Consider the following 51,173-nt stretch of genomic DNA (forward strand, 5'->3'; position numbering starts at 1 on the left):
TGTATTCCATCATCTTCAACTGGACTTTGTGCTGTCTCTGAAGTTCAGAGCAAAGAGACCCCTTCACGCGTTTTTTGGAATGCTTATGAGGACCCTGCAGTTAGAAACCTGTCAGTTGTGATTAGAATCCAGCAAAGCAACATTTAACAGGGGTCCCCACTCCTGCATGTGAACAGACTTATCCAGAGAGCTTGCTACCTTGCAGAATGCCTAGCCTCCTCTCCAGAGAGTTTGGATCAGTAGACAGGGTAACACTGGGAATCTGTGTGTATAATAAATTGTTTTTCATGCCAGTGCTTCCCGGACCACTCGGAGAAACATGAGTTCGCAGAGCAACGCATTCACAAAGATGACAGTTCTTACATGATCGAGGAGGAAGCCCTTGAGGCTAAAGCTTGTCTGGTTCTCATCCTATACAGGTAGCTCTTTCCAAGTGGTTCTCCATCTAAATCAAGTAAGCCCACCTTTAAACCAAGGGGGGAAAGGACTTTAAAATTAGATCTGGGAAGGGAGTATGACAGTTCGTCAAAGAGTTTAAAATAGAATTACCCCTCTGATCCAGCAATTCCACTAAAAACTGAAATCAAGTTCAGGAAGAGAGATTTGTACTCCCATGTTCATGGCAGCATTATCCACAATAACCAAGAGGTGGAAATAACCTGAATGTCCATCGATGGATGAATGGATAAACAGAATGTGGTATACGGTGGAATATTCAGCCTTAGAAAGGAAGGAAATTCTCACACATGGATAAATCTTGAGGACATTATGCTGAGTGAAATAAACCAGTCACAAAAGGACAACTACTAGATTCCACTTATATGAGGTACATGAAATTGTCAAATTCATAGAAAAAGGAACTAGAACAGTCGTCACCAGGGGCTGGGAGGAGGAAGGAAGGAGGGGTTAGTGTTTAATGGGGACGGAATTTCAGTTTGGGATGACGAAACATTTATGGAGATGGGTGGTGCTGATGGTCGCACAACAATGTGAATGTAATTCATGTCACTGAATTGTACACTCAGAAAGGGTTAAAATGATCAATTTTATGTTCTGTATATGATACCACAATAAAATCTTAAAACAGTGAGGACAGAGGAGATAGCCAAGGCTCCTCCTTACCTAGAGAACAAACATCTGTGCTATCCTGAGTTCCCCCCAAAATCAACCAGAGCAGATGGGGGGTGGGAAATTAAGGAGAGAAACTTGCCCCTCAATGCTTCAGCTTTAGAAAAAGCTGTTGCTTAATATTTTACTCTAAATTGAAATTGTAGTAATGACCCCGGGGGCCTCACTGGGCTTTCCAGCCTCCTTCCTAAAGGCCTCGGCCATCTCTCCTGTCTCCTCCAACCACTCAGGGCTTCTCACCTGCATTTCTTATGTATGTTCTTTCATCTGCTTGAAGCTATTTTCTCCTTCTCTTTCACCTGGCGAAGTCCTGCTCCAATCATTTGTTGGTTTACTTAGCAAATATGTAGGAGCGCATCTTTGAGATCCAAACTCCTCAGTCTTGCATCTCTCTACACTTCCTCAGGCACAGCGAGTGGCCCTACGGATGCACCTAGTAATGCAGTGGTCCATCACTGGTACAGGGCAAGGGCCCTTTTGTGGAAAAGGAAGAGCCAGCATCTTCGGTTCCTTCAGTGGCTGGCATATACAGACAGCTAGTAGGTAATTGAAAGAAGACTGCAAAGGTTGATTTATCTGTTCAAGGTGGTGCTGGAAGGAAGAAAAAGAATAGTAAATCAAATGAATGAATTTGTAGGACTAGAGAACGTAGGCTCAGGGAACAGTGTATTTTCAGCCCTAATCTTGGACTCTCCATCACTCTAAGAATCCCCTCGCTGAGGTTCCTGTGGTTTTGCTGAGCACCACTTCAGACACACGAGAGTGCTCTGCTGGGCATGCTTTCCTCTCTCTTTCCTGCTGGTCCCAGAACTGCCTGATTAGGTAGATTCAGAGCCCAACCTGCCTGAAGCATCTCTGTGAGGACTGCTATGTCTTTACTGGGCTCGCCCTTGTTTCTTACTGGACCTTTTGACAACCAAGCACTTCCATTCTGTAAGGAGAGGGAACACTGGACTCTGTGCATTAACTGTACTGCTTGGAGAGCTCTGTGTCATATTAAAGATACCACGGTAACTAATAAGCTCTTGGTTGTATATTGTTGCATGTTTTCCTTCCAATTATCTTCTGTTTGTTTCTGAATCTAAGCCAGGCTAACAATCTAAATTCCTTCAGGAAGCAAACAAGTTGTTTAATACCATTGGTGGGGTGGAGCTTGTGGCCAACTGAAGAGTATGACTGGCCTAAAGGCAATAAATATATATAATTGACCAGTTATGAGCTGGATAAAATCCCACTTCCAATAACAACAATAAGAAAATAGGGGAAAAAACATTTACAAGAGCTCCTTGAAGGTAATACTACCAAAGGAGAAAAGAAGACTTGGAGCTAAAGGAAAGATTTACTAGGTCATAAAGAGGAAGATTCAACATCATAAAGTTGTAAAGTCTAACTAAAAGAGTAAGTTCTAAGTTAAAGAGTATTGAAGAGAACTAACCTGAGATCCTTAAATATATTATAAAACTGAAATAATTGGCACCAGTGCAGGAATGGACAAGAGACCAATAAACAAAATAGGAAGTCTATCAATGGACCTCTATACCTAGAAAAATTTAGTATGTAATAAAGGTGGCACTTCAAAACCATAGAGGGAAAGATGTCTTATTCAATAAATGGTGTTGATGGGAGAGGGTAAGCCCTGTGGCAGAGCACATGCTTAGCATGCATGAGGTCCTGGGTTCAATCCTCAGAACCTCCATTAAAAAAAAGAGAAGGAAAAAAAATGGTGTTGGGATAACTGGGTAACCAACAAGGGAAAAAGCTGGGTTCATATCTCACATCTTTCACCAAAATAAATTCCAAGCAGATCAAAGATTGAAACCATGAAGAAGCCATGAAAATGCTAGAAGAAATGAAAAGATATTTACATAAACCAGCAATGAGGATGATCTTTCTTAAATGAACATAAATTCTAGAAGCCTAAGGGAAAAGTTCTATCATTGTGACTGCATAAATTGTCTTTTTAAAATTCTATGCAACAAAAGTCTTCATAAGCAAAGTAAAAGACAAATGGCAAACAGAAAAATATTTGAGACATATTACAAAGGGCTAATTTCTTCAGTACTGAAAGATCTATCAAAAGTAATAGAGAAGTGGGCAAAAGATGGGGGGAGGGACAAATTGGGAGTTTCAGATTAACTTATATAAAATAGATAACCAAAAAGGCCCTACTATATAGCACAGGGAACCATATTCAAGATCTTGTAATCACCTATATTGGAAAAGAACCTGAAAAAGAATAATTTACATATATATATACACACACACTTATAACTGAATCACTTTGCTGTACACTTGAAACACTGTAAATCAACTATACTTCAATCTTTTTAAATGAAAAAAAGTATTAGATACAGGGATTAGCAGCATATTAAAAAAAAGTGGGCAAAAATATAAACAGGGAGTTCACACACACAGACACACACACAAACAATTGGGTTTTACAAACGTAAAAAGATACCTAAACTTACAATATGAGAAAAAAGTTTAAATTGCTCTGAGAGATTATTCACTGACCATTTCGGCAGATATCAGTGGTAGCAGGAAATCAGGACTTCCCCTACACTGCTATAGGAAATAGAGATCGGTACAAGCTCTTTGGAGAAAATTGGACAGTTTCTACCAAAAGTAAAAAAAGTGGCTGTAATTTTGACCCCACAATTCTACTTCCGGAAATTTATCTGCTATACATGCATATGTGTAAAATGACTTACATACAAGTTATTGATTGTAAATATTATTGATAATAGCAAAAAGTTTGGAGACAACCTCAGTATTCATCAGTAGGAGACTGGCTAAATAGACTACAGCAATATAATGAAGTGTCATGAAGTTGTAAAACAATGTGAGGAAGCTTTCCATGTACAGCTATCGAAGGATCTCTGGGATACACTGTTTCATGTAAGTCAAGATACATAACTGTATAGGTTTGTGAAAGCAACCAGATTTCACATTGTGTTTAATTTCAATCAGAGATTTTTATTTTGTGGGACCAATGTTCTAACTCTTCTATGGAAATTTAAAATTTTTCTTTTTCTGTCTTAGTCATTTCGGGCTGCTAAAATAAAAACACCATCGATAGATTGGGTGACCTAAACAATAAATATTTATTTCTCACAGTTCTGTTAGCAGGGAAGTCCAAGATAAAAGCACCTTCCTGGTTCTTCCTGCCATGTCCTTACATAGCAGAAGGGTTGAGAGACCTCTGTAGGTCTCTGTTACGAGGACACCAATCCCATTCATGAGGGAGCCACCCTCTAGACCTAATCACCTTCCCAAAGCCCCCCCACCTCTAAATACCACCCCCTTGTGGGTTAGGATGTCAACATACGAATTTTGAGGGGAGACAAACATTCCGTACACAGCACCCCCCCAAAAGAAGATAGTTTTTACTATAAAAAACATATCAAACTCAGCTTTGACATTTTTAAAAATAAAGATTTCCAAATCAGCTTGCGTTTGTATTACACAAGCACCAGAGGGAAACAGCAGAGTATTTATGTTCCTGGAAAAGCCCCATTTATACTATCTGGTTTAAGTTTAGCCTGTACACATTCACCTCATATTTCTTACATATGAGTAAGCCTTGACAACGTAGAATTCCACAGTGTGCACAATTAGGTTAAAAAAAAATTAGAGCCTGGGAGGCAAGAATTTGTAGGTACAGTTAAGTATTTGCTTCTACACGAATAGATGGTTGTCTATTTCTATTGCTGCTCTAACAAATTACAACAATTTAATGTCTTAAAACTGCAGAAATGTATTCTCTTCCAGTTCTGGAGACCAGATGTCTGAAATGAGCTGAAACCAAGGTGTCTGCTGGGGATCATTCCCTCTGGAAACTCTAAGGGCTCTAGAATAGTTTCCTTGCCTTTTTCAGCTTCTGGAGCTGCATTCCTGGCATCCTTTGGCTCATGGCCCTTCGCCATTTTCAAAACCAGCAGCATCATAGCATCTTCAAGTCTCTAGAGAGATGCTTCCATGGCTACATAGCCTCCTGTGGCCAAACCTCCCTCCTCCTATGTCTTATATTATAAAGACACTTGTGATTGCATCTATGGCCCACCCGGATAATCCAGGCTAATCTCATCTCAAAATCAACGTTGTTCTTAGAAACAATGAAAAGTACATATATGTAAATTTTAAAAATATGTGCAGTGTATTGTATATATGTATTTACATGCAATACACTGTATATGTGCAGTCAAATTGTAACAATTCTACCTAATAAAACTGAAAAATGAAAAAAAATCAACATTGCTAAACATCACATAGCTAAGAAGTGAAGAAGTTGGATTTAGGCACAGATAGACATTGCACTATACTATTAAATTAAAAGTCTATTCTTTTTTTTTTTTTTTGACAAAGCACTCGCTAATTGAGACTCACCAGACTGATTTCGTAACTCACTAATGAGCCATAACTTATTTAATAAACAGCCACCAGACTGTAAATTCCACAAGAGTGGCAACCTCTATTTTACTCATCACTGCATCCTTAGAGCCCTCACTTTGACAGACACAAAGTAGGCTGTCAATAAACAGTTGATGAAAGAGCCTCTTACATAGCAATACAGTCTTACAGCTGGAGGAAACTAAGAAATTACCCAGTCCAGAGCATTGCAAACGGCATTAACTAACACTCTTACTTAGATGATTCACATTATGTCATTGGCCCTGTGGACAAAGAATGTCCCTGCCATATCAGTAAACAAAGGATGCTGCAGCCATCAAGTCATCAGCCACTGGCACCCCCCTCACCGCAATGTGCACCTTGAGAGGATTCAGGAGGAAGAAAACCAGGATACTGGCCCTAGGGAGTTAAGGTGCTCATCAAAAGTGCTTTCAATGAGCCTAGATTCTTGCATCTTCCCATATACAGAAAAGCACTAAATTCATTAACTTGAGATGTCTTTAATTAACAGTAGCCTTTTGATGTTCTGATTACTTGATTTTTTTGCAAAAACTTGTATATATGCTGGCTCCTCCCTTACGTCTTAGGAGCAGTCCCTCAGAGCTACCTCCGTATGTCCGCTGAATAAAACGTAATTCTCAACCTTGAGGTTGTACACTTTTTTCCAGTCAACAACTCAACAGTCAGTGGTAAGGGTGACAACAGAACAGAGGTTTTTGCTTTGTTTTGTTTACATTTCCTCATTCATTTATTCAAAATTATTTGGGCACATATAAACCTCAAATTGAAATAATTAGATAAAACAAAAATGCAAGTTGCAGAGAAGGTCTAGTTCCATATTGTAAATAATATTTAGCTTATAGTAAATCTACGGTAATGTACACCAAATTGTTTATATGTTTTGGTAAAGGGATTGGGATAAATTTTATGTTTTATATTTCTGTATTATTTGAATTTTTACAAAATGTATTACTTTTACAATTACAAAAATGCAATGGATATTTTTTAACCTTTTAATTCTTTAGCTGCAGTACCTGACAGCCTTTGACTTACTCATTTCTGTATCCTACTAACATAGCCCAACGCCCAGCTCAAAGTTGACACTGAGTAAATGTACATGACTCAATAAATTGCATGCAAGGACGGACTCTATCAGGACGAAGGATGGTAATTTTCAGGGTAAACCCCAAAAGTACAAAGTCTTCAATTCATTAATAAGGTTTCAAATCATGCTGACAATGGTGGGCATGTGATGGCTTTTTCAATGTAATTCAGGTCCAACCAGGTCAAGCACCCTGAGTGCACCTTTTTGAGTCACCAACGCCTGTGGCACCAAACTCCAGACCCTCAAGCTGCAAAAAGAAAATAAAAAGATTTGGTATTGCTAAGAGAGCTCTCCAAAATGGAGTCAGAGGCCATTGAGGAAGTTTGACTTATACATGACTCAGCCCAGATAGAATCTGACCTTTTGACCACTTATCGTCTAACACAGGCATCCAGAACATCTGTGCAATGTTCCAGAAATTACAGATACTTATCAAGCCCCTACACTAAATAACTCGTGAGAGTCTAGCCCTTAAGGACAAATATTTCCTTTTTGTATCACAGTCAATTATAATTCGTGCAAGACAACTTTAACAACCTTGTGGGTTTTGCCTTTATAATCCCCTGACTCTTTCCCTTCCCTGAACATTCTTTCTATTTCGTTGGAACCTCTGTGTCCCTATTGCAATTCCCAATACCCGAAAGAAGCTCTTTGCTCTTTAAAGCCTCAGTACTGGTTACTACTTGACAAAGCCTCCAGACCCAGTTAATGCAGCCACCCGTTTGCCCCTGCTGCGCCTCGCGCATGCGCCCTATCCCTCAGGGACGGGAGGTTCCAGCCTAGCTCTCCCGCTGTCCTAAAGCCCGGGGGGAATTTACCTTCCCTATACTCCCAATTCCACTGCGCCGAGAGGCGGAAGTAAGTGGGCGGGGCCACCCGCGCGCCCCGCCCCGGAAGTGGGCGGAACACAGAGGGCTCCACTGCGATACCCCGCCGCCTCCCAGTCGAATTGCGGCTGAGGCCGGTCCTGGCTTTGTAGCTCGCTCAAGATGGCGGCGCAGCCACCCAGCGGGATCCGCCTCAGCGCGGTGAGCAGCCGCGAGGGGTGGAGCGGGCCGTGTCCCATGAGGGCGGGCAGGCGGGCAAGCGAGGGGGGGCCGGCAGTGGGCGGTGGCGACTCGTCGGCCCGGAGCGGCGGCTTGGGCCGCGGCGGGGCCGGGGGAGGCGGCGGCCATCTCTCTCCCGACGGCGAAGCGACTGGGCGGCTGGCAGAGCTGGGCCGGGCGGCGCGGGCCGGGCTGAGTTTCCTTTCCCCGCGTTAGGTTTCTGTTTTGCCTCTGCGGTTTCGGGGCGGGCCGGGGCCACGGCCCCTCCTCCTGGCTCTCTTGACTGCCCCGCAGCTGTCGTCCGAGGGCGAGGCCTCGGCGGCCGGCCCGTCCACCCCTCGGACCGCGGGGCCCCTGACCCTAGCGGGCCTGCAGATCTGCGGGGCGTCCCGGAGCGGGAGAGAGGGCTTCTCTGCGGTCAGAAATTACCAGCAGCCTTGACCTCCTGGCGGTGGGACGGGGTAAAGCTAGATGGGACTAGTCTTCCTGTTTCTTGTAAATTCCTGCCGCTTCCCTCCAGTTAAGCCCAAATCTCGAGGTCACCGAACTCTCCTATTTCGCCTCTTGTCTCTTGGTCTCGTGTTTGTTCCGGAGCGTCTCGGGTTCCTAGAAATCCTTCAGCATGTTTTGTATCTTTGAATCTTCAGTGCGAGGGAGCGGTCACACTCCGTGAATCAAAATTTTCTCACCCTGAAATGTGGGCGTGGCCTCTCTACCTGATTGTGCTTAGAAAGTTGGCGTTGTTATGCAGAAACTTGCATCTCCTCTTGAGGAGAACTCCTGCCTAGGAATGGCTGCACCAGTCTCATTAAGTTTATCATGCCGAATGGTAGTACTGTTACTTTAAAAATGGTGCTTTGCCCTTTTACTTTAATTCGTTCAGCCAGATTCCTACCAACACCTGGTATCATCAGATTTTAACGTTTTTCCTGGTGAGTGTGACATGGTATCTGGGTTTACTTTACATTTACTTTACTTTGTGGAGTTGAAAGTTTTTCATATTTCACCCTTTTTGGTTTTGGATTTTTAAAAAATTACTTCATATCCTTTGCCCATTTTTCTGTTTCCTTTGGAGGGGACTTGATCTATGAATGTTCTTCACATATTCGGAATAAAGGCTCTTTGGTTACGTAACTGGTTTATTGAATGAGATAGTTAATACGTAGATGGAATACTGAGAGCAACTTTATTCTTTCTTACCACGGGCTTTAAACATTATTTTCTAACTCACTGGGGTGAATCTGAGCAGATTCTAACGCTTTCCATTTAGCCTCAGGTAGTGTTAAATCTGACCTTAACTACTTTGAAAGCTCTTACTCGGTTTAAAGCCTGCTCCTTCTCAGATTGGGCCAAATTCTGTCCCAGAAAACTGGTGAGGAAAAGGAGTGAACTTATTTTTTTTCCTTGCTGTTTCTGCAGTTGGATTCTCTTCTCCCTTCCCCAGCTCTTCCCAAGTTGCCGTCTCTGTCTCTTCAAGACTGAGAAAACAAAGGGAGCAAGGATAAGGGTCAAGATAGTTTTAAGAGACTAGTGTTGTTAGCTGGCTCTCTGGGTGTAGCAGCTGTCTATGTGCTATATCTGTCTTTTGTGGGTAATATGGGCTTTTTGGAATCTTATTGACAGAAATCTCCCATCTGCAGTTTATGGACTGGCATTTCCACTGGTCTTTTGCTTTAGGACAGGAGTTGGCAAACTACAGTTTATGGGCCAAATCCAACCTGCCACCTGTTTTTGTATGGCACACTATCCTTAAATGGTTGGGGGGAAAACAAATCAAAGAAAAGTATTTCGTAACGTGAAAATTCTGTGACATAGATATTTCAGTTCCCATAAATAAAGTTTCTTTGAATAAAGGCATGTTCGTTCCTTTGTTGTAGCACTCAAATGCTTGCATTAGGAGAGGACCTAGGAATTAATGAGCTTATGCATTTGTCAAAAGCCCTAGAACCTAAGGCACAAAAGGTGAACCACAATGCATGCAAATTTTAAAAAATCATTAGGAAGTCTGCGGATCCCGGAAAGGAACACAGAGTGACAGAAACTTAAATTTTTGTTTTTTGCCTCCATCTTTCTAAGTAAAATTCTGATACTGTCTTGCTGTTTCACAGAAATCCTGCTGTAGATTTAGCTGACACATACACTCTTCACCTCCTCTCAGCCTTCTAATGTGTATGTCACTTTTTTTTGGTTGAATTACTATATGATTGGTTAACACTCTTCACATTATTCACAAATGAGCCAACCAGAACTATGGTTGCATTTTCTTTGCTATATAGCTTTTTGTTTTCCCTGAAGTTACTAATCAATTTGTATTTTGTTTAGTTTTTCTCTGTACTGATCACTGTTTCATCCAAACTTTCAGAGAACTGGAAAATCTTTTCCAGGTGTATTTAAGCACACCCAATATTTTGTCAGTTTGGTTGGCTCAGTTGTAATTTGGGGACTTCCCTTTATCATTTTTGGAGGGAAGTTTCCTTCCCCTTTTTGTTCTGTCTCCATTCCACCACATATTCCGCTTTTGGGGGTTACTCCTTTGGCAGGCAACAATAAATTAGTGACTTGAGAGTGTGGGTTATGGAACCCTCCCTGGATTCAGATTCTGACTGACAACTGGATGTGTGACCTAAAGGATGAGAGTAACAGTCTTACCACCTAAGGGGTTGTTTTAAAAATTAAACCAGCAGATACATTTAAAGGTCTTATAAAGGTCCTGTGTGTGCCATAAGCACACAGTAAATATTTGCTGTTTTTGTTACTGGCAGCAGTGAATCCTTTCTGTTTTTCCAAAAACAGGTATAGCGTTCTAAGAACAGAGTTCATGGGAAGTATATTCTTATGTCTTTTCTTGGGAATATGTTTATGCTGCCCTTGCTCTTTCCTTACATATAATTTGGCTGGCTTGTAATTCTAGATTAGGAATGATTTCTCTCAGGATGTTAACGGCATGCTTGATTGTTTAATAGAGTGCTATGCTTTGTACTGGTGCTTAGGCTGGAAAATCAAGTCCTTAATATCTGGAGATTTTTCTTTTTTATTTGACAAAAATTTTCCCTCTATTTTTCTGTTCTCATTTGTTTCCTGTTTTCCTTCCCATTGCTTTTTCTTTTCTTTTCTGGGAGATATCTCCACTTGATCCCCTAGCTTTCTCTTATATATTTTATTATTGTAAACACTGTCTTATTCTCTGAATGTCTTTTTAAAATCTCTCTCAACAAAATATTTGTTCTTACCACTGGGCATATTAATCATAGTATTTTTGAAGTGTCTTTTGCTCATTGCATTGCCTCTATTTATGTTCTTTTCACTGTGTGTTGTTTTTGATTCTAATTTTACACATTCTCAAGTGTTTGGAGGTGAATAGATTTCTGCTTGTATTTCCAAGCGAGACACTAAATGTTGACCGAAAGATGTTCATACATGGGTACAGTTAGTTCTTTGGTGGGCGTCAGTGTTGGGTGATTAGGGGGAAAAAGCCAGCTGTTGTTGGGGCACCCTGTGGCAGTATCTGTTGACCCTAAAGAATGGAAGTGCTAGACTGTAAAATGAGTATGTTTGAAGTAACTTAAAACTTTTAAAGTAAATTTTTTAAAGTGGTGGAGGGTTGGAGGAAGCTATTCAGAATGGCCTGACACTGTTGTAAAAGAACCAAATAGAAATTTTAGAAATTCAGTTTTCCAGAGATGAATTCTACCTCTAGTCTCCTGCCATGGCATATATAAACCTGGCTGCTAGTTCTGGAAGCTCAGCAGAGGAAAGGAGATAGGAATATCACATTGTTCAGTTTGCTGACTTCGTTTTTATTTGTTTATTATTGTGATAAAATACACATAACATAAAGTTTACCATCATAATCATTTTTAAGTGTGCAGTTCAGTAGTGTTAAGTACATTGACACTGTTGTACAGCCAATCTCCAGAACTCTTCATCTTGCAAAATTAAAACTTGGTACCCATTAAAAAATAACTCTCCATTCCCCCTTCCCCCAGCTCCTAGCAGCCACCATTTAACCTTTTGTGAATTTGACTACTCTAGGTATATCATATAAGTGGAATTGTATGTTATTTGTCTTTCTTGATTGACATATTTCACTTAGCATAGTGTCCTCAAGGTTCATTCATATTGTAGCATGTGTCAAATTTTTCTTCCTTTTTAAGGCTGAATAATATTCCACCATATGAATACACCACATTTTGTTTATCTATCCAACACAAGTATCCATCAGTGGACGTTTGTGTTGCTTCCACTTTTGTCTATTATGAATAATGCTGCAATGAACATGGGTGTGCAAACGTCTCTTCAAGACTTGCTTTCAGTTCTTTTCAGTATATAAACAGTATATAACCAGAAGTAGACTTGTTGAATCATATGGTAATTCTATATTTAATTTTTTGAGGAGCCTCTGTATTGTTTTCCACAGTACCTACACATTTATATTCCCTCAAAGGATGCACAGGAGTTCAGTTTCTCCACAGTTTCCCTAACACTTGTTATTTTCTGGTTTTGTTGTTGTGTTTTTGTTTTTTCGGTTTTTTAAATAATAGCCATCCCATTGAGTGTGATTTGGTATCTCATTGTAGTTTTGGTTTTCATTTCCCTAATGATTAGAGATGTTGAGCATCTTTGGAGAAATATCTATCCAAAGTCTTTGCCCATTTTTTAATCGGGTTGTAGTCTTGTTGTTGAGTTGTAGTTCTTTGTATATTTGGCATATTAACCCCTTATCAGATACTTGATTTGCAGATTTTTTCCCCATTATTCTGTAAGTTGTCTTTTCACTCTGTAGATTGTGTCCTCTGATACACAGAAGTTTTAGATTTTGGTACAGTTCAATTTATTTATTTTTTCTTTTGTGTCTTGTGCTTTTGGTGTCATATTCAAGAAATTTGCCAAATCCAGTATAATGAAACTTTTCCCCTATGTTTTCTTCTGAGAGTTTTGTGGTTTGAGCTCTTATGTTTAGGTCTTTGATTCATTTTTGAGTTAGTTTTTTTGTTTATGGTATAGGGTATAGGGTAAGTGTACAGCTTCATTCTTTTTTATAAATACCCAGTTTTCCCAGCACTATGTGTTGAAAAGACTATCTTTCCCTTATTGAATGTCATTCCACCCTTGTGAAAAACCATTTGACCATGTATGAGAGGGTTTATTTCTGGACTATTTGCTGAGTTGCTTTTAACCCACCTGCTTTCAGTTGTCTCTGAGTCCGCTGCCATCAGTTTCTCCAGAGAACTTCAGTCTTAACATGGTTTGCTGAGGGTAGCTGAGGGTAAAAGATGAGTCTGGAGAATCTTAACTGCTTCTTTCAGAGACTTTCAGTCTGTCTGTTTTCATGTAACTTTTAGTACCTTTGACTTCAAAGGTGTAAAAGTCTGGGGTTGCCAACGTTCCTGGCCTGCTTGTTGGTTTTCCCATGTCCTACAGGCTTTGAATTTAGCTCTTTCCAGGCTAATAAATCAGTTATCACGGGTCTGTGCTTTCCAGTTTCTGAACTACTAAGTTTGTCTACTGTTATTACTCACTTCTTTGGTTCTTTTGGTTCTTTTGGGTTTATACCTCTTTTCCCATCATTGTAGAGTGGTTTCAGGAGGGAGTAGAGGTACACACTCTCCATGTGTTCAGGTTTTCATGTTTATAAAGTTTTATATTTAAATGATTTTTTAAAATTTGTAACTATGTGTTGAGTCTAAAAGTTCTGTTGATTCTTTAAAATAACTGTGTGGCCTTCATTGCATCTCATTTTTATGTGCTTTTTTGCTGGGGAGAATTCCTTTTTAAGTGTCTAGTTATTTCCCTAATTAGGGATTTCTATTAGGGCTGATAGTTCTTTCACCTAGTGTTTGTGGAGGGTGGAGGGGGAATCCTAATACTTATGTATCTTGTTGACTAATGTTTTCTTCTGATAGATTGTTTCCTTAAATGTTACTTTAGATTGTGTACTCAAATATTAAATTCTGACCTGGGGGAATCCTATGCAGTCTGGTCGAGGCTGTGTCTCACAGTAGTTCTGCATGTTGTATAAATTGAAACACTGAACCCAAGTGAAGGCATGCCTCTTTAAAGGACTTTATGTTAAATTTTTTTTTTTTAAACCCAGAATCCAAACAAAAACATACAAGCTTCCTGTTAGGCATAGGGCCAGTTACTTCCAAGTGCCACCTTCTCTTCTGCCAGCCATATCTTCTGTCCCTAGGCACCATTAAAATTGAACTCTTTGTATTCCAGTTAAGCACCCCACTCTGATCGCCAGTGCATTCCCATTTTCAAATCTTATTTTTGTTTTTAATTCCTTCTTGAGGCCCTTAAAGATTTTTTTATTTTTACATGAGCTCAATTGTGCTTTTAAAGGTACACTTTTTATTTAAACACATGCTTATTATGCTTATTATGTCCCAGGTGTTCTTCTGAGCATTTACAAATATGAAATTATTTAATTCTTTTAACAACTGGGTAAGCTGATACTATTATCACCCTCATTTTTACAGATGATAAAACTTGAGGCACAGAGGGTTACATTTCTTGCTCAAGATTACACTTCTAGTTAGATACTCCATAGTCTGCCTGCTATGTGTGTGTGTGTGTTGGCTGTTCAAGGGTGTTTTTCTTTCCAGCTAATTACACGTTCTAGAGATGAGACTTAAGAATAGTTGAAAATAATGCTTGTGCTTAATTATCCCAAAAGCCACTGTTTAGATTTATTATTTCCTACTGGTGCCTTCTTTGCTTTGTTCCTCTGGGACTCAGTTTGGAGTTGGTGTATAGGATGAATTCATTAAATGAATTGACATTGACATTGGAATTTATTGACATAAAATTGACATTCCTGTCCACATGTGAAATCAAAGTATTATGATATGGACCAAAATACCTCATTTCTAATTCCATACTTCACATCTAACAAATGAATAAAATAGAGGCAAACTAAGGGTTTCGAGTGTTGATTAATCATTTTCTCCCTTGGTACCAGAGATTTTTACACCCCAAGGTCATGCCCCATAGAAAGATTGAGAATCGTTGAGGAATACGACATTCTTTTTTAAATGGGGGGATGATAGTTGTGTAAGGGGAGGAATTGGGACAGGAAGATCTTCCCAAGGGCTGACCTCAGGTAAAATCTCAGATAAACGAATTTGAAAAAAGTTTTCTTGTGCAGTGTGAAGTTTTGGAAATTGATTTTCATTGTAAAAGCTCTTTGTTTTTAGAAAATCTCAATTACTTATACTCCATTATTACATAATGTATGCCATATTACATGTTTGTATACCATAGAAAGTCCAAATTACATAAACTCCAGTTTGAAGACCACTCTTCTACCGAATACCATTTCTCACATGTGTACTCTAAACACATGCTTGGGAATTGTCTAAAATCAAGGGTGAACAGAGAAAAGTAGACCTCTTTCTGACACCTTGTGGCAGCAGCTGAACAATACAAAGACAGCTGGTTCAATTTATAATCTTATCAAATTTCTAGGGCTCTTCACAGGAAACACTTAAAGTGCCTCCTTTTTCCCCTTAAATATGAGATAATCTGTTCAAAATGAACACAAAAATGTCCTCATTCCATGGAGATACTCCATATTGAAATCTTCAAGCCTCAGCCTTTTCAAACCATTCTGTACACTTTTATACATTTGATGTCTATATTACTCAGAAATTTAGTTTCCTATAGCATGAGGTTGATTGACATAGTCTTCCATACTGTATTACCATGTAAAATCAGACATAAAATGGAGATCAAGAAGTTTCGTTGCATTTGAACTGTTGTTTGACATTGTTTGAAGGCTTTATAGATATGTGATTCCACTGCCACAAGTTCAACTATAATGAAGTTGGAGAGACCATGAGAAAAGTCCATTGATTAATAAGCAAAGCTAAGTTTATTAACTCTAATGCACTAAAGGAGAAAACACCTCTTTGACAAAGTCTTAGTTTTATCTCATGGTAATTTTGAGGTCGGGCTTCCAGGGTGGATAGCATTGGGGCTGGGCACTGTATGATATGGCTCTGGACTGATAGACACAAGGAGGCAAAGGTTTTGCAGCAAATCTTGATGAGAAACTGTTTAGTTGATTTACAGCCATATCTTCCAGGAATCTAAGCTAGGTTATATCTTCCAGGTATATCCTGAGGCAAACAGCTAAGTTTTGCTTGGTCTCTGTTACTACTGAAACAGAAAGTCATTTTGGCTTCTTTTCTCAAAATTAAGACCTTAATTAATTTATGTGAATCATTGATTTGTTTCAGCTTTGCCCGAAGTTTTTACATACAAATTCTACTAGTCACACTTGGCCATTTAGTGCGGTTGCTGAATTAATAGGTATGTAAAATGATGTTTCATATCTAATCTGTTGCTTGCAAATTGAAGTTCTAAAAAGTTTTTATTGAAAAGTGTTATGCAGATGTGCTTTTTTAAAAAGCCAAATGTATCTCAGTGATAACATTGGTAAAGCTTACCTAGTGTAACAACTGTTCAAGTGGATGTCAAATTAATCACTGCTCAGCCTTCCCTATACTATTATCAAATTATTTCCCTGTACTCCTATCAAATCAAAGTATTTTAATTTGCGAAGTTCATATGGCTTTTATGTTGAAAATATTTTTATTCTGATTATAAAAGAAATAGGACTGTTGCCAGAAAGTTAGAGTTATATATTTTTTTAATAGTTGGAAAGTATTTATAATGGTGGATTCATTTTTCTGTTGTTAGTAAATAGAAGGATTAATGTTATATGTTAGATTTGTGATAATTTCTTGGTTTTTCCAATAGATAGAATGATCAAGATATAAGATTGTATTTAAAAATGTTTTAATGAACATGAGAAAAGCAAGATTGTGATCGGATTTGCATTATAGGTCATGATTTTTTCTTAATTAAATTGATATACATGAATTTTAAAATTTAAGCCTGTTTGAGAAACAGATAATAAAGGAAAACTATATCCTCAGGAATTCTTAGATATAGATTCTATATCAAAGAAGGGTCCTATGTTGGATGTGTAAGAAAAGGAAAGAAAATTTCAGGACCCTTCTTTTCTTCGATATAGCTAGATATTCTAAAGTCTCACAGCTAACGTGTGCTGTTCACATGTAAACTCTGAAGTGCACATTAAATAACGTTGCAGCTTTTCATGTTCATTCTTTTTTATGGCAACCTGGAGGAGCTCCTCAGCCTGGGATTGTTCATTCATACATAGTGCTTCTCTAGCTTTGGATTAGAGCAACTGAAAGTCATGGTGCTCTTTGTGGTGTATCAAATTTTAAGCTTTTTTTATGAAGTTAAAGTGATTGATGAAAGGTTATTTGATTTTAATTGTGGTCTTATGGAAGGATAATTTGGGAATCATTGTGTTATAATAAAGACTTCAAAATATGTCTCAAGAAGTATTTTTAGTCAGTTAGGGATATTCAGATCTTAGTTCACAAGTTGATTTTATTACTATTAGCTATTGCTGAACTTTTGTTTGTTTGTTTTTCTGTCATATATTCCTTCATACTTAACCTATTCTGAGAGAAACAAGTATGCTAGGCAAGGGTGTTAAATGTGAAGGGGTACAAAGATGAGAGAAATGTACAAGCCATCAGAAACTTTTGTTGGATTGAAAAGGGCCACAATTTGAAGAACTGTATATAGAAGGCAAACCTGCATCTGTGTACGTAGATGAGCATACTTTTTCCCCATTTATTCAGTAACCACATTGTGGACCTTCCATGTCAACTTGTAGTGCTATTGACACCCAGCTCTCAGTTTCCCTTATGATAGCTAGGCTAGTTCTTCGGGCAGAAGAAGACCTTCCTGTCTTGTTCATCTGTTTAGTGCAGTGATACTTCTTGCTTTACACTTTTTCAGTGTAGTGGGTACCAGCTTGGCTCTCTATATAACAAATGGAGGGCTTTGGATAGAATTAATTCTGTAATAGTCAATGAATGATATATGGCACAGTACAGTTTAGATTTCATGTTGTAAAGTCTTAGGAATTCCTAAACATTTCAACTTCCAAAATTTCCTTAAAACACATTGTCCTGTTTCTTGTTAAAGGATTGTTCAGAACTAACTGCTCTTCTTTAAATGCAAAATCAAAATTTCTCAAAACTTCTGGTTCCCAGATAATGCTTACGATCCTGATGTGAATGCTAAACAGATATGGATTGACAAAACAGTGATAAATGACCATATATGCCTGACATTCACTGATAATGGGAATGGTATGACCTCAGACAAATTACATAAAATGCTAAGGTATGTAAAAGTGTCACACTTGATAAAATCATTTGCTTTTACCTTGTTCAGGTGTTTCATGTGTCATACGTATTGCCTGTAGTTATCTTTTAAACATAAAATGTATACCTGGTATGCTCTATTCTCTAAGTCTTCTGTCATTTTCTACTGCTGTTAGATTATTAGGCAATCCCTGTCATTCTCATCACCCCTCCCCATGTCTGACTTACCTAAAATTCCACTGTTCCTTTAGAGTTGTAGCACATTAACATCAATTATTTATGCTTTTGTGGAATTAGTTTGAACTAATGAAACATAATACTTTGGGGAAGGGGGACTGGTAATTTTTGAATGAGTCAGAGGATGAGGAAGTAGCATAGGCATAGGCCTTGGACTCTAGAGTCACAGAACAGAATGTCAGGATGAAGCCAAATGTGCCTGAAATGGAACCTGAGATACTGGTACAGGTACAGGGTAGAAGGAGGATTTGGCAGCAGAGACCTTTCTCCTGTCCCTCAAATGCTCCTTATACTGCCAAACAGTCACATTGACTCCATCGGTAATCATAGTACAGCAGGCTTGCTGAGAATAAGAGAATCATTCACACTTAGAGGAAGAGACTTCGTGGGGTGTCATCTCAAGATCACAGGAGCCTAAATTATAATTCGGCCATTTAGCCAGGATGTGCCAGGCAATGAGCTCCTGTTCATTATGTGCAGTCCTTGCATCCCTGTGATGTGGATTTGGTTTCCTTCATTTCAGAGATGGGAAAACAGATTAAGACAGATTGATTAAAAGTAATTTACCCAAGATTATACAACTAGGAAGGATGAGGCCAGCATTCAAATTTAGGCTTGTTACTTGATATTACAGCTTTTGAATTGAAATAAATGAAGTTTATACCTATTATTTAATTTTTTTTCTTTTTAGCTTTGGCTTCAGTGACAAAGTCACCATGAATGGTCACGTCCCAGTTGGATTGTATGGGAATGGCTTCAAGTCAGGTTCTATGCGTTTGGGTAAAGATGCAATTGTTTTTACCAAAAATGGAGAAAGCATGAGCGTGGGCTTCTTGTCTCAGACCTACTTGGAAGTCATAAAAGCAGAACATGTTGTTGTCCCAATAGTGGCATTCAACAAAAACCATATCCTTTTGATTTCGAAATTGAAACTCTGAAGAAATATTATGAACCATTCCATCCTTTGCCCTCCCCTCCAGATTCTTGTTTTTCAATCACGCTTTCCATTCTAGCTCTTGTTCCTATCCACTGCCTCTGCCCTACATCTGAGGCTAAACATTTATTCTTTTCTGTTCTCTGTTGGAATTGTGCCATGGAAATCCTTAACATAAAGTGATCGCATTTTATGTTGAGCTTCCCGTAGCTCTCTTCTTCATTTCAGTCTTACCGTGGTCTATTAAGACTTAACGATCTGACTCGAAATTTTCTTCAACAACCATGAAAAGCAAGATATCTTTAGGAAAATGTCTTCTGTATAAACACATTCAAATACTGGAAATCATTAAATTAGTTAAGAATAATAATAGGCTTGCTCATATTTTATTCTTCTTGGTGTTCAGTTGAAGTCAGACTATCATTGTAAAACTTAGAAAATAGTTTAGGAAATGATTTTTCTGTTTGTGTTGGTTTCCATATTGTAATTGTGAAAAGTATGTCATTGGTCTAAGTCTTTAACTTAGGATATACGACAGATAATTAATTCGACAGAATCAAAAGCAAGCCTTGCTGCAATTCTGGAACATTCTCTGTTTTCTACGGAACAGAAATTACTGGCAGAACTCGATGCTATCATTGGTAAGAAGGGGACAAGGATCATTATTTGGAATCTCAGAAGGTAAATGTTCAGCTAATTGTTAACCATTTGGGAAGTAAAGTGCATGTGTGGGAACGACTTCGTTACATCCATCCATTGTTACACAGAGTAGAAACATCGGATGGTCCTCATTTTATGGCATAGTTAATGAAAGTAATACAGATGAGACTTCTGTGTTCCTAAGTCCTTGTGAGGATAAAATCCTTTGCAAATAAGGTTTTAAAATTTAGGATGAATGTGATATTGTGAAATCTAAGAAATATTAAACCATAGGAATAAACTACAAATAGTGATGTCTAAAATTCTTTAATTCTTGTGCTTTTCTGAGCTTCTGTATTCTTTTTCTTTTGTCTTTTTTCATTTGTCTCCCCTCCCCCCACCCCATTTTTAAAAATTTTTTGAGATAATTGTAGATTCATGTGTAGTTATAAGAAATACTAGATCTCATGTACCCTTTACCCATTTTCCCCCAGTGGTAACATCTTGGAACACTGTAGTACAGTAGTACTATTGATATTGACATTGGTACAGTCAAGATACAGGACGTTTTCGTCACTACAGAGATCCCTTTTCTGTCCATATCCACTCCTTAATCCCTGGCAACCTCTAACATGTCCATTTCTGTAACTTTGTCATTTTAAGTATATTATATAACTGGAATCATACAGTGTGAAACCTTTTGGGATTAGGTTTTTTTCATTTAGCATAATTCTCTTCAGATTCATCCAGGTTCTTGTGTTTGTTCATTTGTTTTCCTTTTTCTTGCTGAGTGATACTGCATTGTATGGATGGACCACAGTGTGTTTACCAGTCATCTGTTAAAGGATATCTGCATTGTTTACAATTTTCAGTTATTACAAATAAAGCTATAAAATATGTGCATACAGGTTTTTGTGGAAATACGATTATATTTCTAGGATAAATGCCCAAGAGTGTAAAATTGTTGGGTCACATGATAGTTGCATGTTTAGTTTTTTAAGAAACAGTCAGAAAGTGCTTCTACCACTTGACATTCCCACCAGCAGTGTGGGTGAATACACTTTTTCTGTACCTTCCTGGATTCCTTTTCTCTTCTCTTCGCTTCTTTTTTTTTCCTTTTCTTTTTTCCTTCTTTCTCTCTTTTTTTCCCCCTTGCTTTTGTTCCCCCAACTACCCTGACCATGACTCCAAGCTAATGAAAAAGTTGGATGTCAATTAACAGTAAGGTTTATATCTTTGTTAACTAATAGTTATTTGCTTGCTTATGGTGAAGTTAAAATTTAGCTCTTTTAAAAAATTATTATTTTTATAGCTACAAAAGTGCAACAGAGTTTGATTTTGATAAGGATAAATATGACATCAGGATTCCAGAAGATTTAGATGAGACAGCAGGAAAGAAAGGGTACAAGAAGCAAGAAAGGATGGACCAAATTGCCCCTGAGAGTGACTATTCCCTAAGGGTATGTATTCCACTCTCTTTGTGGGAATGAGGAAATCATCAAATAATGGAAATTATGTTACCCACTTGTGTTATAAATGCTGCCAGCAGTCTCTAAGTGAAAGTATCTCAGACATGAACCCATTTATTAAATTTGTCATGTGTGCACTGGTTGTTTTATTTACTTAGAAACCAGTTTTTTAATTGCAAAGTTATCAGGTCTAACAGTGCTTATAAAAGTTCTTTCATGATGTGGTTAATTATTTGAATTGGAAATACTAGAATCAGTATATATCCTGTGATGGCCATATTGATTAATTCAATCAAAACGTAAAGTTACTCTAGATAAAAAATTCAGAGTATGTCTCTTTTTTAAAATTTAAAATATTCTAGAATCTATACATACACACACATTAATTGCTATCTTAAAGCAATAAATTATGTATAGCCTACAAATAATGTACGTTAATATAATTTTGTGATAAATATCTCTGAGATTTGACCTTAGAGATGGGCATGTTTTTAAGATTGAAGACAGTAAGATCTCAGTGTGATAATGTTGATATGATAATAACATTGTCACTATGATGACATACACTAACTTTTCCCCTTTTTTGTGCTGAAATTTTTTCATAACTCCAAGTTGAGGATACATTTGACATTTACAAGTTTCCTAAGTAACTTCTTCTGAGATGCTAGCAATTAAGTGGCAGGTATTACTATTCCATTATATACCCCCGTTTGTTGGTGAAGTATGTCCTAGTTGTTAAGGAAATCTTGCTCAAGAATATCCAGAGGCGTCTAGAGCAGATGGTGTAGTTTTAGTATAGCATGACATAAAATGTTTTGAAATATCATTAATGAATTTTGTAAATGACAGAACCACTAATTTTGAAATCAGAAGTTAGGGGGGAAGAAAAGTAAGAGATACGTACAAATTTTAGTTTTGTGTTGAAATTTCTGTCTATCCTTATTGAGTTACTCAATTCATCTCCTTCAGAGACTTCTGATAGCTTGGAGGCAGGCACAGAAGAGCATATTTTAACATGTTTTAGGATGCAGAGTTTGGTCGAGATTCTAAAGTATCTAAACCTTCATTCATTAAGAATTAAAAACACATTTAGATGACTGCTGATTGTTACAGCTCAGCTTTGAAAAAGTGCTGTTCTGCTTAAATGTTGGTGCATTATTTATGATTTTTTTTCCTTTGGAAGCTTATAATAGTCCCTTATGTTCATATTAGATTTTGCTTATTTTTCCCCAAATAAAATTTATTGATGCTTTTAAAATTGTAATAGCAGTATATGTACTTGACAGAAGAGTCAAAATATAGTACTTTTTATTATACACAGAAACATTTTTTTAAAATTAAAATGAGATCATACCATACATGCTTGTTTTGTAAGTTTTTTTCACTTAACATAACATCTATGTAGGTCAGTAGATTGTTTTCTGCAAATCATTTTTACTGGCTCTGGTAGATTGAGTTTATTTTTAATAAAAACTATTCAGATATTAACTAATACACCTTTATAGTATTTTATTGTCTAGTTAATTGGTCCTTTATCCAAGCAAGGTTGTAGCTTTCTTTTCAAATACATGTGTATGTTGAACAAATCCACAGATAATTATTTGGAAAGGACAGATATTGTTGTGTGTCTTTGCAGGCTTACTGCAGTATATTATATCTAAAGCCAAGAATGCAGATCATCTTACGTGGACAGAAAGTGAAGACCCAGCTAGTTTCGAAGAGTCTTGCCTACATTGAACGTGATATTTATCGACCCAAATTTTTAGTATCCTTTTTATGATGCTATATAGAAATAGATGTCAATCAAGTATATTTCCCTTCCCCCTTTCTCCTTTTATCCTGATATAGAATCTAATCCTTTCTACCTTTGCCCTTTTTTAATGCAGCTTTGGACTCAAATAATGAAATAGAGTGATTTGAAGGGAGTGAGGTGGTGTGTTCAGAATTTTCCTTAACATTTAAGACTAATAAAACAGTGAGAATTACTTTTGGATTCAACTGCAGAAATAAAGATCATTATGGGATAATGATGTATCACAGAAATAGGCTCATCAAAGCTTATGAAAAAGTTGGATGTCAATTAAGGGTAAGCTTTATATCTTGAAAATGTCTGTAGCTTTTATAAAAGTTAGGATAACATGTTACTGGGCAAAATGTGTTTAAATGTCAGTGTTTTTAATAACATTGGTATGGAACCTGAACTTAAAATACTTTTATACTAATTTTTCATTTGGTCTTGAATAATCTGATGAGGAGGTCAGAATATTTTATCTCTGTTTTACAAATGAGGAAATTAGGGCTAATAAGTTTGGTAACTTGCTCCAGACCTAGCAATGAGTGTGGATCTCAGGCACAGGTGCACATCTTTTCACTACGTTTAAATAAGGATCCTTGATTATTTCGTGCTGGAATGAAATTGGTTCGTTTTAAGTAGTGTTGACTCAGTAGCCTAAGAAATAATACCAGATAGGTGATTTGCTTTCCTGGGTTAGTTCTGAATATGTTAGAGTGTTCATTCTAAACCACTCCCGTTATTGTGGGATTCAGTTTAGGATGACGAACATTGCCCACTGTATCAGTTTATCCTTTACACAGAAAGGTTTTTTTTTTTGGTATGTGTGTGTTAAGAATTTAGTGATAAATTCTGGAATTGATCTTTGTTAAAAGTTTTAAGTCTAGACATATTTTGTTTTCCAATTCTATGATTTTCATTTTCTATTCATTTTATTTCATTCTAAATTTTTTGTAGAACGATAAGTGCTCTACACAGTATAATAGTGTGGGTGTATCTTGAATATTATTCAACAGGGGTTATAACTCTGTCTTACACATTTTATGTGTTACGAGCCCAGAATATATAGCATTCTTACAAGAGTAAATAAATAGAACTCCCATATGATCCAGCAGTTCCACTTCTGGGTGTATATATCCAAAGAAAATAAAAACAGTATCCCAATGTTCATAGCAGCATTATTTACAATGGCCAAAATATGGAAGCAACCTAAGTGTCCATCAGCAGATGAATGGATAACAGTGTGGGTATGTACACACACACACACACACATACACACACATGGTGGAATATTACTTAGTCATAAAAAAGAATGAAATTTTGCCATTTGCGATTAACACAGATGGACCTGGAGGGTATTATGCTCAGTGAATTATGTCAGACAGAAAAAGACAGATACTTTTTGTTATATATATATGTAATCTGAAATAAAACAAGTAAATGAATATAACAAAATAGAAATAGACTCACAGATAAGGAGAACAAACTAGTGGTTACCAGTGGGGATGAGGTTTGGTTGAGGAATAGGGGTAGGGGATTAAGAGGTACAAACTACTATGTGTAAAATTAATAAACAATAAGGATATATTGTACAGCACAGGGATTTTATATTTTATAATATTTTGTAATAACATTAGATGGAGTACAGTCCATAAAAATATTGAATCACTGTGTTGCATACCTGAAACTAATATAATATTATAAATCAACTGTACTTCAATTAAAGAAAAATAGTAAATGAGCTTTGGGCTCTTCTTTTTAGTTGCTAATTTCAATCAAAAAATAAATCCAGAAATCTGACACCCATGATATGAGCTATCAGTAACTTTTATTTAAAGTTCTAATTTTCATTTGTAATTGGACTAGTAAATTTTGCCAGAAATACTCTATAATTAAAGTTCTGAATTTCACTGGTCATTGGAAATGCATTTTTGCTAATAGACCTTATTTTTTCAATGCTTTGAGATTCAAAAGAAACAGTGTGTCTGCTATAGAATATGAAATTTTTTTAATGAATTTGACTTCAGTAAGATACATCGCTCATTTTTCCAACCCAGTTAAATTTGCGTTATAGATAATTTCTAGTTTAAATTTGACTTTGTTATAGCCAACTTTTTTCCTTTTTTAATTGTGTGCTTAATTTACAATGTTGTTAGTTTCTGGTGTACAGCAAATGTTTCAGTTATACATATATATATAATCTGTTCTTTTTGAGATTCTTTTCCATTATAGGTGATTACAAGATATTAAATACAATTCCTTGTGCTATACCGTAGGACCTTGTTGTTTATTTTGTATGTAGTAGTGTATATTTGTTAACCCCAACTCCTAATTTATCTCTTCCCCCATCTCCATTGGTAACTATAAGTTTGTTTTCTATGTCTGTGAGTCTATTTCTGTTTTGTAAATATTGATTTTTCCAACCCAAGAAGTTCATTTGTGTCATTTTTTTAGATGCCACGTATAAGTGATACCCTATAATATTTGTCTTTCTCTGTCTGACTTACTTCATTTAGTATGATCATCTCTAGGTCTATCCATGTTGCTGCAAATGGCATTATTTCATTCCTTTTAATGGCTGAGTAATAATCCGTTTGTGTGTATGTACACCCCCACACATTTATCCATTCATGTGTTGATAGACATTTAGGTTGCTTCCGTGTCTTGGCTATTGTAAATAGTACTGCTGTGAACATTGGGGTGCATATGTGGCTTCCAAATTGTATGAAATGAAGAACCACTGATAGTTTTTAGTAGAGTAGCATTATGATTAGGTTTGTGTTTTTTTCTGTAGGTGTAGCTGTGAAAATTTTCATTTCATAAGTTAATATTTCATTTTTTCTCTTTGTATATCAGTTCAGTTACAGTTGTGAACAAAATACATGTTAATCACATGTAGATAATCAGAATATGACTATGTACTTTGAGTTCAATGTTTTAGCTAACAGATTTTAAAAATTAATTCAGCCGACCTAGGTTTTTATTTTATCACAATTTGCAACTGTATGTATAACTTCGGATAGACAACTTTAATTTTTTTAAAGAATTTCTTTTGTTTGTTTTTTATTTTGTTTTTATTTTTAATTTTTGGGGGGAGGTAATTAGGTTTATTTATTTATTTAATAGAGGTTCTGGGGTTTGAACCTAAGACCTCCTGCATGCTAAGTGTTCACTCTACCCACTGAGTGATACCCTCCCTCTGATGACTTTGATGACTTTAATTTTTATCTAGCAAACTTGTGAAATATTATGTGCCAAAGCTTCTGCTACACTGTGGATGTTGGGAAGAGTTAGTTGTGGTTTCCACTGTCTAAGAACTTGCATCCCAGTAGAGGTGGTTCTTTTTCTCTTGTACAGAATTGGGAATGATAATAACTGTCTTGAATGAATACCTAACAACAGTGGAAGTGGTTTTGGAGGAAGACTTTTATGTATTTAGGAATTACCTCCCAGAAAAGTAAATTACCTACCAGACACTGCTTTTCTAAATGCCATGAGAATCATGAGATAGAATATAGGAAAATGTTTTGTGCAGATCTTAAATCTTTGTGAAGGGGTCATTGTTTTGAGCATCATGCCTTACGTTTAAAATGCCAGTTTCATTTTATTTTTCAGGCAAACAACATGGGTGTTGGAGTAGTGGGAATTATAGACTGTTATTTCCTAAAGCCAACTCACAATAAACAAGATTTTGATTATACGAATGAATACAGGTATGTTACCTATTTAAATTATTGAGTTTTTATAATTTATTTTGGAAATACTTTCATAACTTTTTCTAAGCTGAATTTCTTTCTATTTTAAGGGAGCTTGCATAGAAAACACATTTAGTCATCTTCTTCCAACCTAGGGATTATATTCTACTCCATCACAAATAGAAGTACATTCTCTTCTGTCTTTATTGATGAAGTATTTCTGAGATTTGTAGAAAATAGAGGAAGTTTCTGCTTTTTTGGTAGCAACATTTTTTTGTGTGATATCCAGAAACTTTGATCTTAGATGGGAACTTGAAGATAATTTAATCCTATGTTCTTTAGACAGAAATACTCATATCTTTTAAGAGTGGTCAGAAACCATAAAATAAATATGATTATCAGTTTTACCTGTAAATTTAGGAAGGACAAACCGTTGTCCTTATGAGTACATATTGTGAAATAGAGTGCAAACTTCATATAAATATTTGTGGTAAAGACAAAGATAAATGCTATAGGCTCTTCAAGTAAAGAACAATTAAAGTGGAAGGAGGGAAATGATAAAGGTAAGAGCAAAATCAGCAAGTTAGGAAACACAATAGAGAAAAATCAATAAATATGTCATTCAGAGTACAGTCCTGAGACAGAAGCTACCCGTTATTTCAACAGAGTAAATACAAGGAATTGTTAACCAGGATAGTAGGAGGTGATTACTGAAAAAGGTAGAAGAGGACAGTAGATACCCAGAACTAGCAGACAGAAAAGAGCAGCTGTTACCTCTAGGTTGAAAAGAGTAGACAATAAAGGACCTGGGAGAGGGCCCCTGGTCCCCAAAGTCGGAAATTCAGCTCTCTTTGTAGAGGTCATGACCAGCGCAGGAACAGGCTACCTGTTGTGGCAAGAAACTTGCCAGGAGGCCTGTCCAGTTTGGGTCTGTAGATGGGGCCTGCCTTTGGCCAGGGAGTCGGCTGACTTGGGCTGGAGCTGTTCTGCAGAGGAGACCTGACTTTGCCCAAGGGTGTGAGTATGTTGGAACTAGTTTCTGTTGCTAGAGGTCCTGGGCTGCTGGAGCCAGCAGCAGACCATGGGAGGGAAAAGCGTGGACTGAGCACAGCTGGAGTTCCTCTGGGAGGCCATGGGCTCTGGCCAGATAAAAATGGAGTACCAGACCTGAAGGGCCTGTGTCGTGCTGCTCTCCCCTGGTAGGTTCCTTTCCCTGTTGACCCAGTGTAACTTTCCTCAGGCAAAGGATAAATTTTGACAGGATTAAGCTCCACTATCACAAAGAAGAGTGAATTTGAACCTGAAGACAGTAAATCAATAATTGACACAGTCGAAAAGCCCAAAGTTTGTTCTTTGATAAGATCAATGAAGTCTGTAAGCATCTGGGGAGACTAAGGAAAAAAAGGAGAAAAGCAGTAATCATATCAGTAATGAAAAGGAGGACATTACTACAGATCTACAGACAGAAAAACATCAAAGGGATAGCGTGAATATGTTTCTTTACCATTTAAGATATGGATAATATTTCTTTGAAATTGAATCACATTTTAAATTCATATTAAATTCAGACATTTAAGGAAGTGGTGGCACTAGTCTTACCCAGTCATTCAAGGTTTTAAGAGACCGTATAACTTCGGTAGTGAACTCATGAATGCATTACAAGAAAGAAAATTTATGTCAATGTCTCTCATGATCAAGATATAAAATCTTAATTGAATAGCAGATACCATCCAGTGACATGCAAAAAGGATAATATGTTAAAACTAAGTGGATTGTATTCCAGGGTGGCGTGAGTGGTTTTTAATATTCGGAAATCAATGTAATTCATCACACTGATGTTAAAGAAGAAAAATCTCATGGTTGTTTTCATAGGTACAGCAAAAACACTTGATAAACCACAATACCCATTTGTGATTTGGGGGAAAAAAAAGGAACTCTTTCAAAACCAATAGCAGAAGGACATGTTAGCAATTCAAAGTATTTACGAAAAAACACCAGTTCCTGATGGTGAATTGTTGATGGCTTTCCTCTTAAGAATGAGAATGAGAATGAGATAAGGATATTAGCTATTTAGTCACCATTGTTCTTAAGGAAATAACCAGTACAGATAAGCCCCCCCCAAAAAAGTTCTAAGGATTGGAAAGGAATAAATTGTTTTCTGTAGATGACAGTATCAAGTATATAGAAAGTCCAAAATAATCTGCAAAGTAATACAGATTCTAAGGTTGCTGGGTGAGAAGTATTCAGAAATCAGTTGTATTTCCGTTTACCAGCAGCAACAACAGAACAGAACATGAGATTTTTAAAAATTCGTACGTAATAACATCAAAAAAATCAAGTGCTTTGGAGTAAATAGAATATGCAAAGACCTCAATATACTGAAAACGATGCAACATTGTGGAGTAAAATTTCAAATCTAAATAAATAGGTATACTGAGTTCATGAGGAGTTGGTAAGCTGAATATTATAAAATGTCAGTTTTTCTCCTAAATAGCTAAATACAATTCCAGTTAAAAAAAAATTCCAGCAGGTGTGAATGGGTGTCACTATTAATAGGCTTATTTTAAACTTTATGTGCAAAGTAAGAAGACCAAAGATAGTTAAGACAATAATTAAAGAACAACAAATCTAGAGGATCTATGCTACTAAATATCAACACTTAAATAGCTGTAGTTATATATATATATGTATATGTATACCTGAATCACTTTGCTGTACACCTGAAACATTATAAATCAACTATATTTCAATTTAAAAAGCTATAGTGACTAATAAAGTGTGGTATTAATGAAAATATAGTCTAGAGAAACAGAATAGAGAAACCTAAATCTCCACTTTTTATACATATAGTCAGCTGATTTATGAAAGGTTTTATTATAGTGTAGTGGGAAAATGATCATCTTTCTAAAAATGCTGGGTCAGTTCCCTGTATAGATAAAGTGAACTTTTCAACGTCTACCTCTCACATGAAGCAAAAAATCCCAAATGGGTTTCAGACCTAAAAGAGAAAGGCAAAAATGAAGTGAAAACCAGAGTACTTTAGTTTGGTAAGATGTACAGCAGTGGGAGCTCCTGTACATTGTTGATGGGGGTGAAAATTGTTGATCATTTTTGAAAACCATGAGACTATTGAGTAAAGCTGAACATCAGTGTCCACCCCTGTGACCCTTCAGTTCCACTCCTGGGTATATTTTCCACAGGATGGGTGCAGTCTCATGGATTGAAGAACAGAGGTGATGAGGAAGAATTGAAAAAGTGATAGGAGAAGCATGTTTGGGAGGGAGAATGAAGTGTTCTTATTTGGATGTTTATGTGTTATAGTGATAATGGGGCTTCCTGGTGGGGAAAAATAGGGACAGTGAGTGGGGATAGATATGTCTAATATTAATCTGTCAGTACAAAATTTGAAGTCTTGATTTTTAAAAGCTGTATTTTAAATTTAAAATGTTACACTGTATCTTGTGTGTGCGCACAGTAGGTGCTTAACTCATTAACAAGTGCTTTCTTGGTTGTGGCCCTAGTCATATTTATCTCAATAGGTACTGTTGATTTGCCTTTTTTTTTTTTTTTAACTGACATTATTGTAGCAATGTGAAAGTCTTAATTGTGGGACAGAAGCTATTTTGAAGTACACTTTCTGGTAATGATGGTGTACTTTTATAAACCAAACAGCTGAGTTGTAATTTGTATTGAAGCTCATAAGTTGGTTGGTTGGAACCAGAAAGCCTGTGGTTCTCCTTGTAATAGATCTGCAACATTGTTTCTCAACAGAGAACCCAAACTATTAGTATTTGGTGTCTTGTTTCCTAGATGATCCTGGCTCTGTTATATGAACTTATAAAGGTCCTTATAGAAAATTGCCATTATTTTGAGTTTCTTAATTAACTGTACCTTTTGGCGCTCCCCGTTGTGTTCATGTGATCATTACTAGGTTATTTTTTCTCTGTGTTTGGTGAAGATTTTATTTTTATTATTTTTTTCCTTAAATTGATTTTATAATTTTTTTTAAGGCTTACAATAACAGCACTAGGAGATAAGCTCAATGATTACTGGAATGAAATGAAAGTGAAGAAAAATGCAGAATATCCTCTAAATTTGCCTGTTGAAGATATACAGTAAGTACATTTAAAAATAACTGACTGTAATGTCAAGATGTGATATTGGTGGTGATTGTACTGTGTAAACTTTTTTTAATGGAGGTACTGGGGATTGAACCCAGGACCTTGTGCATGCTAAGCATGCACTCTACCACTGATCTATACCACTTCTTGCGTAGGGTGCGTAAACTTTTTAATCTAACCCATAGAAATAAATCCTACGGCTCGAATCAGCACACTGTAAAATGAACGAATGAATATATACATTTACACATATACACAAAAGTCATGAAACAGCATTTACCCATATTTGAAAAAAATGCTGGTCTTTACCCATTAAACTGATTTCATGATCCACTGATGGGTTGCATCTTATAGTTTGAAAATTCTGGAGATAGGATCAAGAGTCTAAAGCCAGATTTAAGTTTAAATTCTAGTTCTGCTGCTTAAGTGGCTGTGTGACATTGAACATGTTACTTGACCTCTTGTAAGCTTCCATTTTATCATTTGTAAAATGGAAACAGTAATAGCACTTACCTCCTCAACTTGTAAGAATTAAAGATAAGCACTCAGTAAAGTATATAGTATGTAGTAACAGTCCTCTGAAATGATAACAACTCAGGGTGCCTATGGAAAGATGTCCAAGATATGTAATGAAAAACAAAAAGGATGCAACTCAGTGTATTAATTTCCTGTTTTTTTTTAAAGTGTCCATATACACATGCATAATTCTATAAGCATAGAAAAAGCCTGCCAGGATTAAAAAAAGTAACAGTAGTAACCTCCTGAAACAAGGAGTTTATGTTTACTTTACAAATTTCTGGATTGTTTGTTTTTTTTTTAATAAAATGTGTAAATGCATTTTTTTTAAACTAGAGTTAAAATTATTGGTATTAAGATGAAGTCGTTAAATGAGTCTACATAAATTCTTTTCAGGATCATTGTAATTTTCAAATGATAAACATATGAAAGCCTTTTATAAACTAAAAGAATGTACAAATTTGGGTTATTCAGAGAGATGCTATCATAGAGTTAAAATGTCATGCAATTATAAAAATTGCTTAAATTGTAATACAACTTGCCTATTTTCTGTACTTGACTAGTTTATTGTGTTAATAAATGTATTAGATTTGACACTGCAGGTGCTAACTGAATATAAATTTCAGAGCAAGGCGTTTGTATTATTTTCTTAGGTTTGAGTTTTTATTATGAAACAAATTTAACAGTATGCTATTAAACAAGATATTTAAGTATCTTTGTTTAAATTGGTCTGTCACCTTTAACCTTCGAAGGTAACCAGAATTGTTTTTAAAAACTTAACTTACTGACCAACATAAATAGTTATGTCACGGAATTTTCAGGGACAGAGTTAAATAAAAGGGGCACTTTGTGGTAGAAATGATATGGAAGGTCTAATGAAGTACTTAGATCCTATTTCCATGCTAATATTTGTTATTTTGTTACAGGAAACGTCCTGATCAGACATGGGTTCAATGTGATTCCTGTCTAAAGTGGCGAAAATTACCAGATGGGATAGATCAACTTCCAGAAAAATGGTATTGCTCCAATAACCCTGACCCACAGTTCAGGTACCATATAGTTGGTAGTACCCTTTTGGGAAAGGCAGAAAGTACTATTCAGGATGTATGAATAGGCGCTGGTGACGTGTTATTCCCATGTGATTTTTCTGATTAGAAGTTGTGATGTTCCAGAAGAACCTGAAGATGAAGATTTGGTGCATCCCACTTATGAGAAAACCTACAAAAAGAAGTGAGTGTTGTATTAATGTATGGTGGGAGAATAATACCCAAACTTCAGCAGTGATGTGTATGCAGCATTAGTTGATGCTTCTCCAAAATAAACTTAGTACAGCCAAAAAAGGTTATGACCCCTCCAAAAAAAGATTATGATGTGGAGTGCATCACATTGAGTGCTTTTTAAGTTTATACTGTGGAAACCTGCTGTTTTTTCACCTGCTCTTTATTGCTGTCCTATCTGCAAGAAAGATATTTTGCATATCCAGTATAATATTTGTCTTTGAACTGCACACAGATGAATCATAAGTGAATACAGCCCTTTATGAGCTTATAGTCTAACAGGGAAAATGAGACGTGTATTACCAATTAGAAGTTGATGACTACCATAAAAGGCACCGTCCAGTCCTGTTAGGAAGCCTGTAAGGAGAAATTATTTCTGGCTGGGGATGGAAAAATGGATAAGGAAAATTTATGAAGGACATTTGGTAATAGGCCTTGAAGGGTGGGTAGGATTGGGTAGGAAACAATGATTTGTTCAGCTTAATTAAAGTAAATATGTGATGTGCATAATGGAAGATAGAGGTGAGAGAGAGAAAGCTGGGTAATGATAGTGAACCATGGTGAACATTAAGCCAGCATACTGCACACGGAAGGCTGAGTTCACAAAAACCATCCTCCATATGGTTTTGATTTACAGTGCACTGTTTTTGAAGATAAATCCAGTAGCAGGATTAGAAGTAAAGAAACCAGTTAGAAAGTGTGATACCCTTCTTCAAAGTCTGAGAATAATGCTGGTGGGTATGGAGAGTTTGAGGCAGACATCAGGGTGTAACTGAGATGAGATGGGAATTAGTCCCCTGCCTAGGGCTTACCACTGATTATAATGAAATTGAAGCAGAGGTCAGTTAACATTATCTGAGTGACTTAGTTGTGAAATGGCAAGTATGTCCTTGGAAAACAATTAAAAATAATAATGCAATAAATTTAAATATGTTTCTTTTTTCTTTCCTTTTTTTTTAAGAGACAAAGAAAAATTCAGGATCAGGCAACTTGAAACAATTCCTCGGGTAATTAAGCCTTCCACTTTATAGCTGTGTCTTATCTTGGGTTGTAATTAATTTAACAAATACTCAATGTTAAGCTTGGGAGTTAACATAACGAATTGAAGCAATCTCGTTCATTCAGTTCACATTCTGTCTCTCTTTTTTTTTTAATTTTAGTATAGTTGATTTACAATATTGTGTTAGTTTCTGGTATATAGCAGTGATTGAGTTTTTTATATATGTGTGTGTGTGTGTGTGTGTGTATATATTCTTTTTCATTATGGGTTATTACAAGATATTGAATATAGTGCCCTGTTTGCATATCCCATATAATATTTGTCTTTGAACTGCACACAGATGAATCGTAAGTGAATACTGCCCTTTATGAGCTTATAGTCTAACAGGGAAAATGAGACATGTGTATTACCAATTACCTGGATATACCATAGGACCTATCAGCAGGATAATATCTGCTAATCCCAAACTCCTAATTTACCCTTCTCCACCTTTCTCCTTTGACAACCATAAATTTGTTTTCTATATTTGTGAGTGTTTCTATTTTGTAAATTCATTTGTGTCATATTTTAGATTCCACATATAAGTGATATCATGATATTTATCTTTGTCTGACTTCCTTATTATGATAATCTCTGGTTCCATCCATGTTGCTGCAGAAGGCATTATTTGATTCTTTTTTATGGCTGAGTAATATTCCATTTGTGTGTGTGTGTGTGTGTGTGTGTGTGTGTGTGTGTACGTGTGTACGTGTGTACGTGTGTACGTGTGTACATACACATACACCACTTCTGTAGGTTGCCTTTTCATTTAGTTTATGATTTCCTTTGCTGTGCAAAAGCTTTTAAGTTTAATTAGGTCCCATTTGTTCATTTTATATCTCTGTTGCTTATCTATATTATACATAGTAGTTTATGTCTTAATCCCATACCCCTATCTTTCTTAATGCTTAATGCTTTCGGAGTGTATGAGTAGGTAGTTGTACTTCTTGTGTAAGTTTTGGTCTGCTGCAGATGGGTATGTGTGCTTGTAATTACACTGAAGTGTTTTCTTGTATAAAGACTGAGGGTTTGAGGATGAGAACAGAACTGGGAGAAAAGAATAGTGGGCTCACTTTGGTTTTTAAAGGCAGTATCTTTATTTATTTTCAATTTCTTTCCATTAGAAAAATAAGTTTTTATTATATCTCTATAAGCTTTTTTTTTTTTTTAATGGAGGTATTGGATTTTGAACTCAGGACCTCTTGCATGCTAAGCATGTGCTCTGCCACTGAGCTGCTACCCTCCCCATCTCTATAAGTTCTATATATAGTCCAGGGTCAGCAAATCTTTCTATAAAAGGCCAAGTAGTAAATATTTTAGGCTTTGTGGACCACATACAGTCTCTGTGGAATATTTTCTTTCTTTGTTTTCTTCATGCCTTTGAAAATTCTTAGCTCATTTGCAGACTGGATTTGGTTCAGGTGACAATGACTTTATGTGCTTAGGGTGATTCTCAGTGCCTTCTGGGATAAGGGGATATGAGAAATAGTATCTTGTGTTTTAGACATGGCACATTTAAAAAAATTCCTTTAAGAACATTTTTCTTTTTCCCTTCAACAGATTCCTGCTGAACTATTATTTCCAACAAATCCTGTGTCAAGTCAAAGCTTTTCTCCTGTTAAGGAAAGTATTCCAAGAGGACACCTTTCAGAAGCAGCAAATACTTATGCAACAAGACTTATAAATCATCGAGGTTCACCCCAGTCTGAACCTGAGAATAACAGGTATGGGGAATGAGTATTAAACACAGCCTTTACGTGACACTTCTATGGCAGTAATGTACTTCTAAGTAAGTGTAGTTTATATGCATATAAAAGATCTTAAGGGCACATTACTTTGCTTTTATTGTCTAAACTTACCTCCGCTTCACTTATGCCACCTATTTAAATCAATTAAAATAGTATTAGTTGTATTCATTGTGGAAGTTATCAACTCTTTGAAATTCTGTATAGTATGAAAATTCCTACTTTTAAAATTAGCATTATCTGAGTAAAGAAAAACATGAAGTGGTTAAGAATACGATATTGTAACGTCAGATGTGACCCATAAGTTCTTAGTCTAGCCAGTGCCATGCTGTGTACTTTGGGTAAGTGGATGGAGAAGGAAGAGAGATGTATAAGTGGTGTGAGTTGAATGGTTAGCTCTCTTGACTGGAATGGCCAGGGAAGGCTTTATGATGAGGTGGTACTTAAGGTGGTTCCTGAAATTCTAAGAGCAGTACTCTGCCCAGGTGGCCCCTTCAAAGGGATTAGAATGAACACAGGTGAAGAAGAAAGAGCATGATGCCAATAAACTAGTACATCAGACTGACTACATCTGATAGTTGTTGAAAGAGAAACATTGATACAAGATTCTCTGAAATAGTGGGGTCAGATGTTCTGAGAGGTTTTATAGCCTTCATCAGATTCTCAAAAGAACTTTTGAAGATTCAGAAAAGATTAGAATAACTGCTCATATATATAGTAAATGTATTGTGTACCTATGTATCAAGGAAAGCATGTTTTTAAATAGTTTGCTCTTTGTAGCCTGCATTTTGAGGATTTGTTTTCTGGTGCATTGCTGTTTAACTGAGAACATATGTGAATTTTTTTTTAACTCGTCCTCATAATACACTTGGCTTTTCTTTATAAAGATGATTCCAGACAAAGTAAGAGAATCTCTAGCGTTTATAGACAAGATAATGGAACTTATTTTTAAAATGGAAGAAGAAAATAGAGGGAAATTATTCATTAATTTTTAAAGCCAGCATTCTCAAGTTCATAGAGCTTAAGTCTCTGGAAAGGTGGTACCTAAAATAAGTCTTAAGAGAGACAAATAGGAATTAGCCTGGTAAGAAAAATAAAAGGGCAACTTCTAATTAAATGCTTAACTCCATAGATCCCTAGGCAGTCTCAGAATTTGGTTGGATACTTCTGACGGTAGAAAATAGAGGTGACCACAGGGGCTTGTATGAACATTTAAGGAAGAGTAGTTCCCTAGACCTCTTTCTTATCTGCAAAGTCCGGCAATGCTGCTTCTCTTTCTCTGACAGAAGGTAGGAAATTTACTTTCTGGAGCAATTTTTGCTGCTGAAGATGTGAGTGAGCCACTGTTTTGGAAACAGAAGGAGTAAGGGATGAATAACTGAATGATGAGAAATCCTCTCCCTTCATTCCCTCATTGGGCTCCCCAGAGGCTCCCCAGAGAAAAGCCCTAAACAATGATGACAGCTTGAGCACCCTTGGAATCACACGCTCAGACCTCACTGCTTCCAGTCTGAAATATAAATATAGCCAAGGATCCCCAGATGTACAAAAGTGAAACAAAGGGAGTAGATGGAACCATGTGAAATTTATTGGGAGGTGGGTAGATACTGAACAAATAAATCTCTTAGAAGGAAAAGATACATAGTTGAAAGAAATACATAAGGGGCCAACATCTGAATAAGGAGATTTCAGAATGGGAATCAGAGAACAAAGGGGAGGAAATAATATAAGAAAGATTTAGTTTATGCTAAATACCCAGCATAATGTCTGGAAAAAGATAAGAAATATCATCATGAAATTTTAGAGCACCTGAGAAGAGAGGTTTTTTTCCTTCCAGAAAGGAAAAACCCAGGCTACATGCAAGAGATCAGGAATCGGAGTGGGAAGAACAGTGAATGACAGATGACAATGGAATGATGCTTTTAAAGTTTTGAGAAAGTGATTTCTAACCTAGAAGTCTATATAAAAATCAAGCCAGCAATGAACTTGAGAGATGAATAAAGATATTTTCATCATGGAAAATTTCACATTTTTTATGTTGTGTGTACCCTTTCTCAAGATTTTATTGGAGATTATTCCCTCTCCATATAAGAAAGGGGAAACTCTTGAGAAATAAGGTCTAACACATAAAGTCCAAATAACAAGCCCTCTGAGTGGGGCAAAAAGTAATTAATTGGTGATAAATTCACGGAAAAATTAAGCAGATGAAGAAAGTGAGGCAATTTTTAATACAGGGGAAATTGTTTTACATGAAAGGATAGGGCATGCAGGTTTACTTTGTGGCTCACCTTGGATCACTGAATGTTGATTAAGAAAATACTGTGGAGGGCAAACTGGAATGGCGGTGCCACTCACTGAGCTCTGGGATTCAAAGAGCAGCCTGGGATGGGTGGTAGCATTCTGTTTGCACATGTGTACACTGAAATGCCGGAGGACATCAAATGAAGAGATGTTTGGCAGTATATGGATCTGATACTTAAGAGGTCTCAATAGTCTGTTTCTTCATCTGTAAAAGGAGAAAATACTGTCTACTTCATTAAGTCGTTGGGCAGTACTATGAGATACATCATTTAAAAAAAAAATGAACATGGGCATTTCTTAGAATTTCAAGATAGTTAGATTACTTCAAGGTCATCTATTTTTGTCCATGTCTACATTTTATAATCTTACATTTTATACTTAAAATATTTTCTAGCCTGAAACGGAGACTTTCTACTCGTTCATCAACTTTGAATGCAAAGAATCGAAGATTGAGTAATCAAGCATTTGAAAATTACAAAGATGACGATGATGATGAAGATGTCATCATCTTAGAAGAAAACAGCACTCCCAAGCCTGCAGTGGATGATGATATTGAAGTGAAATTGCAGCAGAGTCACCTGGAGCAAAGTGGAGTTCAGATCGAGCCTGTGGGTGACAGTGAAGCTTGTGGCCAGACTGGTTCAACAGGCACTTCAGCATCCAGGTGCGATCAGGGAACTACTGCAGCCACCCAGACTGAAGTACCAAGTTTAGTGGTTAAAAAGGAAGAAGCGGTCGAAGATGAGATAGATGTAAGAAATGACACGACTCTACTGCCGCCTTGTGTGGGGGCTGAAGGAAAGACACATGAAACCCAGGAAACATTTGATAAATCTGCTGGTGATGCTGGTTGCCAGTTAAGTGAACTGAGAAATGAGCTGCTTCTTGTCACCCAAGAGAAAGAAAATTATAAAAGACAGTGTCATATGTTTACTGACCAAATCAAAGTGTTACAGCAGAGGCTGCTGGAAATGAACGACAGATACGTGAAGAAGGAAACTTGCCATCAGTCTACTGAAACTGATGCTGTATTTTTACTTGCAAGTATTAATGGCAAGTCTGAAAGTCCAGACCATATTGTATCCCAGTATCGGCAAGCTTTGGAAGAAATAGAAAGGCTGAAAAAACAGTGTAGTGCTTTGCAACAAGTAAAGGCTGAATGCAGTCAGTGTTCCAATAGTGAGAATAAAAGTGAGATGGACGAAATGGTTGTGCAGTTGGATGATGTATTTAGACAGCTGGACAAATGCAGTATTGAGAGGGACCAGTATAAAAGTGAGGTGAGTTATATCACTCAGCATAATGGGAGTCATGAGGATCCAGGGGTATCTAAATCTTAACTGCTATTGGCTAGATTAGAATAAATCACTTAATATTTCTGTTTATCGACTATCTGCTACTCCACTGGTTCTCACCTGGAAATGGTCCTCCCTGGGGGCATATGGAAATGTGTAGGACGGTTTTGGAGATGGACATTGCTGGAATTTAATGGATGGGGACCAGGTCTGGTAAATGTCCTGTAGTGTATAGGACATTGCTGTGCAGTGAGGGACCATCTTTCTCATTCCCACTTAGATGCTTACTTACTAATACCATGGGAGTTCTGTGCCTGTTATTAATAAGTCTTAAAATAACCATCTGAGGTGGATGGTGATACTTCATTTTACAGATGTATCCTGTATTGGTTATGATCAGGTTCCTTTGCAGGTGACATAAAACCTCAAATAATGATAGCAGCTGCACAGCCATCAGAGACACAGGCTCCTACTTTGTTGCTTTGCTTCTCCACCTGCAGTTGTGATCTGAGATGGCCCTTGGGGCCCAGCCAGCATATAGCTACATTCCAGGTCGCAGGAAAGAGGAAGGTGCGATTCCTAAAAGGTGCTTACATGCCATCTGTCAAAACTTAGTCACCTGGCCAGTGGATAACTTGGAAATATAGTCTTTTTTATTATTATTATTTTTTATTTTAGGGGGTAGGTAATTAGTTTTTTGTTTATTTATTTTAATGGAGGTACTGGGGATTGAACCCAGGACCTTGTGCATGCTAAGCATGCACTCTACCACTTGAGCTATATCCTCCCCCTGGAAATGTAGTCTTTATTCAGGTGTTCTTTTACTGAGGAAGAAAGGAACCCCCAATTCAAATTTGGGTAGCTCCTTTTAAAAAACATTTTATGTATTATATTTACATGGTGTTCGAAAGGAGAGTTTTTCTGCTAAAAAGAGTTTGGAAACGACCGTATAGTACTGTATTTCCCCTTCTTCCTGGCAGTGATACCAACATATCTGCTCATTTAAACATTTCTCCTGATGTGTTGGCTTAGCTAGATGACAAAATACATAAAAATCAATACAAGCTTTCTGTTTTAACTTTTTTGCTGTTTTAGCTTTAGCTAATGAGTGTGCAAGAAATGAAAGTCATTATGATATCAACATAATTTTTATCTTGTTTTTTTTGGTTTTTAGGTCCCACTTGTTTTAGTCATGCTTTAATATTTTTTTTATTCTTTTAATGTGGAAAGACAGAGGTGAAACTGAACAAGTGAATCTTTATAGAAAGCTATTGCTTTTTTTGTGGTGTGTTTTTTGGGTTTTTTTTTTTAATCTGATTTTTTTGATGGTAATTTTCACCAAGCAAGATTTTCTACATTTCTTAGCTTACATCTGCACTTTGACAATAGTATTTTAAAATTTTACGGTTATAAAATTAATTAAATAATTTTTTTGTCAGGTTGAATTATTGGAACTGGAAAAATCACAAATCCGTTCACAGTGTGAAGAGCTGAAAAATGAAATCGAACAATTAAAATCTACAAGTCAACAGATGGGAGCAGATGTTTCAACTTCAAGTAACATTGAGGAGTCTGTAAATTATACTGATGGGGAAAGGTAATATTAAATGAGGCATTTCTCTAGGTCTACAGTTCTGGTTAGCATGATAACTTAGTTGCTAGCACACATCAAACAGATTGTTCTTTCAAAGGAAGTTACTGACTGAAATTCCTTTCTATCTGCTAGAAGGTTGCTGCCCTATTCGAATGAATTTTTGCTCAAATAAACTCAAAAATAAAAAAAAGTTAACTGCTGTGGTCCCAACATTATGATAGACAGTTACAAAAGAAGTGCATGTCATCATCTGTCCCTTCAAGGAACTAACAATTTAGGCTCAACTTAAGTGGAATAGGAATGTCAAAGGAATAAAGCTCTTGACTGGTCAGAGTGATTTGGAATGCTTGGGGAAAAGTGAAAATTGAACCAGATACTGAAGAACGGGTTGAATTAGGCAGTGACTAGAAGACAGTGGACTGTTTCATGAAACTTACTTTTTCACCGTGATTTCCTTTACTTCTGTACTTGGCACCATTTCATTATGGTTTGCTAGCTCATTTTACTACATGCCCTCCTCAATTTTAACTTTTAGGAGATCACAGAATTACATGGTACAGGGGATTAATTAGGAAGAAGTTCTGTGAAAATAAGAAAACAGTAAATGAATGATAACCTTCTCTGAATAAGATTTCAAATGGGCTTGGGGTTCTGACAGTGTTGGTGGTCTGTTGATAACTTACTATTCAGAAATTGTCATTAAGGGCTAAAATTGTGCAATTCTTCCTGCTAATATAAGACTTCATACCTAAAAGGTACTCTTGTTGAGAAATAATCTCCTACTATCCTCACTTGACATTAGATATATTATTACTTGGTTTTTTAGCTTAAGTTTTTTGAAGGATTTCGTTAAATCTGTTCATGGAAATAGAAAGGATAGAATAGTACCTATCAGCACGGAAGGCAGGGGGTCAGAAAAAAATCCTAACTGGTGTTTCTGAAAATGGGAACCACAAGCATCTGTGGTGCTTATAAAAATGCAGATCCTTGGGCCCTGGAGTAGTTTATTAAATTGGAAACTTTCAAACAATCAACTAGATGATTCACTTGTACACTAAACTTTGAGTAACTCACGAGCTTTTAGACCTGTGCTTTTTCCGAAACAGTATAGCCACATTTGGCTGCTGACACTTGAAATTTAGCTAGTCTGAATTGAGATGTGCTTTAAGTGTAAAATACATGCTGAATTTTGATACCCTGGTATTTAAAAAAATAAAATAAAATACCTCAGTATTTTGATTATATGATGAAATGATAGTATTTTAGCTACATTGGGTTAAATAAAATATGTAACAACATTTATTGTTTCATCTTAGTTTTTAATGTGGCTATTCAAACATTTTAAATAGCATATGGAACTCAGTATTTCTCTCAGTGCTGTTCTATACACTAACATAGGGATCTGTGACGTGTCCCGCAGACAAGAGGAATTAGCCAGGACAGTCAGTAGACTATGAAAGGATCATACTGATCTTTTTGTCTACTTGTCATATAGAAATGGGCCTCTGATCGAAGATGAGTGGGAAAGCTTGGACAAGAAAACCACTGGTATGGGAATGATGTAAAATTTTATCAAAGACCCAGTGGAATCTTAAGCTCACAAAACATGCTTAAAATAACATTTTTGTGCCTTGTCAACCCAAAGATGAGCATCTTGCCCCATCAGAGATTTCCACCCTGGAAAGATCAGTATCTAAAATAAAATGGACTTACATTTTGAAGGGGGCAGAATAAGAGCATACGTTAACATTCTCTTGATCCACGTGTTTCACTCAGCTTCGAAGCAAAGGCTGCTGTGTGGCTGTAGGTATTTAAAGTCTAGAATGTTGATACTCACATACATGTATGTGCACCAGGAAGGAATGATAATCTAATCCAGGATTTCCCAATGTTTATAATAAATGCATAGTAAAATGGATAGTCAGTGAACTTTAGCATATGATAGGTTCAAAGAAATCCTGCATTTTAAAATAAAGTCCTGTTTAACATTATTTAACCCAAAGTTTTATAAGTTTATTTGACCACAGAACCATTTCTTTTTCCTTTTATACAACTATGGATATCTCACAGTACATGTTTTAGTGAATAATTCAGTTTACTTTCCTCAAAAGGAAGCTGAAATTCAAAGAGATGCATTCTTGTTCAATGTTCTCACTTAGTATAATATCACCATTGTTTTCCAGGTAATAACAAAATTTCCAGTTGTAAATAATGTATTGTAATAAATGTATTTTACCAGTCCACATTTTCTCCAGTCTCATATTAAAATTGTACTAGTTGGAACCAAATAGAGTGATTAGTTTTATGAAACACTCTATTTACCAACTGATAAATTCTTAATTATTAGATTAAATTATGAATTAAGTTAAATGAATTATTCTGTTCTCTAGAGAAGTTTTGCTTTTCCTTTAGTTGTATATCATTCTACAGAGATTCAATTTTAATGTTTTTCTTAAATATTAAGCCCTACATGACTATTAAACTGTTATTTATAATGTTCATCTAATAGGTGTAATATTTGTATTTGCAGCCTCAAACTTCGATCTCTTCGAGTTAACGTAGGACAGCTGCTGGCCATGATTGTACCTGATCTCGATCTTCAGCAAGTGAATTATGATGTTGATGTAGTTGATGAGATTTTAGGACAAGTTGTCGAACAAATGAGTGAAATCAGTAGTACTTAAAAGTATATTCTATGTGAGATAATAAAAATACCTGCTCAGCCCTTCTGGTTGTACAGCTTTCAGAGTGTGAACAACTTTGTTACAGATATGATAGGTAAACAGACTGAAGAACCACGATCTTTTCTGTATTCTATGCATTCAAGTGTGGACACAAGTATTGTGGACACATTATCCCACTTTTGAAATGCCCATGAATCATTGGTATTGAGCAGCTACTTAGCCAATTCATGATTTTGCTTTGAAATGTAAATATTTGTAATTAAGTCTGCATATTTTTTTATTACCCTGGAGGACTCAAGTGTTTTTCACCATAGGTTTTCAGGTTGCCCCTAACCTTTGTGCAGTTTTCTGGTTCCCCAAAGTGTATTTTTCTCTGAATTGAGGGCTGTGCCATAACACAAATGGAAATGTTCCCTTTGATTTTCTTACAGAGAAGTTTAAAACAGGGTTTTTAAAAATGGACTAACAGTCCTGATAAGTTGCAAGTGAATTGAGCATTAATGCTGCTTTTCTATAAATTCTTACCTCCTGAAATAAGGTAAGTAGAAACTCTATCCATTTTGCTAGGATTTTTTTGTGCTGAGATTGCCAATCATGGTTAAATAAAAGTGTTTTACAGAAAGAAGAAATGATCTTTAGTATAAAAAAAAGTATCAAAAGTATTTTATGTCCCGCCACATTTACTTTGAAGCCCATTTTTGGCTTAGTCCGCATGGAGTGGGCACAATAATTGTTTAACATTTCTTTTTGTGAAATTTCCTGTACAGCCTTTTGTAGGATTACTACAGGTTAATGTGAGTTGAGGAAGACAGTCTTTCTCCAACAGTACTGCAGATCTTTATATTATATTACAGACCTAAGTGTTTTATATCCAGGAGTTAAGCAACAAACTTCCTAGGATCATAGTATTACATGCCATAAAAATTATGCTTTATTGGTCCCATGTTTTGTGCAATTTGAAAGAGATGACTTTATTAAGTATAATTATGTATATATATATAATTAAGAATCATATTTTCCACAACTAAAATGTGCATTATTTTTTCAAAGTTTTATCATTGCTATTTATTTTTACTTTTGTTTCTGAACATTCAATATATGTTCTTTTTGTATGCTTAATTACATGTGTCATGTACAATATTAAATTTCTACTGTACATTAATTTCTTAAATAAGCAAATAAATGAAGATTGTTTTTATTTGCTTGATAAAGTAATTGAAAGTGTATTTTTGGTATGAAGCTGGTTTTCTGTCACAATTGTATCTGCTCAAATTTTAAAATATCTTGTAATAAAATAAATATATATATGATGGCTAACTCTTCAGATACTACTTTAAAGGAATTCTACATTCAAGATACATTTTGAAAGTTAAAATTGTATCTGTTAGGACCTTCAAGTTGAGCTCATTCTACTATATTAATTAGAAGTTATAGTTAGAAGACTAATGCTATTTGTTTCCATTAAGACTACAACTGAGCTCACCTTGAGAGTGTGTGTGTACATTTTACGCTCAAAAAGAAACTTTTTCTTAACCTAAAGAAACCTTGCCTAAATGATAACTGTGTATAGCATGTCTAAGTTGTGAATATTTATGTAGCAGTTATTTCTGGAATTTGCTATTTTCTCCTTCCTTTTGGTCAGCTATATTCTTGTAAAAATGCAGATTTTATATGGCTGTTAACTGGCTTAATGGAAAAGTTAATCATAGAATTTGTAAGAGAAACTTGCTTGCTAAAATGATTCTTTGGAAATACCTATTACTCACTCTTTAAGAAAATATTGCCAAGATACGATTCTTTGAAAATGTGGCTAACAAGGAGTTTAGCAGAAGAGTAACATGGGCTTTCATGGCATATGTAATTTTAAGGTAGAGATACCTTTTTTATTAAGTTAAATTTGTTAAAAGGCTAGTGTGGGAGGACAGTGTTGCTTAAACTCATTACTACTTTAAAACAAAAACAGTATGAGAATGTAAACCAGAACAGTCCACAGTCCCTCCAAACAGGACCTGCTTTAGTCAGCTAAGGCTACAAAATCAGTAAAACCTGTGTTCACATAGCAGGAACGATGTGGCATATCCATGTGTCCTTTATTTGGGCCTCAGATTCCTGATGTGGGTGGGTACTGCTGGTGACTCTGCCCACGATCTCAGACACTTGATTCTTACTGTCACACAGCCCATTAGGTCATTGTTTGTCCTGGAGGAATAATTAAAGTGATGGGTACCGGTGGTTCTCGCCACTGCCTACATTTTAGAATCACCTGGGGAGTTTTTAGGAACCCCAATGTAAGGATGCAACCCATACTAATTAAGAGTCTTTGGGGCTGGACCAAAGAATCAGGTGTTTTGTTTTGTTAAAGGCCTTCCAGTGCAGCACCATTGCTTAAAGCCATTGATCTATACCCTCCAGTGTTGAATATTTACAAGTGTTGAACTCAAGTGGGTCTTGAAACAAACTCAGGATCTGCATGGCCACTTTCTCACTGGGGAAAGCAAGGATGGGGAGAGGGAAGCGGAGCTGGTGCCCAAGTTAGAAATGTAAGTGCAGCAGAATCATAAGAAGTGAAAAGACTTCCCCACTGCCTCCCTAAAGGTAACCACTGTTATTTTTCGATGTCCTTCCAGAAAATATTAGCTGCATACACATACACATTCATATATATGCATTCAGTTTATATTAAATTTTATATCTTTATACTTGATTATATATTTGTATCAAATTTACACAAGTATTACACCATATAATTGGTAATTCCATATTACTCTTTTGAACAGCTTTAGTACTGATACGAGTATGCTCCCAACGCTCATTTATTTCTCATCTTTTGATATTACAAAAAATGCTGCTGTGAAAATTAATACATATCACAGGCTTTTTCAAGTATACCCAGAGTGTAAATTCCTTGTAGTGAATATTGGTAGGTCAAAGAGTGTATGCTATATTAATTTTAATAAATGTTGCCATCCAAAAAGGTTGTATTTATACTCCTATGAAAAACAAATGTTTGAGCGTGTTTTTTTCTGTCCGTCAAACTTGCTAGTCTGATATGTGAAAAAATGGGAGCTTGCACTTCGTCTCAGGTTGAACATATTTTCATATGTTTTATTGGTCATTTTAATTCCTTTTTTCTGTGTACCAAATCATCTCTGTCTATTCTCTTCTGTTGGGTTTTTTGTCTTACTGCTTTAAAGAAGCCAAATGCCCGTTAATGTGGCCACAAACTGCCCAGACAACTCCTAGCTTTCGGAAAATCCACAGGAGGTGAAATTGTACTTTGCACAGTGTCACATAAACAGACTCATTGGATTGGAGTCAGAGACCTGCCGGATTCATGCCTTTATACACAGCTGGCCCTTGAACAATTCAGGGGTTATGGGTGCTGACTCCCATGCAGTCAAAAATCATGTATAATATGACTTTCCCCAAATTACTAATAATCAACTGTTGAGCACAAGCCTTACCAATAAACAGTTAACATTTTGTATGTCATATATGTATCATATACTATATTTTTTACAATAAAACAAGCTAGAGAAAAAAGTTAAAATCATCAGGAAAATATGTTTACTGTACTGCCGAAGTTTGTCATCTGTTAAGAAGATGGACTCTCACCTTCCTTTGTGGTGGCCTAGTGTAATCCATACAGTTGCTTCAAGGTAGCCTAGCTTGTACACTAGTCATAAAATTGTTACGGCATACAGTATTGCAGTCATATTCATAACACAGTATTGGAAACATTAATATTTTTAAAAAACGACTTGGCTGTGATGATAGGCTGATATGCATTTTCTCCAATTCTGAGAAAGGCATACTGTATGGTAATGTAATTCTTTGAAAGCAAACTTACAAAACAAAATTAATGCAGAAATTGTATACTAAATATCTTGTGCCTATGAAAGGTTAGTATCTACGTAAGTTTTATGCATTCATGACATTTACCTTTTTCTTAATTTTTTTTATTTTTCTAGACTATGTAGTTCATCTATTTTTTCATTGTAATCTCCCTCCAAAATTCCAATATATTTACTGAAAAATCTGCATGTAAGTAAACCCATGCAGTTCAAACGCATGTTGTTCAGGGGTCAGCTGTATTTGTCTTTTGGACATTGGCCGCAGATCACGAAAGGAATGCCATTACTATCCATCCACTTGGCATAGAGGAAAATATATATTATTTTTAGAATTAATTTTATGATCACAAAGTTAATTTACATATACTGGCCTCAGGAGAATGTCAAGACAAGAGAAGACAGTCTTGGTAAATTCAAGCCGCTCAAAGATAGGTAAGTGTGGTCATGGAGAATGAATTTAACCATTATGAAACTGGAGTGTGAACCACAAATAATTTCCTACACAAACGTGCTAGTAAGCATGGGTTGTGAGTAAATACAATTTCCTATTTCAAACACGTATAACAAGTTTAACCTCAAGGTACAGTGTTAATTTCTTGCAAAGCAGTCAAGACTCAACATGGTAACAATATATAGAATAGACTCAAAAGAACTTTTTACCTCAATCTGGCTAATATGTGTCTTCAATATGTAAATACTATCCAGAACTCAGCCATACCTTCATAACAAAGTGTAATGGTGCTTTATACTCAGAAAGTACAAAGTGAGTCGAACAGTCTTCCTAATCTATGGGTTTCCTGTTCAGTGCTATTGAAAATTGTGGCCGGTGTTTTGTACTGTGTGGCCTATGTTTTGAAAGTTTGTACTGTGATCTGAACCGGGGCTGACGAAGTAATTTGGACTTACTTTCTTTTTCTATATAGGCAGCTGTCCCATGTTCTTGTGACTCCCTTAGTGGAGAATCTCTCAAACGTGTTTGTGGGGACACTTGAGACTAGAAAGCATTGTTCCCAATTTGCTGTATGACTTTATGCATGTCACTTCTGGGGGAAGTGTTCATAGACTGAAGAACGGAAACTTGCTATGAGATCCTCAGAGTTCCAGGAGTGTGAGTTGTCCAACTAGCTGCCAGCAGAAGTGACACAGTCTGACACATTGTTCAAGTCTTACGCTTCCTTGGTTAAATTTATTCCTAAGTATTATTTTCATGCTATTGTAAATGGAATTTTTTCTCAGTTTCCTTTCTGAATGTTCATTGTTAGTTTAGAAATGGAACTGATTTTTTATGTGATTTTGTATCCTGCATCTTTGCTGAATTCATTTATTCTAACATTTTTGTGTATGTGGAATACTTAGGGTTTTCTACATATAAAATCATGTCATGTTCAAAGAGATAGTTTGACTTCTCCCTTTCCAATTTTTATGTCTTTTATTTATTTTTCTTGCTTAATTGCTCTGGCTAGAACTGCCAATATTATGTTGAATAGACATGGTGAAATTGGGCATTCTTGTCTTGTTCTTGCTCTTAGGGGAGAAGCTTTCAGTCTCACCATTGAGTATGCTGTTAGCTGTGGGTTATTCATACACTACTGTTACCACATTGAGGAAGATTCTTTCCATTCCTGGTTTACTGTGTTTTTTTTAAAGCTTATTTTATTTAGTATTTATTTTTATCAAGCTTATATATGCACATAGTTTAGAGAGCCAAACACTTTGCTGGGGGGGGGGGGTGGAATTGGATTTATTTACTTAAATGGAGGTACTGGGAATTGAACCAGGACCTCGTGCATGCTAAGCATGTGCTCTATGACTGAGCTATACCTTCCCCTCTTTGTTGTTTTAATTATGAAATTATCTTGAATTCTGTGCAATGTTTTTTTTGCATCAAATGAGGTGATAATGTGGAGTTTTTCCCCCTTCATTCCATTAATGTGGATGGCATGTTGATTGGTTTTTACATGCTGAGTTATTCTTGCATTTCAAGAATAAATCCCACTTGGTCATAGTGTATAATCCTTTTAATATGTTGCTGAATTTGGTTTATTACTATTTGGGTTTTTTTTGCATCAATATGCATAATATTATTGGTCTGTGTTTTTCTTTTCTTGTGGTTTCTGTCTAGCTTTGGTATCAGGGTAATGTCAGCCTGATAGAATAAGTTAGGAAGTGTTTTCCTCCTGTTTAATTTTTTGAAAGAGTTTGGGAAAGATTAGTGTTAATTCTTTAAATGTTTGGCAGAATTCACCAGTGACTCCATCTATCCAGGTCTTTTCTTTGTTGGAAGGTTTTTATTGAGTCAATTTCCTTACTAGTTTTAAGTCTATTCAGATTTTCTACTTCTTTGTGATTAAGTTTCGTAAGTTTTGTGTTTCCAGAAATTTGTCCATTTATATAGGTATCCAGTTTTCTGGCATACAATTGCTCATAACAGTATTCTATTTATTTCCATAAGAATAATCCTTTTTATTATAACATCACTTTTCATGTCACCACTTCCTTTTCTAATTTTAGTAATTTGAATTTTTTTCCTTAATCAGCCTAGCTAAGGTCAGTTTTGTTGATGTTTTCCAAAGAAACAACTTTTGGTTTTGTTGATTTTCTCTATTGTTCTTCTATGTTCTCTTGCCCCTCCTATATTTTGAAGCAAATTCTACATAGTATATAATATCATCTGTAAATAATGTAGTGTTATCACTGAGTATGAGATTTAAAATTTTTCATTTCAGATTTTAAATAGGATTTTAAAACACAAAAATAATACTGTTATTGTACCTTAAATATTAATCATCCTCCAATATCAAATCTATTTAGTATTCAAATTTCTTTGGTCATCTCATAATTATTTTTCCAGCTGGTTTCTTCAAGTTGGGATCCAAAAGAAAACACATACTGCATTTGGTTGATATGTTTCTAAAGTTTCTTTAGATTTGTAAGTTGTTCTTCCTTTATTTTCTTTCTTTTTAGTTATTGAAGAAATCAGAATATTTTTCCTTTAGTTCCCTCATTTTGTTACTGATTTAATTAAAAAATCTCTTATATTTTCTATAAACTAGTAGTTGGATCTACAGAGTTAATCACATTCAAGTTCTTTTTGATTTTTTTTTGAGTTCTTAGGCAGTACTATGTTCATCCTATTGCATCACATCAAGGGGTACATATGTGTATTTGTCTCTTTTTGCTACATTAAGATCAATTCGTGAGTTAGTTTTGTCATCCAAATCCATCCTTTATGAAGTTCCCTATCATTCTTTTACATAATGATTTTTAGCATTCATTAACAATCACCTAGATCCATTATTTTATTAGAAGCTGTGAAATGGTGATACTCATATTTTCAATTCCTTTTGAATTGCTGGGAAATCTATAGAGAAAACCTATTTAGTTATCCTCAGGTATATGATTCATATGGAATAGGCAGGATAAATGTTTGACTCAGGTATTGTTTCCCAAATATCTTCCAAAGGTAACCAACAAGGTTTTTGTTGTTGTTGTTAATAACATTGTCAACTTTTGAATTTAACATTTTATGTGTTTCAATCCATTGTGGCCATTTTCCAATGGAAAATTGTCTTGCTCTGGCTACAGGTCTCTTCAGATTGGCTCCTATGTCCTTACTACATAATCCTTGTAGTCTTTGGTGATTTTCTTGCTTTATAGGATAATAAGGTGTTTCAGGCTCATCTAATACATTTCCTGTTTTAGAGCTGAAAACAGTCATTTCTTCAAAATCCCCATTTTCCAGAGCTGCTTGTCAATAACTATATCACTTGAAGTCCATTTTAAATGCCTCCTTCTCTACAAACTTCCTTTGAGCCTTCAGATCGAAAATAACCTTGTCTTCAGAACTGTACAAGCACATTGTTCCTTTCACGCTCCTTTTCACTTTTTCTTTTTATTATTATTTGTGTACATGACTACAGGAGGTCCAAAGACTGTCTCTGTGTTTTATTTATTTTATTGAAGTATAGCTGATTTGCAATGTTTCAGGTGTACAGCAAAGAGATTCAGTTATACATGTAAATATTTTTTCTTTTTCAGATTCTTTTCCGTTATAAGTGATCACAAGATATTGAAT

At 36.1% G+C, this 51,173-nt stretch overlaps 1 protein-coding gene and 1 long non-coding RNA gene across 4 annotated transcripts; one reads left to right on the top strand and one right to left on the bottom strand.

Annotated features, from left to right (window-relative positions):
- Window positions 1–5,261: 5,261 nt before the first annotated feature.
- On the bottom strand, window positions 5,262–7,601 carry LOC116155246 (uncharacterized). The gene is made up of 2 exons (XR_004139123.2): window positions 7,462–7,601; window positions 5,262–6,890 (listed from the first exon to the last, which is right to left on the bottom strand). It is a non-coding gene; the product is annotated as an uncharacterized LOC116155246 (long non-coding RNA).
- Window positions 7,580–46,248, top strand: MORC3 (MORC family CW-type zinc finger 3). 3 transcript variants are annotated; one of them, XM_064475784.1, is made up of 17 exons: window positions 7,580–7,671; window positions 15,933–16,005; window positions 17,793–17,925; window positions 18,835–19,048; window positions 19,610–19,758; window positions 21,029–21,176; window positions 22,822–22,950; window positions 23,149–23,271; window positions 26,593–26,690; window positions 30,683–30,787; window positions 32,236–32,358; window positions 32,465–32,539; window positions 33,548–33,593; window positions 35,186–35,349; window positions 38,066–38,951; window positions 40,406–40,563; window positions 43,091–46,248. In XM_064475784.1, exons 1-17 carry the CDS (start codon window positions 7,633–7,635, stop codon window positions 43,242–43,244), a joined length of 2,817 nt encoding a protein of 938 aa, XP_064331854.1. In that variant the 5' UTR covers window positions 7,580–7,632; the 3' UTR covers window positions 43,245–46,248. The 3 variants fall into 3 exon arrangements, with proteins under 3 accessions (XP_064331854.1, XP_064331863.1, XP_064331860.1); XM_064475793.1 differs by lacking the exon at window positions 7,580–7,671 and adding an exon at window positions 8,015–8,150; XM_064475790.1 differs by lacking the exon at window positions 7,580–7,671 and adding an exon at window positions 8,371–8,621.
- Window positions 46,249–51,173: the final 4,925 nt, after the last annotated feature.

This window comes from Camelus dromedarius, chromosome 2, assembly GCF_036321535.1.
Source record: "Camelus dromedarius isolate mCamDro1 chromosome 2, mCamDro1.pat, whole genome shotgun sequence".
Lineage (NCBI taxonomy): Eukaryota > Metazoa > Chordata > Mammalia > Artiodactyla > Camelidae > Camelus > Camelus dromedarius.

Coding starts and splice junctions, on each gene's coding strand:
- MORC3 (XM_064475784.1), top strand. CDS start 7,633: ATGGCGGCGCAGCCACCCAGCGGGATCCGCCTCAGCGCG. Junction 22,951..23,148: donor TTTATCGACCCAAATTTTTA/GTATCCTTTTTA, acceptor TTAACATTTAAG/ACTAATAAAACAGTGAGAAT. Junction 33,594..35,185: donor AACTTGAAACAATTCCTCGG/GTAATTAAGCCT, acceptor TCCCTTCAACAG/ATTCCTGCTGAACTATTATT.